This window comes from Vigna angularis, chromosome 8, assembly GCF_016808095.1.
Source record: "Vigna angularis cultivar LongXiaoDou No.4 chromosome 8, ASM1680809v1, whole genome shotgun sequence".
In the NCBI taxonomy this organism is placed as follows: Eukaryota; Viridiplantae; Streptophyta; class Magnoliopsida; order Fabales; family Fabaceae; genus Vigna; species Vigna angularis.
Genome location: NC_068977.1, coordinates 20,181,737 through 20,253,825, shown reverse-complemented (window position 1 = coordinate 20,253,825; position 72,089 = coordinate 20,181,737). Strand labels below are relative to the sequence as shown.

The window sequence follows — 72,089 nt, the reverse complement described above, 5'->3', positions numbered from 1 at the left end:
ATTGATTGCAAAACCAAGTGATTCTAATTCTAATTAATGGATAATTATGTACATTAAGACTACTACTAATATATTTCAATAATTATGGACGTGTGATCTTAATACTATTTACTAAGACTGATAAATAATAATAATAATAATATATTAAATATTCAAGTGACTCAACTTAAAATTACTTATTTTTCATTCAATTGAACATAAAGAATATATCGTTTTGACTAATGTCTTATAATTTAGCATATTATTTTTTATATTCTCATCATTCATGTCTTTCATAAATTTAGAAAAATCATAAAATGTGCACTTAAACAAGTAAAATAATTTATTTACATCCTCTACAAAATTAGAAATTCTTAACAAAAAGAAATTGTCTTTATACTGCATGACAGACGACCACATTACTATAATTGGACGAGATGATCAATTGAGAAGGAGCAACCAATTACATATGTATGAGTTTGCGAATTTAGGAAGCAGAAGATAAGGGCTGCTTGGCTGATCAGGGGTAAAGGCCGAACGAACAATCTCAGCAGTCAAACATCTCTCATGAGCTACTGTAAACTAAGGTTAAGAGTAAGTGTTAATTTATAATGGACCAAGATTAGACTGTAATTAGAGTTTTGATAATCATAGACTCATCTAAAAAACTATAAATAGAGGTCAAAGGTAAGAGATATATGATCGCATTTATTGTGAATTTCAAACTTTGCTCTAACCACCGTCTGGACTAATTACTAACTTGAGCATCAGAGTGTTTTTGGCAGTACACCCGAATGGTTAGGAGCATTGATAAAAGAGGACTTGGACTAAAAGTGAACAGAGTTACCTGAGTTGCTAAGGAGTAAAGTGTGAAGGTGTGTTATGTGGAGTTACTCGACTCTACACCCGAAACATGTTGGTGTCCACCGTGGGACCGAGTGATTCAGAATACCAAATGGTGACCACAAGGAACATGAGTTTAGAGGATTCGACAAAGATCATTAGAGTACTTCAACAACAAATGATGGAAATGCAGCAGCGTTATGAAGGGGAGTTGGCCACCCTAAGAGCCAAGAATTCGACGAGCGTCGCCAAAGAAAAGGTCATCGAAGAAGGTGACAAGACCGTTCACGTGGAATATACAAGGTAGACCTTTGAGTTGGGCAACACCCATCAGGCCACCGACACGAAGGTTAGGGAAAGTGGGATGAAGACTGTGCTAGAAGAAAGCACTACTATTAGTTGGGAGCATCACATGGTGAAGACGGAGCACACGACTAGAATGTTGTCATTCGTCCCAACCATCATGGAGGTCTAAATATCATAGTAGTTCGGTCCTCCCAACTTTAAGATGTATGATGGTTCGATAGATCCGGAGGACTATTTGAAGATGTTTATTAACCAAATGGCGTTCCACATTGCTAACAACGCCATCTAGTGTCGCTTTTGAGTGTTTCAATTCTTTGCCGCCCAATTCAATTGAGAACTTCTTGTTAATCTCTTTGGCAAGTGCACCAAATCGTTCAAGTAATAAACTGTGGTAAGACCAGGTATCGTTTTCCCAAGAGACTCGTAATACTAAAAAATTGTGCGATTAACAACTCATATACACTCAAGGACAACTCATCATTTAAGAATATGTGCCAAAAGATAAATTCACAAGTAATTACAAGGTTGGACTTTGGTATTGAAGGCACTTGGAAATGGAAAAGACTAGAAATGGTATGAAATGACATTGTTAAGGTTAGTTTTCACCAATGCACTCTTGTGTATAACCAATTTCATCTCCTCTCTATCAATTTACTAAAGTCAATCCACTAAAACACTCTAGCCCTAATCCCTTAGGTGAAAGAGCCTAGGTTTTCCTTATCAAACTCCAATCCCTTGGACAATCTAACAAGCAAACCCGCATTAAGAACTAGGATCTAAGACAACATGTGAATCATATCCCATCCCTGGCTCAATGACCCACAAGGACTCTTGTTTCAGTTCAAGATTTCATATCCCATCCCTGGCTCAATGAAACCCTAAAATCAAGTCATGAACGTTCCCATTACACGCAAGCTTTAAGATCGGAAACAAGAATACTAGTAATAGATAGAAAAGGCATTTATAAATACGAAACAATCATTCATTACACAAGAGTTCATAGGCTACATCTAACCCTAACAAGATGAATCTGGTTCTCCATTTCCATGGAGAACCCTAAAGCTTACAAACATGGAAGATGGAAGAAGAAGGAGACCCAAAGGAAGAGGAGGAGATGTTCCCACAAGCTCCTCACGCCCTCCATGAGCTCCAAACGTGAAATCGCGCCTCCAAAGAACCAAAGACCATTTTTCTTTCTGCCTCGTGAGTATATATACTACCCGAATTCTCGCTTAAGCTAAATTATTCTCGCTTAAGCGAGAATTCTTCTTGGAGAAGATAGTCATTCTCGCTTAAGCTAAATTATTCTCGCTTAAGCAAAAATGACTGTTAAATCAATGACTTCCTGGATCATCGAGGCTCTTCAATGTAATGGAGGATCTTCCTAACATCAAAATAGATCAAAGAAAACAAGGGATTAGAGTATTATTTACGTAATGTAGCCCAAAATATAGATAAATACTAAAACTAAATAAAAGAGAGGATTTAAGCAAGTAATAAGCTAAAGAAGAGTTGACTTTGCTACTAAAATGATGCTTAGATAATGGTAAGAATTAGCATTATCACTTCTCTAGCATCAAGTGCATGTTCGACCACTAATTTGCTGGGAATCGGGCATATGATCTGACTATCCTCTCCCTTATGAGTCTTAAGCAAGAGAAGGAGGAGTCACTAAAGGCCTTCACGGATCGATACCAGAAGAACCATACGACGAGTAAAAGGCCTTAACCTTGAGTTCGCCCTTTAACATGTGGTGACTGCACTCAAACTAGGACAATTCATTGATAGCCTCTATCAGCGACCCTCGAAAACGATGTAGGAGCTTAAGGAGCGAGTGATAGAGGATATTAGGCTGGAAGAAATGAGAAAGTATGACAAGAAATAGATTCAATAGGTTGCGGGTGAAAAGAAAGAAGGGAAGAAGCTAGGAGCTCAAGGAGAGAAGTCGGGCAGTTCTAGACCAAGGGATCCCTCCTAAGGGCCGCATTTTCAACAATATACGTCTTTGAACGCCTCCTAGGCAAAGAACTTATGCAGTGCCCAAGAGACGTCCGACTTCTCTAGGAGCCGATGCCAACAAACATTGCCTCTACCTAAAAAATATGGACTACAACATAGAGGAATGTGTGACTCTTTGAGATAAGAGAGAAGAGTTGATCTGGGCGGGACACCTAAAAAAGTATGTTAAATAAGAGAACAGGGAGAGGAGCCCAAGGTGGAGGAGCCAAGGAAGGAGGAGTCCGGACAAGAGAACATACCGAGAAAGGCAACATGGAGGGACCGACAGGCCACAACAGAAAAAGAGGCAGAGTCGAAGCAGAAGTAGAAGTTGTGACCGCCCGTTGCATAGTCACATCAACACCATTTTGGGCGAGTTCGCTGGAGGAGGGCCGACTTTCTCTGCAAGGAAGCGCCATGTCCGAGCTCTCTGGTCGGTCAACTTGGTTGATAAGCCAAGAAGGACAATCTCTCCCATCACTTTCACAGATGAAGACTTTCAAGCACTAGAATCGGACCAGGAAGACCCGATGGTGGTGACTACTGAGATAACTTGATATGGGATAAGTAAGGTCTTGGTTGACCAAGGTAGATCAACCAACATCTTATATTGGAAGACATTCTAGAAGATGGACTTGTAGGATGACATAATCGTGCCTTATAATGAGCAAAATTTGGGGTTCGTTGGCAAATAGGTAGACACGCGGGGCTACATGGAGTTGTGGATGAAGATAGGGGTCGAACGGGACTGAGTAGAAAGGAGGGTAAGGTACCTCCTGGTCGAGGACTTGAAGCGACAGGCTTAAAGTCGCCATGATAGACTTCGACTCCCAAATTTACCTTAGTTCTCGTCAACTATCGGCTGGATTCTCTTCGTCTTGTCCAAGATTGGAGTTGGTGATCGTCTTCCGCTTCGTCTCGCAACAAGGAAATGAAATCCCCAATTCCAATTTCAAATCTCTAATTCTGATATCCTTAAACTGAATAAAGGGTACTAAATAATGTCACATCAGCACTATTTATTTAATCAAAACACTCCACGTAAGTCATCAACACACATCACCACATTCTCTATGCACCACGTGGTCTTAATTTAACTTCGTCTCACACCACTTAACGGTTAGGGTACAATGTGTTCATTTTTACAAAAATTATGACCCAATTCAAACAGTTGAAAACATGAGGACCGAACTGAAATTTTCATACAAAATTGAGGACCAAGGGAGGGTTTAAACCAAATAAAAATTATTCAAAAAAACCACAAACATAACACCTCTTTAATGGTGTTAGTATAAAATTAATGATAAAAACCTAATTATTTCAATTTTTAAAAAATAAAAATCTGATAAAAAAATGATAAACTTATTTAAAAAGAAGTCATCGAAGATAAGGATTAAACCTTAATTTAACCAAGAATCGTGCAAGGCACATTTCAAAAGCAGAGGGAACATATTTTCTTCTCCTCCTCGAAGGGGAAAAGTCTGATTTATAAAATGGAGTATCTTAACTTCCAAGAGAAGATTCCATGGTCAAATTTACTAAACTAGATGGATTAAAAATAAAAATAAAAATTCTTATCCCTCTAATCTATGCTAGATGACGTAAAAAGACAAATATCTCTTTTCTATTTTATTTACTTAATAATTAAGTCATAGTCAAAAGTCAAGTAATTTATTATAACTTTGAAGATGTTAAAAACACAGGCTTTAATTATGGACCTAAACCATAGGTTTAAATGCACTTAACTTTCTAATTACACCCATAATCAAGCTTAAAGCAATTAATTTCTTATTAATTATTTAGTTTAACATTTTATTTTTATTCTAACGTTTATTTATGTAGTTCATATTAATAACTAAATTAAATATTTAAATTCCTATTTAAAGCTTATCATAACAAAATTTAAGGAAGAAATAACTAGTTGTCCACTTAAAAAGAAAATTACTAAAGTTTTAAAATTAATTACGTATAGTTAATTTTATTAGCATAACAGCTCTTATTTCTACATTAACAAATATTTTTTTTTATGTAAATGTATTTCACATAAAAAAAAAGTAGGCTGGGTATGGAGATAATGCTAAGAAAAGACTAACTTTAAACATTAAAATTAATTTTAGAACGATAATATAAATTATTGAAAAATATTGTCACCAAGTAAATGAACTAATTTTCTTAAAGAAAATGAATTAGTTAAAAGAGTAATAAATAAGTAAAATGTGAAACTTTAATCTTTTAGAATATTTAAATTGAGAAATTAGTTGTTTTTAATTTTCAATAAAAATATTAATTATATTTCTCATAATTGGTCCCCCAATAACCTATATCAATCGCTTTATTAAGACAAAGCTTTCAAGATAGGGAAAAAAAGTTTCCTCCATAAGTTAAAATCAACTATCTACAAATTTAATTTATTTATTAACTAATTCGAACTTATAAATAAACTTATTTATTTATTTCTTTTAGAATTTTTTTGGGAAAAATTGCATAGAAAGACTCAATATTTCTTTTATAACAATAAAACTAATGTAATGTATTAATGGATACAATGAAGTTAAATTGAATAAAGTTATTTCAATAAACTTCACATTCATTTTTCCTTAAAAGGAAAAAAGTAAGAACCTCAAAAACAAAGTGGATGGCTTTTTTAATGGACATCATCATCAAGTCAAGCATGGACATGAGAAAAATATAGAGTTCTAACTTTATAATTAGAAATCATTGATGGAGTTGGAATAATGATTCTGATTTGAGTGGCCCCAATTACGCCACCAAAAACCCTAATAATTATTACAGGTGTACGGTTTCTAGTGCAAGACAATGCAATCCATGTTAAAAATATTTAATATTTTATTCTCTAGTGAAATCATGTGTGCTATTTTGTGTCAAATCATTAGGTCAAATGTTATATTCTCTTTTCCCTTTCAAGGTTCGTTTTACTAGAAAATCATTGAATTTTCTATGAGAGTTTATTTTCTTCAATTTTCTTTTGTTGCTCTCCTCAATAATGGTCAAACTTTTAGGGTGGATAGAAATTAATAGAATCATTTCTTTATGTTTCTAGAAATTTCTTATGGTGCTGTTGCTTTCGCATATATTCTCACTAGATTTGGGTTCGTAATTCACTCGCATGTTCTAATTTGACAAGAGATTTTAGTATCAGGGTTTGAAATAGACTTCAAAGTTAGTGGTGTGCTGGGTTTAATTTAATAAAAGTGAAAAAAATAGAAATATGAAAACAATATGAATTAAAAATATCAATTTCATAAAAAAAAATTAACATAAAATATATGATTTATCATACATGTATATTGAATGCGTGCATGATATATGATTTATCAACATAAAATATAAATTTATTAACATTAGATATATTGTAAATGATTTATTTAGATAATTTTCCTATTATTCTTAAATGTTGGAGAATTATTGAAAAGAGAGGCAAAAGGTTTTTAACCTTCCAAATTGGTTGGACCACTAAAAAGACTCTGAGAAAAAAGTGGTATAAAATGCTTATAGCTAAGAGATGTAGTAGAGTGTGAGAACTTTTCTCAATTGTAAGGATGATTTTCTTCATTTGATAAGCATATATTTTGGTAATAGATTGAGGAGAAAGAAAAATGTTGTCTCCAAAATTAATGAAATTTAAAAATCCTTTAACAAGCAAGAAATTGGAAGTCTTGTTGTCAAGCTTCAATAACAGGTAAATAAGGAATATAATGACGTAATATTTTAGAAAGAATTTTCTAGTTTAAAAATCCAAAGAAAGTGGGTACACACTTTGGGAAAAAAATGTAAAAAGGAGACTTTTTTTTTTTATCGATCACTTTTTATTTTGTATAGGACTTGTATCTTTAATCAAATTTTCTCCTAAAAATATCGATATCCTATCAAATAATATTTGAGACTTTATCATATGAATTACATTGGTGAATATTTAAGCCACAAATCGTTAATTAGAATAATTATCAAAACATATGCCAAGTGATGAGTCTCACAAATTAGAAGGACAAACTTTTAAATAAGGAAAATTTTCTGTCATACAATTTTTTTCCCTTCACATAAGCATTTTTAGCTTTCAAACAATGTTTGACAATGTATAAATAAATATTGTTGATTTATGTTGTAGTATATGGATATGACTAAAAGAAACTAGAATTTGATAAGTTGAGAAGTAATATCACCTAAACATGTCAGGGTTAAGTATTCAAGATGCCTAAACAACAAATATATCTTTCAAACTAATGTGGTATCATTTCAATCTACCTAATATGAGATTTCTTTCAATCTACCTAAAATTCATGAGTTGAAAGTGCATAATTATAATTATATATGGGTGAAGAATTATTATTGTTATTTATAGAGAAAAAAATTCAAAGGTCATAGACCAATTCAAAGACCAAGACTAAGTAAACAAATCCAATTTTTTGTTACATAAATTGTCTACATACAAGTGAATTTTGCTATGAGGTTTTATATGTGCATATTACACACTCTCAGGTAAGTACACAATATATATGGAATAAAAAAATTGGAACCTTTGTAACTATATATGCAACTATACTAACATAATATCCATCAAAATATAATTTGGAAGGAAATTTCAAGGTATTTATACATAACAACTTCATCTTACAAATGAATTTATAATCATACTTTTGACATGAATCTTATTTGGAAAAATGTATGGAAGGTCCTAGGAAAAATTTAATAATTAATATGACAAACCATCCGCTCAATATTACACATTAACAATAATAGGTTTTCCTATCATCTCACACCTCAAACCTATATTTTGATTAAATGATGTTAAACAAGAAAGTATAAAACATGGTCATACTTTATTTGTAAGATGCAAGGATTTTTTTTAACAAAAAATCATGTTAAATGTGTTATGTTTATCCGATGATATAACACTTTGTACATCATTTCAATATGATAAACAATGTTTTTGCTCATAAAATAAACATATATACTAAAGATAATGTTTTACTTCATGAAACACTTCTTTATGTTTATTCAATGTTGTAAGAAATTTGCTTCCTTTATTTTCAAAGATGATTTGTGAAAAGAACTTTAACTAAGGTGTATAAGTACTATTGGGATGTTGTTTCAAGATAAAAAGAACATTTAATGCGTGAAGTACTCAAGTTTTAGTTAAGATGACTAAGCATTCAATACTTGAGTTTTAGTCATGGGTGATTGTGTTCTAAAGAATACTAGACGATTGAGTGACTACATTCTAAGATAATACTTAGCGTGTAACTTGCAATAATAATTTACATAGTTAAACTTAATTAGTTGATTAAGAATTATACATAGTTATACTGTCATACGAATTATATAAATGTTAAAAAGTAGACTTTAAACCTAATTTGACCTCACAAAACGATTTTGTACGGTGAGACTTGCACCCACTTATATATTATATATTGATTGTAAGTTGGCATCATCTTTGGTTTGTATTCACTTATATATTGTAAATAAGTTTTGTTTCTAGTCAATGTTGGACTCTAAGCCTAGCACAACCTTACAAATTAGCTCTTAAGGTGAGATTTTCACCCACTTATATATTGTAAATTTGTCTTATCTCTAGTCGATATGAGACTTCTAATAATAACAATCAGACAGTAAATTTGTCTTTCCCTTGTTAAGATTGCTTATTATTAACTTTGTATTCACATAAGAAGGTAATTTTTCAAACTAAAATTTTGAAGACCTTTGACTAATCATTTATAAAGTTAAAAGTTATAGCCAAAAAATGCATCATCACATAATATCTGTAAAAGTTTGCAAAAAGTTTTGATACCCAATTTAACGTTGTCTTTTTGTGTATTTGACCAGTTTTCACAAAGATCATATATTTTAGATTTTGAGAGATTGTCATCATTCAAAATAATTGTGGATTCATAAAAGATCCTAACGAGTTATTTGTCAATATGAATATCTAATTTAGGTTAACTATCATTTTGTTTGATAGAAACTAATTTTGAATGTTGAACCTTTTGGTGGGCTATAAATGATGAAATAACATTATCTACTCATAAGATAATTATATTATATCATATGCGTGAAATTTTATTCAACAACCCATCTCAAAGTTCAACTTTTTGTTACATGAACATATGATCACGAAACAATTTTTGGACCCCTACCACATTTTCTTATGTCAAATTGGATATTGATATCTCAACTTAAGAAGTATGGACATGGTCCAAATTATGCCTTGAAACTTTGTGAAGTACAAATTAGAGAAGACTTGTCTTTTGAAGTTAAACCAATAAGGGTTGAAGATCATGATATAAAATAATTGAATGGGAAGGAAATTAACATGATTAGAGTGTTATAATTTGAAATATGGTGACTTAATAATTGGAAGAAAAGATGATAGAAGCTTATCCATGCCTTTTTTTGGTAATTAGATTTTCATAGACTAATTTTTTTTTATTTGTGTGATTATATTATATATTTTTTAAGTGAAAGAAAAATGAAAAGGTATATAAATGGTTTCTAAAATAATTCATTCTTCATTTAATATAGGTTCCATCTCTTTAGAAATATAGATTCTTTACATTCTCTTTAGAATTCTTGATTAACTAGTCCTATGTTTTATAAACATATTACACTACTAAGGAGGTAATACTGGATATATCAAGATAGGTTGATTAAAATCTTGATCTAGACAAGTTTACATTTCACTATATTATTGATTCAATGGTTTTTATCCTTTTTTTTGGATTGAGAAGTAGAATGTGATGGTAACTTGACCAAGGAGAGGAATTTGTTGTATATGTTGAAGTCTTAAAAGTTTAGTCAACCTATTATAAGGCTTTTAAACTTTGTGAATATCTTTTCTTGCATTACTAGTTACCTCTAACTAAAATATTGATTCAAGTAAATATGTCCATTTGAATTTTGAATTAAAATAAGTTGGATTGTTGTGTTGGTTTAAATTGATGTTGAATTTTTTCATTTTTAGAATTTGAATTGAATAAGCATATGGTTTGAATGATGTATAATATTTTTAAAGTGAGTTGAAGATTTGGTCTGGTTACTTTATTTTGGATTCGGTCATATACAAGTTAAAATGAAAATTAGGTTATTTTGGGTGTTTCAATCATGTGAGTCAGTATGAAATTTGTAAATATAGTTAGATATTATAACTATTGAATTTTTATTTTACAATTTTTTTTTTTGCAAAATTGTTCCTTACCCAAGTGATAATTGTGACTTGAGTGAGGGAGGGAGGATAAATCAATTCTTTCTTATTTGAATCTTTTGTCACTCATGTTTTATTCTTATTAAGTGAGAAAGTCTTCCTCTAGTTAGAGAAGACATGCTTCTCAAGCAAGAATGTATTGCTTAAATAATGTACATATAAAAGTATGAAATAATATATTGGTGATGTAGAATTTGTTATATGTTGACATTGTATATTTTATGTTTATGTTGAAGTGTGTGAACATATATTTTAATGAGATTACAACGTGCATGATATTTTGTATTGTATGGATATAAAAATGGTATCATGGCTTATTGTAATCATGTGTGTACCTAAGAATGATATAATGGTATGTTTTGATCGTGTGTAACCTAGGATGATATTGTAGCCTATTGTATTCATAACATCAAGTATAATAACTTATTAAGAAAATTATAACTTCACTCATCATCTAAAAGATATCATGCGATAAGTCTGATCTTGCTCTCTAATATGATGTACTTACAAGTCTTTATGGTTGTAGCATCAAGTATAATAACTCATTAAGAAAATGAATTATTATAACTTCACTAGTAATATAAATCACATAGAAAACATAAGACCCTCAAATAGAGTATTAGATGTACTAGAGTGTTTTAGATAATTGAAATGTGGTGATTCATGCTCAATTAGAGAGTGATGATTCATGTGGTAAGAATAGCAGGAGGTCTTTGTCTAGGAGCCTTGTTTTGGTCAAAGACAATTGAAATGGACTAACCTTGTATGGTAGCTTGGATCGAGCCAATAGTATTACCACTACAAGTGCAGGAACCACTATAACTTGACATTCATACTATATTTGGATGAGTCAAGCCTATACGTATTATATGTTTCTAGAATGTTTGTGTACTTGATTTGGTTTGATGATTTATGTAAAAATATTAGTCATTATATGATATTTTTTGTTTACACTAGCTTACCCTTTTGTTTGTGTTTGGTTGTATGTTCTTGTGCTTTGTGATCTTGGCTATGATCATCTGGTGGGTGTGAGTAGAGAGGGATGAGGTATCTGTGGAGCAGACGTTGGATGACGGGACGTTAGATGTTTAGTCTTCTATAGACTAGTTCTATGTTTAGAGCTTTGTTCTAAGTTGGTCTATGTGCGAAGTTAAATTATAGTTAGGATTTGTATAACTATGATGAAACTTTTATTCCTCATTTTATCGACTATTCTATTTTATTAATTATGTGATAACTCTCATATAGTTTAATACTATATTTTGGGATGTTACAAAAAAACATACCAAATGATGATTTAAGTGTTGATCTCTAGTGTGACACATTAATGAGCCTTTCAAAAGTCATCAAAGTGTGACAAATTATTCTAGTGTCATTGAAGATTCAGTTGAAGATTATTGTTGTCTTGGATATTGAATTGAGCATAACTTGTTATTGTAGTTCTTTGAATTGAGAACATGTGATAATGTGAATGAAATATGAATTCGTAAAAATATATATCATTGTGGTATGATTATTGCAATTAGCTTACCTTTGTATTACATGTTATAGAACTATTATTATCATATTTTGTACAATTGAAAATTATTTTATAGTAAAAGACATAAATATTATATAGAGCTAAGAGTAATGATTTTTACTTTATAGTTTTTTTTTATGTTTATGTATTTTGAAAACTTACTCTTTATGAATAATATTCATGGTTGGTAGCTTTTTATATAATTATATAAACCCACAGGAAAATAAATAAATAAATATATATATATATATATATATATATATATATAGTTAAGCTAAAATATAATGAATATGTAGTATTATTAGAAATAGTCAATGTATTAAATCTTTGATTTTGTTTATATGATGGACTTTGGGGTGTATTACTTACAAAGTCAAAAGCCATAAAAACATGTTTTGGCCATGATTAATGTTTAAGATGTCATTAGATCCATTATAAGATAAATTAAATAAGCTTTTAGTCTTTAAACTTTGATATAAAAGATCATTTTCCAAACTTTAATACAATTTAATCTTAAAACTTAAAAAATGAATAGATATAATCTTTCTTGAGTTAAATTTTGTTACATGTTAAATAACGTTTTAGATTGATGTTTGAATTGTTTACACCATTTGATACATTTTAGTTAAATATAAACCCAAATCATCATTTAACACAAAAATAATTTAATATTATTGAATTAAAATAACTGTATCCATTATTTTTTTTAATTTGGATACAATACCAAAATATTTCAAATTTGAGAAAAATATAAATACATTTTTTTTATCTCCTAGTATTAAGAATATTATCATTATTGACTTTATCAAACATAATTTTATATTTTATATTTATTTATTTTATTAAAAATTATAATATTTTTGAAAAGTTATTTATTATTTAACATTATTTTCAAAATTTTCTTTCTTCAATTTACTCTTAAAAAAATCTTAAAATAAATGTTCAAAGCTATCATGTTATTATATGCCACTATCTAAATTTAAATTTAATATTTTAAAACAATTACCAACAGCTAAAATTAACATTTATATGTCAGCAAAATAATTTTTTATAGAAAATTTTAATTATAATATAACATAGTTATTAAATATATCTTCATGTTAAAACTTTTACAATTTATAAGCCAATTAGTTTTTAATATTCTTAATAAAAATAAAAGGAAAATAAATAAATTTTCTAATTATTGATACTTTTTTTGTATGATAAGAAAAATAAACAAAAATACCTCCTTGGAGCATGAGTATGTTGCATGGTCATGAAAAAGGAACCCATCATGATATGAGAAAATGGAATAGCCGAAAGATATAACATAATATCTTATGCTGGCAAGTGATTCGGCCACGTGGAATCAGACACAGTGAACTCCATTCGAATGCAAGAAAAATATCTTTGGAAGTGCGAGCCTCAACCACTAGATATTTTCTCGGTGTCCCAACAAATTAAAATGCCCACGTGTCGATATATGATTGGCTTCCCACCATCTCTAAACAGAATCGTTTGATTCCACGTTTATTCTGACTTCTGTAATAGCTGGAGAAAGACTTATAATTTTAACAGAGGTTAATTATGCTATTTGTTTTCTAATTTTATATTCGCTTCAAGTGATTAAATAAAGATTCTAATGTTTTCTCATCGTTATTTTTTTCTTTGTTAATATTTTTAGGTTTTTATGTTAAATAAAAATATTAATTAATGATTCGATAGCTTCAAGTGTATGCATGAAGCCTAAAAACATGCTTATGGGTAATTAGTTTATATTATATTGCAATAGGAATCAAAACTTTTATTGACAGAAATTGATGCATCGATAAAGTAGGTTGACAACGTGAAAATGATGATGAAGTTCGGCTTTACCTAATATACTTTCACGGTTCAAGATATTGTTTAGATTTAAAAAGAATATTTATCTAATTTTAATTTCCTTTGTTTAAAATATATATTATTTCTCGTTTTTGTAAGATCTATTTAAATCTATTTATCACAATTTATACTTATTTTTTAACTAATTAAAGAATCAAAAGTTATGTATTTAATATTAATGGATTAAAAACAGACAGTTTTTTTAAGAAATAAAATTGAATTTCGAAGAATATTAGAAGTGTAAAGAAAGCATTTCATCCTAATTTGTTTATGGGTTTAATTTCCATTTATGTTTTGCTTATTGATCTATTTAAAAACAATTATATAATTACGCATGGTGAATGCGAATATTTAAAGAAAAATGGAAAAAGCCTTTGTAATATTTATTTTATGATTTATTGGCAAAACAAGTTTTATTTCTAATTTAAAACTATGAAAGTTAAAATAATAAAAAAATTACTTGCAGAAGCTACTTCTAAACGAAAATTTCTTACAGGAAAGACATCACTGAATCGTGCTCGAAAGACTGTTAACGCAATCATGATGATCACATACATACATGAATGTACATGTATGAGAATACATACTACGACATGACGTGGCAAACACTGTGCTAAGAAGCGTGAGGAAAATATCTTGCCACGCACACAACTTCTCTGAACTCTACAAAAGATCTTCTCTTAGCTTCGTTTCGCTTCCTCTCTCCCTGTCTCTCACCATAACCAACCACCACACACTTATAAACCCTTCTTTCATCGTTTTGTTATCATAATTTTCACAAATCAACGCCTAAAGTTCGTTCTCCTTGCTGCATCCTTTCTCTTCTGAATCAGAAACTGTTTTTGCATCAGTTGATTCAGTCCGTATATATCTCGTCAGGTAAGCACAGCGTTTTGTTTTCATTTTTATGCGATTTTCTGCTGCATTTTTTCTGATTACATCGTGTTTTCGAGTTTTGTTGTGGTGTTTGTGTACATGTTTTGATTATTGAACTGGATTTGATTGTTTCATTTTTTTCTTGAATTTGTTAATCCATGGTGAATCTGTGTTGTTATTCGACTTTTTACTGCTAGTTTTCATTTTTGATATTATATATAATATATATAGATATGTGTATGTGTGCAAATATCTATGTATATTCATGCTGGGAATTGGTTTGTGAAGATTAGATTAACTGTTCGACCATGAAGAGAATTGAATGATTCTACCAGAAATTCTCAATTGCATTTACTTCTTTTTTTCTTTCTTGCTCTGTTTGATATAACTCCTTTTGGGCTTTATGTATGCTACATTTTTTTTTCTAATGCATCTTTTTTTTCGAGTTTTGTTGTTGGTGTTTCTGTATGATGAACATTGAGGTAGATTTGATTTTTTTTTTTAAATGTGGTTCGATGAATGAGAGATGTTATTAGATATTTTGGTGCTAGTTTTCATTTTAATATTTTTTTTTTCTCCACTGAAAACCGATATATTATTAGCTGTTCTTCGAAATCGAAATTATAAACGATAAATTGAAATGATGAGAATTCCATATTTCTAAGAGAAAATTTCAATATCATTGACTTTTTTTCCCTGTTTGATAGAAAACTCTTTGGTGTTTATATCAGCTACATCTTTATTTCTTTTTTATATTATTAAATTTGTGCCCAATCTATGTTGTTATTAGATATTTTGCTGCTAGCTTCAATTTTATAATATACATATATATATATATATATATATATATAATTTATCAACTAAATTAAGTGAAAATGAGGGATTTAGAGAAAAACATAACTCTCTTAAAATTATTTTGAAAATAATTTGATACTCCCTCTCCTTTAAAAAGAATTTGTTGACAAATCATTTATTATTTTCTTAAAAAATATGTTATCAAATTACAATTCCAAAATATAGTACGATTAAACTTTCTAATGAACTTCTACAAGAATGAGTGAACATCACAAATGTTAATAAGATTTGTTTACCATTTATTCTTTATAGGAATTATGCTTAATTCGAAATTTAGTTTCTACATTTGAGGCTCCCATATAATGGTTTCCCTCTGTTTTTTTACTTAATTGAATTTATATTTTTTTCTAATGGCTTCTTTATATTTATCTTTTACTTAATTGATGTTTGCAAAGTGCCATGTGTTAAATCTGAATTATTTTTTACCCCTGGATCTCTTGGTGTTTGCTATTTTCTTTTTTTTTTCCTCCCTCCACCTCTCACCATCTTGGACCACCCTTTTCCCCCTTTCTCCCTTTCTTCTCCACCATCCACCTTCCATCACCTTTTTTTCTTTCTTACTCTCTTCTTCACCACATTAACCCATCCTTTTCACCTTTTTTCCTTTCTTCCTCTGTTAGGGGTTTTATAATTCATGGTTTGTTGTTCAAACTTTGGTTAGAGATGAATATTTTTGTTGTTAATGCGTTGATTGCTATCTACATGAAATTTGAGTTCGTGAGAGATGCGCATGAGATGTTTAAGGAGGTTTTTGGGGCATTTAAGAGGATGGAGAGTTATGGGGTGACTCCTTTAGACGGTGGAAGAAGGTGATGGGAGGTGGTGGAAGGTGGAGGGAGGTGGTGGGAGGTGGAGGAAGATGGAGGGATAAAGAAAACAGAACAAATGAAAGGGTTCTATATGTAGAAGATAAGCCAAATTTGACACTTAACTTTTTTTAAAGGATGTTAAAGGCCTAGTTCAAAAATGCATAATTGGAGCACATTTTCCAGTTCTTGTTTAATTCTTTAACCATAACCACGTTTTCAAGCCACATGGTGTATGTAATCTATCTTATGAAGTCACATTTCAGGAATTGGTTGACTTCATGATCAATAACCAAGTGTCTCTCTTCTCCGAACTTCTTTTGCTCTAAGCCTCAAGCTTAGTTAAGGAAGGATTGCCAGCTTATGATGCTAAGTCTAGGTAAACTCTTGGCATATCCACAAGCCTCCAGGGGATGAGATCAACATTTTGTACCAGACTCTACTTGTTTCTTGAGCAAGTGACTCTCTACGGTCCACTTGGGTGCACTGAGTTGTTTGACAACTCTTCTCAAACTCGGCTTGTGGGTCAATGCCAATTGCTTCTTCGAATGAGATTGACTAAGGTTCAAGTTCAACGTTATGACATTGTTGTTGAACGGTGTGCTCCACATCTGAAGTACTATCTAAAAGTGTCACGGCTTCCATATGATTGAACTAAGGGCACCTTTAAAGAATAGGGAGTGACCTTTAAGATCTGAGGGTAGGGTATCATTTCCATGCTGTCTTCGGATCGGCTTTAATGGTAATGGTAGTCTCATTCATGTTAGGGGAACCTTCGTTCCCTTAGTCTTTGATTGAGGCTTGTTCAAATATACACGATACACCCACATTGCTTAGAAGTTGAGGTCAAGAATAAGTTTTATATAACTTTATCCATTAACCCTATGAGATGTCTTTTAAGAACAAAATTATATGGAATGTCAAGCACCAAAGCAAATAATATCTCAAATGTAGTAATCGATCTTATCAATGCTATGTCAACAACTTGTGGTCAGAATTGTTTGGGTAAATGAAAAAGTGGTTCTTTCTAAGATGAATTCTCGTTCCATAATTTTAGATTAGGATAAAATTTTCTGTAAATGGTGTATTTGTGTATGACACTTGCAATAAATCTAATAGTAGATTTTGAGAAAATATGAAACAGTTAAAAATTCTTAGAATAGTATAATAGTTGGTAAAAATTATATATATATATATATATATATATATATATATATATATATATATATATATATATGTATATATATATAATCAGTTTTTGAAGATTTTCTTAAAAGTTTGGTCATGAAGAAAACTGAACGTTTCTACGAGAAAATATCAACCTCATTGTTGCCTTTTGTTTTTCAAAACTATTCTTGTTATGTTTGATAGTGGTTTTATGAGGTTTATATCCGCTCCGTTTTTATTTACATAAGCATTCAATTTGAAATTTTCCCCTTCCGGTTCTGTAATGGAGAGAAACTAGAAAATCACCTTCAGTTCAACGTTTTCAACTGTAAGGAGTTAAGCATCGTAGGGGAATCTACAGTAGCGAATAATTAGAATTTTCTGATACATGCATTGATTTGTCATTTCACTGGACATGTTTTTAGTGTTTATTATTATTCGTATTTGTTGAAATTTGAATTTTGGTATACCAATCCTTATTTGGGTACTAAGACAAAAATATGTGTGCATGCTAAACAGGAAATGTTGAATTACGATATTCTAATTCTTGATTGGTAGCCAGTTTTGGCTGGATTTGGGTTGTTGGTTTTGATATCAGAAGCAGAAAGAAATAAGAGTCGAAAGTGAAGGCAAATTTCTGTTTCAATGGCTGCTTCCAGTGAAAGATGGATTGACCGTCTTCAGTTCTCCTCCTTGTTCTGGCCTCCTCCACTAGAAGATCAACAGAGAAAGGTAACTTATAATGTTTAATGTTTATGATAATATTTTAATTTAAGTGATCTATGATACAAATCCACTCAGTTCTATGTTAGTTTCCCTCCGTTTCAAATTTTAATAATAATAACAACAAATAATACTTTATTACAGCTATAATTACTGTTTATAATATTCCACTGCTTCACATCAAGCTTATAGAACTTGAGCAGTTAATGTAAAAGAAGGAGGGAATCTTTCAGCCATTTTGGTTGCAAGGAAAATAAATCAATCTCTAAGGAAAGTAGCAAATATCATATTTTGAAGGTGAATAGGCGTTAAGTTTGACTCAATCAAAGCTTATTCTTCAAGAAATGATCTAGTTTAGATATATTGCTCCTTCCATTTTAATTTAGGTTAATCTTTTTCATAATTTTTCAAATTGATTGTAATTTATTTCTTTCTATTCAATAATTACAATTTTGTTCCAATATTATTCTAAATAAATATTCATATTAGTACAAATTCTTTCATTAGTCATAGGTGGCAGCACTAGTGCACAAAAGACTTTTAATGTCTGTTATTTAGGGTTTTTAACATCTGATCTTGCACCAACGTCTTATTGGGAGACATCAATGTAGACGTCGGATAGTAAAAGTCAGACGTCTATTTAGACGTCGGATAGTACAGGTCAGACGTCTATATAGACATCTGACTGTGGGAATAGGCGTTAAGTTTGACTCAATCAAAGCTTATTCTTCAAGAAATGATCTAGTTTAGATATATTGCTCCTTCCATTTTAATTTAGGTTAATCTTTTTCATAATTTTTCAAATTGATTGTAATTTATTTCTTTCTATTCAATAATTACAATTTTGTTCCAATATTATTCTAAATAAATATTCATATTAGTACAAATTCTTTCATTAGTCATAGGTGGCAGCACTAGTGCACAAAAGACTTTTAATGTCTGTTATTTAGGGTTTTTAACATCTGATCTTACACCAACGTCTTATTGGGAGACATCAATGTAGACGTCAGATAGTAAAAGTCAGACGTCTATTTAGACGTCGGATAGTACAGGTCAGACGTCTATATAGACATCTGACTGTGGGAGGCCAACGTTTAATGTCCTGGATGAATCTTGGCTCTGTAATCCATTAAACGTTTGCATGTGCACCGTTCGAAAACACAGTGGAGGGAAATGAAGGAGTGCACTGTTCAAAAACCGCAAGAATCGCCGGCCAAAAACGCTCAAAATCGCCGGTCAAGGACACGCGCAAAACTACACCAAAACGCAGTGAAAACGCATTATAATCGGTTCAAATGGAAGATAATTCATCAAAGAGTAATGTAATTGGAGTAAAACTAATTTTAAATGGTACAAAAGAGAGAAAACGAACCTCAAAAGCTTTGGCCGTGGAGAGAAAACGTGAGGAAGATGATGAACACTAAGTGTGCATAACTGTTGCCTTGCGTTCGTGGTTTTGGTAATAGCAGACGTTTAAAAGTTGGGCCCTTCCTAGCCGACATCTAAATGACTTTAGAAGTCGGGGCCCTCCTAGCCGATGTCTAAAAGGGTTTAAAATATAATTTTAGTGGACACATTTAGCGTCCGGGTTAGGAGGGGCCGATGTCTAAATGGTAACTTTTGGAATTATGACTACGTCATTGGCGTCCAATGGTAGGCCTCGACGTTTAAATAGGTTTTAGACATCGGACACCCTGAACCCAAACCTCTAAAACCGATTAAAATATTAATATTTTGTATTCATTTGTCTACTTTTGGCGTCCAATTGCAAGGACCCACCTGTATTATTTTTTAGATGTCGGAACCCAATTGACGTCTAAATAGTGATTTTAATTACAACAATATCACTAATCATTTTTTAAGTTGGATATTCGATGGTCAGACGTTAAAGGGTGAGATTAAAAGTCTTTTCTATACTATTGTAGAGACCATTGTTCAAAAAAGTGTTGGAGTACAAATTACAAAACCAACTAAGTGGAACTTAATATTTTAATTATTTATAGAAAAAAGTTTAAAGGAAGTTTAGTAAATTTTTCCCATTCACTAACTTATTTATTTTTTTCTTAATGTGTGAGAAACCCTAAAAGAAAGAAAATGAAGGAAACTGGAAGGAGTATCTATTTTTTAATTATATTATCTTCGTTATATTCTTTATATATATATATATATATATATATATATATATATATATATATATATATAATTACTAGTTAAATTGATTTTTTAACATTATTTAAATATCTTGAATTAAAATTACGTTTATTCTGAATATTTTTTTTAACTTCATATTTTAATGAGTCATATTTTATTTTAAATTATAGTAATTATTATTATTTGATTTAAATGAAATTGTATTCATTATTTTTATAAGTATATTATTTATCTTCAAAGTAAAATTAAATTCTATGTTAGTTTAACTTTTAAGAAATTTTAATTTTATTAAAATAGTATAGTTGTAGTTCTAAAAAATATTAATGTTATAATTATTCTATTAGGTTCAAATTTAAATGCAATATTATTTTTATTCTAAGTTTATTCATTCAAAGAATATAGTAAAATAAATGCGTATAAAACTTATTTAACCGGGATATTTTTTGTGGTTAAACTGTTAGTATTTCCTATTTTATTTAATTAACTCTTTTCTTCAAACATTGTGGAATTTGATTACCAATGCTTTAACTTAATTTATTCTTTGTATTAGACGTGACAGCCTTCAAGTAAAGAAAACAAAATAATTAAAGAACAAACTTTTCTTTTGGAGTATGTGATAGAGGAAAGCACTGTTATATATCTATATATATATATATATATATATATATATATATATATATATATATATATATATATATATATATATATTAAAATTAAAAATTAAAATATATCAAAATTTCATATATTTCGTATTAAAATTTAGAAACTAAAACTATATTTAATTCTTTTTTATATTATTTTCTTAATAAACATGTAAAAACAGCACGTTAACGCTTACACTAACTTTTTTATATTAAACAGAGAAGCTAAATTACTCAAGTGAATTATTAGGATTAGGAAAAAAAGTTTTTTCGAAAACCACAGTTTGTGTTCAAATTTTACCGGAACAGGTGCAGAATTTTGATCCGCACAGAAACCCCCAAAACTGAAAAAGTATTACTAGCTTTAATATCTTATTTATCGTTGATCAATCACGAATTTACTTTCTCTAGGATAAATTATTAACTAGGTCTTAAACTATTTTCTTTTAACTGGGCTTTTCACCTTGCAATTTTTTTAATTGAATCCCTAAGTTTTTTAAAACTATATTAAATTGTTTGTAAAATACTTGTCTTAAATTGTCATTTTCGTCGTTACCTTTTAGAAACTATCTCAAAGGCATATTTTTTTATGGATTTACTTAAAAAATGTGTTTAGAAACTGATTTAAAAGTTTTCATTTAGTACAGGGACTTATTTGGTAATTAAAAATGTGCTTCCAACTTTACTTTTTAAAATATTTTACAAAATCTGTCTATTTATTACGTGATAAGACACCAAACAAATTACTTTGTTGGTTCCGGGACTATTTATCAATTTTTAATTAGGTCTTTGAATTATACTTTTTTTTTTTTAATTGAGAAAGGAAAAAGTATAGTTAAGAACCTGGTTGAAAATGCTACGCCGAAATTCAACCCCTAAGTAGTTCCGATGTTGTATATGCGTAATGCAGTACTGTACAAAAGGACGTTTTTATTTGTGCTCTGTTATTTTATCAATGCACAGGACAAATGTAAAAAATGTGGAAAGTACTATTATATCTTCTTTTTTAATTTACTAGAAAAAAAAAACATGGTAAGAGTTCAAATTCACACATTGGCTCAGTGAAATGCTTGTCCTCCTAACTTAAACCCTTTAAGGACTCTTGTCAATAATATTAGTGTACACCATAAGTTAAAAGAGGTTCAAACATAGGAACGTGATTGCATTTACATGGTGGAAATACGTATACTTTGAGTAAATGACTATTCCTCCAACATGTACAATATGATAGAAGTGTCTCACAATAACGATAATTTAAAGTATACATTGAAGTGTAAATTTCACTTTACAAATCGATTTTGTAAAATCGAATTAGATTTAAAAGTCACCTCTTAATATAATATTAGAGTTTATCTTAGCGAGATTTATATCAGTGGACATATCATTTCACGGATCACCCATTTATGTGTTGCCGGTTTTGAGAGGTTTAGTTTAGATAATGTTTGTGTGTGGTGTATGGGGTCTTGAAGGATGAAATGTAAAGGAGCAGCAGTAGGCTGGAGCTATTATGTTCTGTAATATGTTTGACATTTCAAATAATTAACAATTGGAATAAAAGTTCTACCGAGAAAATATAAGATACAAAAGCTAATTTCAGTTTTGTTTAGTCCTATTCTCCATATTTTGTGCTTTAAAATTTAGTGAATCAAATGGAGCCTAAGATAATGACAATGTATATGTGCCAGTTTTTTCCATTTCAGTCTATATGTCATACTACTAGTCAGAAAGCAGCAGCATTTCAGTCATTTGTAACTGAAAATATGTGTTTCCAAAATCTACGTATAAGCTCTTAGTGTTAAACATGATTGTTTTATAGTGTACTTCCTTCTGATATATATTTCTATTTTTTGTTAGGATCAAATTGCTGCGTACGTTGAATACATTGGTCAATTTACATCAGAACAATTTCCTGATGATATTGCTGAGGTATGGTAAATAAATACAACTGTATTTACATATAAACTGGAAAAGTGGGTTTGGTAATACATATTTTCTTTTAGATTCAATAATATTGTGCTTTTACTTATGGAATCCAGGAGTTTGTATCAAACATACTTACTGGTTTGTGTTGCTTTGACAGTTGATCCGCAATCGATATCCATCGAAAGAAATGCTCCTCTTTGATGATGTTTTGGGTATATATTCTTTAATATTAGTTTCAATTTTTATTTACTCAACAATAATTTATGACTATTGCTTGCCCACATAACTTATTTGTTCATTCACATGTACATCCAGCGGTACTTGTCCTTCACCATCCTGAGCATGGGCACGCAGTTATGCTTCCAATCATTTCATGTATTATTGATGGTACGCTGGTCTATGACAAGACTAGTCCTCCATTTGCTTCTTTCATTTCTTTAGTCTGCCCAAAAAAGGAGGTATAATCCATTTACTTGTATTTTGATTTAGTTTGTACGGAATTTAATGAAAAAGTAAGTTTCTAGTTTGTGAAATGCAAACACATGCTACTTAATTGAAACCAGTATGATTTTTAATTCTGATTGATTTAAGTATATAACTTATTCAGCTTCAGCATCTGCAAAGATGTTCCCTGCCAACCTTTTGATTTATTCTGTGTAACTTTACAGAATGAATATTCAGAACAATGGGCTCTGGCATGCGGAGAAATTTTGCGTATCTTAACTCTTTACAATCGCCCCATATACAAAACGGAAAGACAAGGCTGTGAAGCTGAAGGAAGCAGTGGCGGAAGCCATGCAATGGCTAATGATTCCGTATATGAGGAATCGGGCCGAAATTCTATGATGCAGCAGGAGAAGAAGCCTATAAGACCCTTATCCCCTTGGATTACTGATATATTATTGGCTGCACCTTTAGGCATTAGAAGTGACTATTTTCGGTGGTGAGTATTTTTCGTTACGAATTACAAATCACATATGGCTTACTTCTTTCAATTCAGAAAGATATTTGCTGACTCTCTTTAGACAAGTTTCTTCATAAATGCTTCCAAGAAAGAAAAACAAGAAAAAAATTAAATGAGTTTTTTCATCAACTAAAATTAGTTCATACACTAGTTAAAAATACAAATTTAGAGAAACTGAGACAACTTACAAATTAGTTTATGTAAAAGCTAATTATATGTTATGGAGAAACTAATTTCATCATTTATTCTTATTCTCTCCTAAAGTGCTTATGAAAAAATTTGTTCAAACATGCCTTTTGTTATGTATTTTTTAGCTTTGAACGCAAGTCCCAGGGCATTTTATGGTCTTGGATGTTTCTGTTCAAGGTTCACCCTCAAAAACAAACCCAAATGTATCTATTGACTCGTAAGCTTTGGAAACAAAAGTAAACAGTCAGTCACATTTTTGTTCAATTTTGACCATGGTGTGTCTAAGTAATGGATTATAGCATAATAAAGTTCAGGGGTAAGCAATATGTTTTTTTTTTTTTTTAATTTTGTCAATAGCATTTACTGAGAAACTTTCGTACTGTGGTTTAGTCTCTGATTCTATTGGTTTGATTCTCTTGCAATTGTATCATAGTCTATAAAATGTTTGGTTATATTAATATGGTTCAATCAAATGGTTTAGTTATCTTGTTTACTCTTTGGCTCCAAGTAAACTTATGCATAAGTTGATCCAAATTATCATGCATTAACAGGTGCAGTGGTGTTATGGGTAAATATGCCGCAGGAGAACTCCAGCCACCCACGATTGGTACGTTATGCATTAGATAATCAAACTCAACTTCTTTTGTATAATCGATCCATGAAACTTCAAATAAAATTTGACTTTTCCCTACCTTTTTTTAATTCTTACATAAGTCCTCCGATCTTATTCAAGTGAAAACTTTGTTTGGACACAATTAGTACAGGTTGGAGATCTACATGAACTAATGATATAGTCATAATAATGTTAATGTGTTGTTACAAAGATTAGTGGAGATTGAATGCAAAGTCTATTAAGAGTATTTAGTGATATTCGTGTGACTCTATAATTGTAATGGTTAGAGCACCCTTATAGAATTCTAACGTGACTATATTTGTTACGGTTGAGCACCCTTATAGAATTCTAAGAGTTATTTTGAGTCTATAAGAGAGGTTGAATATACTACGGAATGTATCCCAAGCCAAAAGGAAAGAAAGGAAAATAGTATAAAGAGAGAGAACAGTTCAGTCCCCAAATTATCTTCCTCTTTCTCTAGATTTTATACTACAAAAAATTGCACCTTTGGAAACCACAACGAATGTATATAATTGGACGCGCAACCCTCATTCCATAAAAATGTTACCAACCATATTTGAAGGGGATTTGTTATGATCCCACACCAAGTACAAAATGGGCGATGTTCTCCAAATAAGGCTTGGTCAGTTCTCACCTTAAAATCCTTGTAAGCCTAAATTCACAGTGAACGCATGTTTGATTCCTTCATTTCCAATTTTTAATTGAATGGAAGTATAAAAAGCATTGATGATGATTTTTGTTTCTGTTAAAACAAATTTATAATAAAGAGAAGGATCTTTTCTTAATTGAGTTTATTTTTCCTTAGTTTCTGCACGTGGTTCTGGGAAGCATCCTCAACTCATGCCGCCAACTCCAAGATGGGCAGTTGCTAATGGTGCTGGTGTTATATTAAGTGTTTGTGACGATGAAGTTGCTCGATATGAGACTGCCACTTTAACAGCAGCTGCTGTCCCTGCCCTGCTACTTCCTCCTCCAACAACAGCTTTAGATGAGCATCTTGTTGCTGGATTACCAGCTCTAGAACCATATGCACGTTTATTTCACAGGTTATTCTTAACTCAATACCTCGATAGTTATTTTGTTGTTCCTGGAAGGCACTAGCCTGAGAAAATTTAAATACCAAAATTGTCTAGATATTATGCTATTGCGACTCCCAGTGCAACTCAAAGGCTTCTTCTTGGACTGCTAGAAGCACCCCCATCATGGGCTCCTGATGCACTTGATGCTGCTGTGCAGCTTGTAGAACTTCTTCGAGCTGCTGAAGAATATGCTTGTGGAATAAGGGTAAACTTTATAATCTTTAAGCAAATTCTAAAGAAGACATGCTTAATAATGTTGAATAAACTTAAATGGGGTAGTTGATGATTAACAGATTTTTTTCTTTATTCGGTTAAGAGAGAAAAGGTCAGGAATTAGTGGTTATTTTTTTTGTCTTAATTGTAATAATTGGCAGAGCTTAAGGCTTGGAATTGGGAAGCCAAATTCCAGTCCGTAAGTTCAGGTTGTATTGTTTAATTCAATATGAATAAGAAGTGAATCAGAATATTGAAAGCTAAATATTAAATACACAAATTAAATACTAGCTTTGTTTTACGTGATTAGATGCATTTAATACGGTGAATTAAATTCTCCTTAACTAGTTCTTAGGGCACTTGTTATCAGGGTTCTGATCTCTGCACATTAGACAATATTTTGAGATAAAAGCATTGATAAGTTCAATATTTCGTCATTAAAGATTTTCTCGAGCACTAAGTTAGTATTGCAATAAAAATAAGCTGAAACTGGGTTCAGAGAGAACAACAATACAAAAGCCTTTTCTGACAAGATTGGGTTCACTACATGAATGAAAGGATACCGTTGTGTTCTGTTCATTTATTGTTCCATTGTAAGAAAAATGAGGAAAATTTGATGGTGTACAGTCTGAGTGGTATGTAACATTAGAGCTAATATCTAAATTTGCGGCTGTGTGACATGTAACCTTATGGTTGGTGCAAGTCACATGGATTGTGCATGTAGATTGTTGCAATGTGGGCAAGCAAAAAAAGCAGATGAAGTACACAAATTTGCTTTTATTTTTTATTCTTCTTTTGTAAACTCTGAAAAAGTGCAGTATATAATAAAGAGATATGCAGTGGTGATGGCATAGTAATGTGCATTTTGATGTTTTCGTCTGCAGTAACCTTCTGAAAGTGAAAGCTTCAATCGAATTGACTGATTTACTTTTTCTTGTTCCCTTCTCTGTAATTGTTAATACAGCTCCCTAGAAATTGGATGCATTTTCATTTCTTGCGAGCCATAGGGACTGCAATGTCCATGAGATCTGGTGTAGCTGCAGACGCTGCAGCTGCATTGCTTTTCAGAGTACTTTCTCAGCCTGCTTTACTTTTCCCTCCATTGAGGCAAGTTGATGGTGTCGAAGTTCAACATCAACCTTTGGGTGGCTATATTTCTTCCGACAGAAAGCAGGTTATAACAGTCTTTGCAAGTTGCCTCATTTTCTTTTTCTCATTTTTGTGATGCAGACATAATATTTATTTCTTGATCAGATTGAAGCTGGTGCTGCTGAAGCCACTATTGAAGCTACAGCCCAGGGCATTGCCTCAATGCTGTGTGCTCATGGTTCAGAGGTTGAGTGGAGAATTTGTACCATATGGGAGGCTGCTTATGGCTTGATTCCATTAAATTCTTCAGCTGTTGATCTTCCAGAAATTGTGGTCGCAACACCACTTCAACCTCCCATACTCTCATGGAATTTGTACATACCCCTACTAAAGGTTCTGGAATATCTTCCTCGTGGAAGTCCATCTGAAGCATGCCTCATGAAAATATTTGTTGCTACAGTGGAAGCTATTCTTCAGAGGACATTTCCAGCTGAGTCTATTAGTGATCAAAAAAGAAAAACAAGATACTATTTTGTGGGCTCCGCCTCTAAAAGCCTTGCCGTGGCAGAACTTCGTACAATGGTGCATTCACTTTTCTTGGAATCATGTGCATCTGTTGAGCTTGCTTCACGCCTACTATTTGTTGTCTTAACTGTTTGTGTTAGTCACGAGGTCCAATTCAATGGAAGCAAGAAGCCAAGAGGTGAAGATAATTATTTGGAGGAAGTGATTGAGGATTTACTTGCAGTATCTGAAAGCCAGAAAGAAACAAAAAAACGGAAAATGAAGAAGCAAGGTCCTGTAGCAGCATTTGATTCTTATGTTCTGGCTGCTGTTTGTGCCCTTGCCTGTGAGCTTCAGTTGTTCCCTATGATTTCGCGAGGAGACAATCGCTCAGTCCCCAACAAAGTAGAAAAGATAGCCATGCCTGTCAAAATAGATGGATCTTCCCATGCATTGCAGAAATGCATAGATTCAGCAATACGTCATACCCACAGAATTTTAGCAATTTTAGAGGCGCTATTTTCTTTGAAGCCGTCTTCTGTTGGTACCTCATGGAGTTACAGCTCAAATGAAATAGTTGCAGCAGCTATGGTTGCTGCACATATTTCTGAACTATTTAGACGGTCAAAAGCTTGCATGCGTGCTCTGTCTGTTTTGATGCGTTGCAAATGGGATGATGAAATCCACTCTAGGGCATCGTCATTGTACAATCTCATAGATATTCACAGCAAAACTGTTGCATCCATAGTTAACAAGGCAGAACCATTGGAGCAACCTTAATTCATTCCCCTTTTTGGAAAGATCCCTGTGGTAGTAGTAAAAGACAAATTCAGTTTGAAAATAATAGCCACCTTGACCCTGGGCAGACATCTACTTCATCCTCTATAGATTCATCCCCCTCAGAACTCGGTAAAAGATGTGACAGAACTTCATATTCAAATGAAGCATCGGGATTTGATGCTTCTGATCTAGCCAACTTCCTAACTATGGACAGGCATATAGGATTCAATTGCAGTGCCCAAATTTTTCTTAGATCCAGGCTCGCAGAGAAGCAAGAGTTATGTTTTTCTGTTGTATCACTACTATGGCAGAAGTTGATTGCATCTCCTGATACTCAACCTTGTGCAGAAAGCACTTCTGCTCAACAGGGGTGGAGACAGGTACTATTACATTGTTATACTTTTACCACTACTATCCTCTTTGCTTTTCTTAATTGTGAACGTTTGTTAATTTATAACACTAATTTGTTATACTCTATTCTTCTCGTGCCAGAACTATGCATGTTTTTAATTTATAACAAGTTCTTTTTATTATGTTTTTGGAGTTACTAGTGAAAAGAAAAGACTACTGATGATTGGAATTCATAATAGTAATGCACTGACTCCAGAAGAGTGTATCTTTATTCCACAGGCCATACATGAAAGCATCACCAAATAGCTTACACAGCAACACAAAAAAAATCTGAGTTGAAGATGTTAAAAGATTCATGTTGGAAAAAAAAATTAAAAAAGGGGAATAATCTGAATATATTGATATCTATCAATTGTTTTCAGCTTTTCACGTGACCTGTCATAGACTTGTAAAGCTTCAACACTGATATCAAAGTCATAATTCAAAGAAAATAGAGCCTTATTTTTATATTTTTGAGCGGGAGAGGAAATGAAACGAAGAGTATCCGATGAATGAGATATTTGAAAATGAAAAGCTAATTCTAGTAATTGTCAGATATAGTGCATGCGTAAATTCGTAGCTGAGAGCTGCAAAAGTCAGCTATTAATAAACTCCATGATTGATTGTCATGGTTATATACTGTATATAAGACAGCTATTTAGCACAAAACTAACAATCTCACATGTTTGTGTGGATTAAATGCTCCTATTATATTCTTATTTTCCACAGGAAAAAGGTCCATTATTAATCATTCGGTGATTTAATGTGATGTAGGTTGTTGATGCATTATGCAAGGTTGTATCTGCATCACCTATGAAGGCAGCTACGGCAGTTGTTCTTCAGGTCTATTTGTGTTTTTATAAAATGGTTACATAAATAATGACTCTGGATATGGACTTTTAGCCTGGATTGTTAGTACTGTTAATTTCTTAATGTACAGAAAGTTTAAATATCTGTTGCAGAACCAGTGTTCTAAATCAGCTTCCCTTTCCGAAATTTTTTTGTTAAAATTACATAGTGGACTTGTTGCTTGTCAGGCCGACAAGGAGTTGCAGCCATGGATTGCGAAAGACGACAATATTGGTCAGAAGATGTGGAGAATCAATCAGCGGATTGTCAAATTGATTATTGAACTAATGAGGAATCATGATAGTTTAGAATCATTAGTAGTCGTGGCAAGTGCATCAGATTTACTACTACGAGCCACAGACGGAATTCTAGTGGATGGAGAAGCTTGCACTTTACCACAGCTTAAGGTACCGTGTTCATACATTAGCTTATCCATGTAGTTTCAGAGTTTCAATGTCTTTCAACCAGAAACCTGTCTTCATTTCATGGTACTATGGCAGTAAAAGTTCTTTCAAAATTAAAGACGGGAATGTTTCTTCTAAAATTTTCTTTCTTCATGTTATTTAATATTTAATTCCATTTTTTATATTTAATTCGTTTTGATAAATATATAGGCATATAAAATTATTTTTTGTAGATAAATATTTATCAGTATTTTATGGTACATACATACATAACACACCTCCTACTGACTTATTCATCAATTCATTGCTCCTTCTTCATGTCTTAAAATTAGAAATTGTAGATTTTTGAGAAGGTACTATTTATATATCTCTTTCCCTGGAGGTAAAATAGCAATGTTATATGGAAGACTTTGTATTAAAAGTAATTATATGTGAATGTAAATTTATGTAACATAGTGTGGAGTTGTGCTCAAGTAAAACCACAACTACTTCCTTTTGTACCTTTTTAATTCAAAACTTTCATATAGAAACCTAAAAAAATTGCCCGCCATAAATCAAGTCAGTTATAAAAAATTGAGCAATGTTATCTGGATTATCTTTAAGCTTTTCTGATATTCATGCTTCAAATTTTGGTAAAAATGGCCAGCTATTGGAAGCAACAGCTAAAGCGATTCAGCCTGTGATTGAGTTGGGAGAATCTGGGTTCGCAGTGGCAGATGGCCTTTCAAACCTGTTGAAGGTAAACCAAACTTACCTCATTTGAACTGAGCCTATACTGAATGAAAGTTGTTAGTTTAACCTCAAATCTGGTTCTAATTTACAACTGCATATAAACACAATATATGTTATCAGAATCAAGCAAAAATCAAGATATAACAGAAAGGATCACAAAAGCCTTGCTGAAATTATTCTGTTGTTATCCTGAATTTTTAGCTGTTTGTGTCTGTAAGCGAAGAAACACAAACACTTTTAAATGGTAGTATACTAGCATATTGTATTGTAATTTATTGTGTTTATAATTAGGGGAAAATGTGTTTTACATATACCGTTGATCAAACTTGATTTTGGTCTCTATCTTTGAAAATGATGAATTAATCATCAAATTGAAAAACTATGTGAATGTAGTCCTTCCTTTAACTTTGTGACAGTAAAAAAATCCCCATTAAATACACATAATTTATAAGTGCGGAGACTAAAACCAAATTTGACAAAAAAAAAATATAGGGACTCACATTTTTTCCTTATAATTGATTATGCTCACTTTTAAAACATCGATTATCTTTTGTGATTTAAAATTTTTATTTCATGTTAATTTGAAATTACTTTTATTCAGTATGGTATGGTTCTGTCATGTCCTAAAGTTCTCTAAATTTCTATATCCACAACTGTGCATGTTGTGTACATAAAATAGAATGGTTTACCAACCTCCTTGCGCACGTTCACATGCAGTGTCGCCTACCAGCTACAATCAGATGCCTTTCTCATCCTAGTGCACACGTGCGGGCTCTCAGTACTTCTGTTCTTCGTGACATTTTGCATACATGTTCGATTAGATACAGTCCTAAGAGACCGCAAAAGAATGACATTCGTAATCAATACTTCAATTTGGATGTCATTGACTGGCGAGCTGACATAGAAAAATGCTTCACATGGGAAGCTCACAACCAGCTTTCAAATGGAATGTCCACTGAATATCTTAGCACAGCTGCCAGGGATTTAGGCTTTTCAATTTCTATCTGAAATGAAGCCATTTGTAACCATTTAGTCTATGCACTCTACCTTTAAGTAGAATTGCAAAAGCCGCACTTTCTCACACTCTTTTATTGGTTAAAATTTATTGAAGAACACAACTGTAAGTTTCAGGTCTTATTTAATGAATCTCTCTTCTAATGTTGTAACTTTTAACAAATTCTGACGAGTAAGAAAGTGTCTTTGAAAAGGTGTCTTAGATAATGTTGCTACCACTATTCTTATCTCACGATTTGTAGAAAACCCAATGTTATTTATGTGTAAGAACTTAATGGTTTGGAAATAAGTAAACCTTCTTGTTATGTTAACTTTTTTTATAAAACGAGTAGGACATATAAAAAAAATATTTATATTAAAAGAATTATATTTATTTACTTTTAAAGTTAAATTAAAATTCATTAAAAATAAACGAATTTTATTTTTTTATCAAAATTCAAAAACTAATATTACATTTTATCTTTTAGATTATGTTATGCATTTGAAATAATATTTTATTTGAACTTTACTAATATTTTAATTATCAAATTTAAAATATTATATAAACACAAAAAGTTTTGACATGTTATATTTAAGAAGATCTTCATACCCAGCAAGGTAAAATAACTTTTTTTTATTTATGTTAATTGTAACATTTTGTGAGATGTTATTAGTTATTAAAAATCAGTAAAATTTAAAATTTTTTATAGTGCAAAAACGTATTTAAAAAACACTTTATTAAATTATATTATTTCAAGTAATAAAATAATGAAAGCAATACTTCAACTATATTGTCTTCCGTAACATTATCTGCTCATGTATAACACATTACACGATCATCACTGATAATTTCATTCACAAATACACATATGTATGGGGTAAGCAACTGATAAAACAGTCATAACAACAAGATACATACATACTGATTATATCAACTATAATCAAACACAAACCAAGATATGTATCTTCTTATATACCAATCATAATCAAACACACAACAAGATATATACCTTCTGATTATATCAACCATAATTAAGCACCTTATACATAGCAGTAATAACAATATGACTCCTAATTCTCTAACATAAATAATTCAATCATACTTAATTACTCGATCCTCGATCCTTGAACTTTGATCATCGATCCTTGATCTCTAACTTTTGATGTCATCACTAACATCTCACACATAGACCCTTGATTTATCCACTCATTAGCAATCATGCTAAGTACTTACTATAATCATTATAGTAACACCACTATCAACATAATAAAACCTAGAGCATCTCAAGTACCATGATCATCATCATAGATACATCACCATCATGACTATCACAGTCATGAGCAACACCATGAGCATCACCGTACCATAATACCATAGTGGAAAAAGTCCATCTCATTCTTGTACCCTACCTAACCAACTGTAGTCGCTCTTACAGCCCACCTGTAGCCTCTCCTACAGGACATTTGTAGCCTCCCCTACAGATTATCTCCTTCCAATGCACACAAGACAAAAGGAAACACCTATCTATGGATAGAACCAGGATTTACGAGCTATAACAAGTAGACTTATCCTCTACTCTCATGTTCATCAATCACATACTCAGGTACATCCCAATACTCACTCTTGCTCCACTCTTAACCATAAGTCAAACTAACCCTAAACATAACCACTAACATCAATATTTGATTATCATCATGTTCCATAGCTCCTCAGGCTTGGTTCACGTCCATTTTTCATCAAAATGCATTGTGATAATCGATTATCACTTAAGATAATTGATTATCTCAGTGAAATTTATCCAGAAACATCACGTACGAAGGGATAATCGATTATCATTCTAGATAATCAATTATTCCCAAAACCACACTCAAAACCAATGTGTAGATAATTGATTATAACTAATGATAATCGATTATTACCAAATTGAAACACATCTTGGACATGATTCAAGCATTCAGCCATAGATACATCAATCCTAGATCAAGTCAAAACATAGTTAACACATCATACATGCATTCAAGCATCACATACCCATGTAAACATACTCAAACACATATAATACATCACTTGAATCATCCAGATTCAATCATTGATATGTCATACCCCAATAATAGGGTGCAAAAGAGTCTCCGATAAAAACACTAAATAGGATTTTCAATCAGGCAAACTAAGTAAGCATAATGCTTACAAATGAGAACCAAGAAGATGAAAATTCACCAAAATAGAGTTATTGATACGAGTCTGTTTACTCCCAAAGTACACCTCTGATTAAAGATCCGAACGGTCAGAATGACGAACCATACATGTGAAACTCACTATCCAAAAATCAATGTGATCCAACAGTGAACGACTTCACAACGATGAAAACACCAGTGTAGATTTTATGAAATTCTCCATAACAGAATTGCTAATGTGAGGGTGTTTTCTCACAAACTAGACTTTCGATTGATGATCCAAACTATCAGAATGAAGAACCATACGTCTAGAACCCATTTTCTAAAAATAAGCCCGATCCAACGGTTAACGACACAAGACAACGAAAATACCAATACAGGTTTTATGTTATGCGAAAATGACTTCTTCTCTTCCTTTGTCTCTTACTTGGTTTTTTCCTCTCTTCAAATGACTTTAATGTGCCCTACTAATTGACCCATCTCCACTAAAACAAAGTGAGACATAATGGTCCACATTATTTGGCCTATTCTACATAATGAACGTTTGGCAAGTGTACCAATCGTTATTGTAGTAATAAAATATCGTCCTCTAGGATTGAATGAGTTTAGTACTAAATTACTAATTCACGTAATTTTGAGCAACAAAAATATCAAGTTAAATGATGAACATAAATAAGTGATTGGAATTCAAATAGCATAAACAATGTTAAAGAATTGATTTCATATGTTCTCATACAACTTCCTCCCCTTTTCAAATTGATGTGTGAATTGTAATTATCCACTTGAGTTTATTAAGAGCTTGTTTACCCCTAATTCCTTATATAGATAAACTTATCTATTGAATTCGAACCCCTAATCTCTTAGGTCAGTTACAAAATTCACTAAAATCATGAAGAACAATTATTATCTCAATTGCAAACTAATTAGTTGTGCCCAATTTCCCAATTGTAACAACATATAATTTGTTCTATTTATAATCGCAAACAATCCCCAATTTCCTAATTGTGAAAATGTTCATAGAATAGACATTAGAACATAAACAGAACACTAAGAAAATTAAAATTAACAAAACATCAATTGAAAAGGTTAAGAAATTAGAATTAAAAGTACTACATCAATCCTCTAACAAAAGGAAATTTAGTTCTACACAATGTAAAAATTCAAAATGCAAACCAAAAGAAGAAGAAGAAGTGTTGAAGCCATGGATGAACGTTGATGTCCTCCTGATATATTCCCTCTTTTCCTTCATGTTTTCAATCTAATATATATATATATATATATATATATATATATATATATATATATATATATATATATATATATATATCTTCCCTTTTAATCCCCCTTATTCCTCTTTTTAAGAGAGTGTTTACTCTTTCTAAGTAACTGTCCTTAATTTCTATTTAATTTAAATCTCTTTAAATCTATGTCATAAAAGAGGTTAGTAACTGCTCTGAAAAATTCTACAGATCATGGAAAAATCCACAATCTGCTTGTGCTTTTCTCTGGATTCAATTTTGTACTTCCTAAAGCAAAATCCAGAGGTTGTGGAACTGTCCACAGCCAGGTTGTGGAACTCTCTGTTTTGCATCTGCATTTTGTACCTCAATTCATTCCAAATTGTGATTTTGACACTTAGAATCACCAATCTACAAGAAAAACACAAAATCCCCATGTATGATCTGAAATCAGGATAATGTTTGATGAAATCATTCAATTAATGCAATTATGTATGCAAATGGCCTAAACTAAGATATGAATGCAATTACATTTTATTCACACATCACTACATATAGGAAGGGAGCCCAATAACCCAACACTTACAACATATATTTGCATGGAAATCTCCAAGCATGATAACTTTGTTCTCCCTTAGCATCAAACCCTTTGTTAAGATAACCCAACAAAACATACATAATACATTCATAGGGAAAAATCATCACAAATATTACATAAACCCTATGCTCATTCATACACAAACTCATACCCAACAATAACCACAGATAATCATAATCATATACACATGTATCTAAACAAGGATTACCAATCAAGATAATCAAGAACACATATAACGTACAACCATAAACCAACAAAGGTAAGCTTTCCCATATCTTGGTAATCATAAGGCTTTATTTACAACCCTAAAACACCACCAATCTTCCTTTACACTAAAAGTTTCTTATCCCCCTCTCTCTCTTCTTCTCTCAATGACAATCTCCTCTCTTCCTTTGTTTTCTATCTTTGATTTAGAGTTTCTAGGATTTTTAAACACCAAACAACCTCTTAATTAATTTTTACACCAACTAAATAAAGATAAAATACCCTTTTACCCCTAGGCAAAAACATAAAAATTAAGAAATAACATAACAATTGTGTTATAACAAAAACACTAATTTTCAAACAAAAACCTAAAGTCTCAAAACTACTTTATTTTTAAAACTCTTATTTTTCCACCTCTTACATTAATAACTTTTCTTTCTTTAAATAAAATATTTGAAAAACATATGTATAATTATACTAGTTTTTCATATGGTCATCTAACAAACAAAACATCATAATGTCAACAAATGAGAGAAATCAAAATAAAAATATTTTTTAGGCACTAAAATGATTTTCTTTAATTGAGGATTGAAAAGCAAAATATGAAATTTTATCATGATCAAGAGTGTGTTTTTTTAAGATGGATTTGAGAGAGACTCAATGGATAAATTTGAGTGAAAATAAAATAAATGGATTTAGAAGTGAAAATGAATGGATTTAGAATGAAATTTCTAAGAGTTTTATGATTAATATAAAAGATTTAATAGATTAAAATATAAAATTATCTTTGTATCATTTATAGATATTATTATTATTATTAATAATATTGTTATTACTATTATTTAATAATATTATTATCTATATATATATATATATATTTTATATGTGTGTGTGATGAAACAACCAATTTCAAAAGTTTGAAAAGGACTGGAATGGTTCCATGTACACTTTTGAAAAGAGATTCCCTCCTTCATGAAATCGGTTCCAACAAAAACAACTAATTCTCTTGTTGAAGTCCTTAAATACAAAATCTATGGTGGGTTGGATCTATATGAATCTTATAATATCTTAAACTATTCCAACCAAAAACAATTATGTTGCACATGATATTTTTAGTAAAGTTATTTTTGTAAAATCATACATTTCACTCACAAATCTCTTTACATAAAGCAGGATGAAACGAGAGATTGATCTTGCTATTCCACATTCACACTTGTCTGCAAATCATTCCAGATGAACAAAAAAGACTATAACTAATCGACGTCTCCTATTTCATCGAAATAATGAATCCATGAAAAAGAACCGTCTAATTTATTAAATATGAATAAATGGTTGAGTCCATTACAAAATTAAAAATTTAATCAAGAACATGGCAAAATAAGATTGAGGACCATAAATAAAATTTACAAATATTTGAGAAAAAAATATATTATATATATATATATTCTTCAATAAATAATGTTTTAAATTATGAACAATTACATTTTTAATATTTTATACATATTATTTTATTATGTTCACAACCTTCTAATTGCCTATACTTCTAAAAGAGGGAATTGTGATTATAAAATTTCAATTTGGGTTAATATATTTATCTTATAAAACAAAACAAAAAATGAGAAGGGGAATGTAAATTGGTGTTGCAACTAATGTAATATTTGCTCCAACTTCAAATGAGTGCTTTGGTGAGATGAAACAAATTGATAGAGAATCAAGTTAGAGAGCAAAACGTGTAGAAGTTTTTTTACCCACAAAACACCTTCTATAACTTCTAAACATTCAATTTGATGGGTTAAAACACGTTTTCAATCCAGTAAACAAATATTTTTTCTAAATTAAAAAAAAAGATAAAAAACGATATTAATCTTAAATTGTAAAGGCTAAATCCTTGATTAAGTTTATTTTTATTTTTAATTTACTTAGTAATTTAGTTTTAACATTTGAATTTTTTATTTTTAAATTTATTTTTCACTTACCTTTTAAAAAACAAGTTAACGTGATTTTTTTCATTACATTACATTAACATAAATTACATTGACATTAAAGTTACATGTGAAAAATTTAAGTATGTTGTTACATATTAAAATTTAAATAACTATTTATTTTAAAATTGCTTTAATTTTAACACTTAAACATTTTTTAAATAAAATATAGTTCAGATTTTGATACCAATAAAATAAAATTTTAACATATAATATTTTCAACTCAATTAATTCCTTTTGAGATATAGAACCAAAATATTAATTAAAAAAAAATAGCGTTTCATGAGCAAAATGCTCATTGCACCTTTTCTCTCTATGCTCTGCATGAAAACCCTAGTGAATAAAATTGAGTGATGAGAGCAACAATAACAGGGAGAGCACGGAACGGAAACCTTATATACAAATCCCCTTCACCGAAGAAAATGGTACCGTTCCCATCTTTTTGCAATTTCAAAACATGGGTTTTTCTCTTTTTGCAATTTCAAAAATGTTTTCTTTGGCTGTTTTTGGAGAATTGAGTTTTGATATGGTCTTGATTGCAGTCTCTGGTGGCAAACGAGGATTTCCAGCACATTCTGCGTGTGCTGAACACGAACGTAGATGGTAAGCAGAACATAATGTTCGCTCTTACCTCTATCAAAGGTATTGGCAGACGATTCGCTAACATTGTCTGCAAAAAAGCCGATGTCGACATGAACAAGAGGTTCGGTTTCATGAAGCCATTTTCTTTTTATACTTTATATATTCGTAAAATCTTATTGAATAACTTTCACGCATAGGGATCAGATTCAACATGTGTTGCATGTATACAGACCAAGATTTCATTTTAATATTTTTCTAAGAATTTTTTCGGGAGGAAGATTTAAGATAAGAAAAATAATTTTTTATTTCTATGACTTAAACCTTGGAATTAAATTTTATGTTATGTTAGTATGATTCATAGAGAGGTGCATTTGTATAACACCCAATTCTTAAGTTATGATCCTGCAATTTGGCTGTTTTACATGTAAGGGGTCAATTTGAGAATTTGCTGCATATGATATGCAGAAAGTAGATTTCATGTTTAGCCTTTCATTTGGGTTGGATCCTGAAAAGGGTTTGTCAGTTATATTATTCTCGTTCGAGCAGGGTCAAGGTCAACTGTCTATGTGTCATCCAAAGTCAAAGTATTGTTCGATGAGGGGTCTCCCGTGCGCCATGCGTGTCCAAACCGCTCCGGATGTCAAAATAGATCAAATTAGACCGATAACAATGAATGCTGTAATTAATGTGTAATCTATTTTCTTACCTCAAACTTTTATAGATTTATTGATGGACTCTTGATCAAGGTTGGCTTAACTATAGCCCACATGTAGATAATTCAGACTGGTCGATCTGATGAACTGCCACTTGATTTGTCAGATAACCACCCGGTTATCTTGTCGTCCTGCATTAGGTCTGATGAGCTACTATCGAGTCTGTTAGGTAATCTTCCAGGCTTAGTGACTTGAAATCGGGACGTTTGGTTGATCATCCAGGCTCGCGATTTGTCACCAGCTTGGTGATTTCCGGTTGTGGTTGACCGGACAGTTATACCATTAGTTACAAAAGTTAGATGCCAGTCTTTAATTGCTTTTGGTGTTGTTCTTTTATGATAATTAGAACGAGAACCTATGATGGTTACAAAGCTTTGTTATGATTTTCTTTATTGACATAATTTTTGTTTCTTCTTTAATTTGATGATGTTTTTATTGGGATGTGCTCTGTTAATTTCACTTTTTAGTTGGATTTTGATTTTAATGAATTTTGGTTGTTTGTTTTAAGGGCTGGTGAATTGAGTGCTGCCGAGTTAGATAACCTTATGACTGTGGTTGCCAACCCAAGGCAATTCAAGGTCCCGGATTGGTTTTTGAATAGAAAGAAGGACTACAAGGATGGGAAGTATTCTCAGGTGGTTTCAAATGCACTGGATATGAAGTTGAGGGATGATTTGGAGCGGTTGAAGAAAATCAGGTGAATTTTTGAACCTTGGTTGAGGAAGTCTTTCTATTAAAAGGGGTGATTTCTTGTTCTATTAGGTTGGGATTGATGGTTTTCAGTATAGTTCTAGCCATTTGATATCGATGAAGGTTACCGTTGTACTCATTAGTGTGGAGTGATGCTCATTCTGTTCAAAACAAGCCTGTGTAGACAAAGCCTTGTTGACGATTACAGATCTATCCCTAAAGTGTATAAGTTGAACATGAAGATAAGCTCAAGAGGCTAAAAAATCATCTGCTTGATGATGTCTGATGAATGAATCATTTTCTAATTATTATGTGATGAAGCATTCTGATGGATTTCTATTTGTCCCATTTTAATTTGGATTTATGCTGTTGATCGTCTTCTTCTTTTCTTGATTGTTTAACTGTTTGCCTACCTTTTTGACAGTGAAGAATGATTCTTATAGTCTAGGACTGGATATATACTGTAAAGAAAGTATTTAAAAAGTAGTTTTCTGATTGTTACTAGCTATCACTAATAACTCCTGTACTGTCTAATTGATAATTTTTTGTGGCTGTTGTAAGATAACCTATTAAACTTGGACAATATTCTGGTGTTATTGTTCTTCTACACAAATAGTTTTACCATGACATGAGATATTCTTACTATTATGCAGAAATCACCGTGGTTTGAGGCACTACTGGGGTCTTCGTGTTCGAGGTCAGCATACCAAGACAACTGGTCGCAGGGGTAAAACTGTTGGTGTCTCTAAGAAGCGTTAAGCAGTTACATTTTTGCTATGAGGATTGATATTCGTTATCGAAGCAAATTGAGTTTTCTACTGGTTGTTTAGTGCAGTGGTTTCAATATTTTTTTCTGCTTTATCTGTTTCATGGTGTTGAGATTGATTTTATTGAACTTGAATTGTGCCAACGAAGTGCATAAACAGGAAAGATATAGCTAAAAGTGAACTTAAAACAAATAAGAGTAGAAAGTGAATTTATTATGAAGTTATTTTGTGGAATGACAGTTAAATGAAATAAACGTAAATAAATAAGTAAATTTTAATTTTTTTAACTTATATTACAAGCACTATTTTTTCTCTTCCTCCAATTTGGAAAGCATGTTATTTACTTAATTGACCATTCCGTTACTTTTATGTTGTTTAAATTAGAGGGAGAAATGGAAAAGAATGAAGTTGTTTATGTAAAAATATTTATTTTTTATTAATATTTTATTTTTATTTATTATTTCACAACTTAGTTTATCATAGTAAAAGTTATAAATATCCAAAAATAATTAGCAATATAATTAATTATATTAAATATAAAATTGATTATGGGTAATTATTAACAAAATATTTATAATATAATCTACGAAATTCTACGGTCTTGATATGGTTTATATGCTACATGAAAAAAGTTCTTAAAATTAATATAAAGATTTAAGTACATGAAAAAACTCCTTTATAATAACACAGATATCACAATAAAAAATATATCGTTTAACAAAACTAATATTTATTGATAAAAAAAAAGAACGTTAAAAGTATTTTGATTTTTGAGTAATGATAAGACGAAGTATATTTACATTCAAGTTTTTTCACTTTTATATGTTTTTTCACGTCCAATAGTTGGTGCAAATTTTTGTTTAGGATAAAGAAGTAAAACAAAATGAAATCAATGCTTATGTTTCCCAAATTGAGGAGGTGAAACAAAGGTCAATTGTACAAAAATGAAAGAATAGCTTCATGTGACATAAAATGTGTTATGTACGAGTAGTTGAAGAAGATAGTTGCACTAGGGGCATAATCTCGTGGATATGGTGACATAATAGAAGAATGATTCAAAAGCAACAAAGGAAGACCAAAAGAAGGGTAGTCATGGATTATATTTTTTAAAATTTAATCTAAATTCAATCGAAATAGATTAGATTTATAATTTAGATATATTTTAACTAAATCAATAAAATTTAAAATTTTCTAATACAAACTAAATTAGATAAAATTTATATTCAATATAGATTGAATTCACTTGGTTAATTAATCAAATCCAATAAAATCAATCTCATTATCTTATTATTAGATTCATTCGACATAAATTAAGCTGACTTGAGCCAACTACTCGACTCAACATAGGTCTTGATTTAGTTCACTTAACTTGACTTGTGTTTGGGTTGTCTCACCTCAACATTGTCCAGGTCTAACTAGACTTAACCTTAGCAGATTCGGCTTGATCTACTACTTGAGTTGACATGGCTCAACCTTCAGTATCGACCAACTTGGACCTACCTTTAGTCTTTGATCGACTCGACTTAACCTTTGGCCCATATTAATTTTGCTCAGCCTCTAATCCATACTGATTCTACTTGACCTTTGGCCTGAACTAATTCGACTAGACTTTTGGCCTCGGTTAACTCGACTTGACCTCGGCCTTGATTGACTTGACTCGATTCTTCAGTCCGAGCCAACTCAGCTTGACCTACTACCCAAGAAAACTTGACTTAACCTTCAACATAAGTCGACTTAGCTAAACTTTTAGCTCGACTCGACTCTGGTAGACCTTGAATCTAAACCAATGTAGTTTGACATGGCCCTCACCTTGACTTAACTTAGATGCGCTTTCATTTTTTATTTTCAAATCTAGAGAATGTTCAATATAAATTGAAATCAAATACAATTAAGTAGATTGGATTTAAAATCTAAAAATATGAATTTAGATTTGATATAAATCCATATAAATAAACTTAAAGATATGAAATTGTATTATTATGGATTACATTTTACAATTTCTTTTTTTTTTTCTCACCCTCACCAACAATAAGAAGAGATAAAGGGTCGAAATCCATGATAATAAATCACTCGTTAAACTACACATTCCTCTAAATCGCAAAATACATAATAGGAGGATGTTGTTATAGCAAAATTCTTCGGAATTGGCAATTATAAAAAAATCATTATATTTGAAATTTCCATAAAAAAGTAAGAGAATCCACTACATACAAAAAACATTTCTCCCATCTTCATATGTTGTCAGAATTCAACATTATGACACCACTTTTATCTCATCAATTGTGTCCTAAACAATTAATGACCATAAAGTTAAAATCTAGTCTTAATGTGTAACACTCCATACATAAACTTGTTCAATGGAACGTTCATTGCCCAACTTTTGTTGTTGCCTTGAGACTCTAATAGTCCTTGCTGGTGTATGCGATGATGAAAATTTTGGTGACATTCTTTATCCTTCTGTAACGTATCTCTCATTTGAATAACATTTTTCATAAAATATCTATTATAATACCCTTCTACAAATTTTCCAGGTTTCTCACCTTCATAACAGACAATTGTTATTGCATGTTTATAAGAAATACCTACAATATCCCAAAAAATACAACAATATATAATATGCACACACATCAAGCTTCCATCTAAATTATTCTTAAGTCCCTATCCCTTCTGTTTAAGCAGCCAAACATTTTTCAATATCATTTTCAAATGTCATTTCTAAATAGTAATAGTGACTAAAATCCAATTAAAAATATTATCAATGACCAAAATAATCAAGATTTCTTTTTTAGGGACTAAAACCAAAAGGGGTGTATATTATGATGGTGATTAAGTTAATTAAGCTTTAAATGTTTAAATAAATATAGCAAAATAGAACAATCTCCTCTTGGTAGTATAGATAAGGAAAATCTTATGACTACATTGGATTTGGTAAATCCACCAAAACGAAACGAGATATTTAAGCAGGCAAATACTCTTATTTAAGGATTAAAGACATCTCTACCAAACATCAAAGATGTGAGAAGAATACTAAAAGCTTGTATGCCTTAATGTGTTTCACACATGAATGACTGAATCAATTTCAACGGCACACTGTTAAAGTACAGTACAAGTTTCGAAAAAGGAGTCAACAAAGAATATAATATATTCATCTATTTTTCCAAAGATGAATTTTTTTGCTGGGAAGCTAGATCTATAAGGAAATATCAAATGGCCCTAAGAATACAAAGAGATAAAATTTTATGAATTACAAAATGTGGTTGAAAATAATTAGGAACCAATGAGGTTTAATTTAAAATAATTATAACACTTTCCTAGAATCAGCTATCTTCGTATGCTCAACTTTGGCAAATAATGCACCCCACTTGAAAACAACAAAAATTAGTGAATGTTGTTTAAACTATCATGTTTCTGTTTTGTTGGTAGGAAGAGAATGGCCCCGGCGCTCCTTTCCACCAGGTTTGGATGAGGCATTGCCATACCAAATCATTCCAACTATAGCTATAAACATTCCAAAAACCACTTGGAGATTGAGATTCTCTTTACCAAAGAAAAAGAACCCCATGATTAAAACAAGTATTGTCTTCATATGTCCCAGTACTTGAAAGGAAACAGCAGTGAATCTGCCGATGCAGATAAATTGGCTTAGGTTGGTACCAACTGCAATGGTGCATGACAGAAATATGAATATCTGCCAAAACCAAGACAAAGATGATTCAGCAATTCGGTAAAAGTGTTAGTGTATCAAACAACAAAAGTAAAAAATGTCATGCATGAGCTCTTATTGTTTATCATGTTCATCTACATTTCAATTAAATAAAGTAAATACTAGTGAGTCAACACCTAAATTAGGTTCTTCAATTTGGACCCTATACAAATTTGTTCCACAAAAATTTGTTTCACTCTTGCACTAGTGTATCAAATTTTGTTGATTTTCCCCTCAAAAGTTGTAAGCTACTGATGAAATGTGATTGATCTGTTTATGAAAGTCATATCATATATGCTAAATGCTAAACATATTAACTTCTAGAGGCCAAAGGTGCAAAAGCAGAAATATGGAAGAGATAAGAATGTAGCTACGTAGGAGTGGTCACAGAAAAAAAAAACTTGAGATAAAAAATTAATATTAGAGATAAAGTAGGAGTGACAACTATTGACAGAAGGATGGAAGAATAATGCCTAAGATGACTTAGACATGTGAGATGAAGATAGTGGAGGACCCTGTTATAAGAGTGATCAGATGGATGATAGCCCAATAATTAGAGTTACAAAACCACCATGTAAAACCCAAAGTGAAACCAACAAAATGGATTTAGATCTAAATGATCTCTTTGAAAAATAGGATTTTTATAGACATGATGGATTAATTTGATCCACATAGCCAACCAACGTTAACAGAGAAAGAGCTTCTCTGTTGTTGTAATTCTATGTATAAGAAGTCTTTCAGAAGCCTAGCATAAGCCCAAATTTAACAACATGAACATTTTTCCATCATCCACAACTTACCGACGAGGCAGTCTTATAGTCATATTTGTCAACTCTTGCGTTTGTCAACCAAAAATCTAGAAAAGGTCCTAATAACAGTAGTGATGCGGCCTGTGCAGGTGCTGTATGTGCCAATAGGTTGAAAGAACTTAGAGAATACTTCCTTTGAAGATAATGAACATACTGCATATAAAAAGTTTAAGAATTCATCAGTACCAGGTACAAATTAAAAAGATACAATTCAAATTAAGGTATAGTGAGTTACACAGAAGAATAAACATTAGTCTGAAATAAGTTGTGCATGCATCTTAGAGAAATAGCATATATTTGTGAGATTACAGTGCTACTTAAATTTGGAAGCAAATAAAATGGCACATAGAGAAATGTCATACGTACATATTGTTGCATAGAAGTGCTCCACACTGCAATGAAGGCAGCAATGAATCCTCTAGCGTTAACACTCACATCAGTAACAGTGCAAACACCAACACCCAAAAGAACAACACCTATGCTCAGTTTCGTGTCTCTTGAATACCGAATCTTGTCGAGAACAACTTCCAACAGGCATGATACAGGGATCATACTTAACTTTGCAATCTGCCAATGGTTAAAAAGTGGATATAACTTCTGAACGCATTAATGAACAAACCAATAGTTAAAGCTAAGCCCAACTCACTTGATAAAATCCAACTGAGTTCCACATTAAACTAATATTCATTCCAACAATAGAGAAGTTGGCAAAGACAACAAATTTTAAGAGTTCTGGCAAGGGTAAATGAGAAGGCTGGACAAATCCCAGCATCTTTAGTATGATTGTCATTAAAGTTGTGGTAGCGAAGTGCATGCCTGTTAATGTTGTAGCTGCAAATGGTGATAGACAAAATGCATTAAAATATAAGAAATTAACATTATAAAATGGTCATAACCTGGGAAACGGAATAGTAGACTAATAACAGAGATGTCATTAAGAAATTGAAAAGGGAACTTATTTACCAAAACTGAAGCCATGAGTGGCCATCAAAGCTTTGTTTACAATGATAATTCCAACAGATGTAACAACATTGAACATCCATGCAGCTGCATCCACCGCCGCCTTATCCTCAGCCTTGCGAGCTGGAGCCATGTTCTTTCTGCTTCTCAAACTTTACCACTGGTGTTTCCTACCTATACTCCATAGCACTCTATCCACAATAAAATGACATGCCAGTCAATTCATCTAGCAAAAAAAGAAGCCTGGAAAAGTTGAAGGAGAAAAATAAATTTTCAGATCTAGATTAAATTATTGAAAATCAATCATTCCACATAACAAGCAACTGTAATCTAAATCATCTTATGACATTCAAAAGGATCAGAAACTACAAAGTGAAACAAAGGCTATCCATCTCGTAATTTTTAACTTCCTGGTAATTTATTCATGAAACTACCAATGATTAATGTGTAAACTCTAGAACCTACCCCTTTGTTCTGTCTTATGTGTGAGAAAAGGTCTATTTTGGTAGAAATTTGACACCAACACAATAAGGGAATTGTTACAGACTAGATATCAGCATTACTCATAACGTTTATAACAAAAATTACGTACTCATAAGATACAGCCAAGATTCATAATACTTCGGACCTGATTGGGTACAAGTTAGAAGTGTTTTCAAGAACTTCTCTACTAGAAATATAGAGCTTTGCCAGTATAGAAGCTCTCCAAAACTCTTCTAGCCTATCACTATTTCAAGGTTTAAATATTAAAACTAAATAATCCACATCATATCCGTTGATGATATTCACGTAACATCACATCTTCATTTTCTCAACCATACTCAGCAAATTGCATTCTTCTTCTGGTCAAGGGATAATTCACAAAAACACAAATATGATTTGCAACCTCGAAACAACTATGGCAAATATAGGCCAACTTACAGACTAAAATCTTAAAAGAATAACACGAAGAATAAATTCCATTGACAAAATCACATTACATCTTCAAAATATTGTGGCTTTCAAGTTCACATGATCCTGACAGTTTTAAAATGCAGAAGTTCATCATAAGAAAACTATGCTGTTCAGATTAGCACCAGATCTGCGAGAAAATAGATTTAACACACCAAATTTTGAACAAAGTACAACCCCTTTGAATAAAAAATGTCAATTCAAATTCTGATTTTCATTTACCAAGTGATAGATGTCTAACAACAAAATTCATCGATCACGGCTGGCAGCAGTTACATCAGATATCGAAAATTATCATTCACCCATACCAAGATTTCACAATGCAACGTAACTTTCACCTCTAATCACAAAATAGAGACATCACATTCTATTTATGACATCCACCACAGCTAGATCCACAGAGGGGTCTCAGATCCAGAATGGTAGCATTCAAAAATTAGTTGAGAGATGGATGAGATCAGGGAAGGGACAACCTCGTATTCATAAAATTCTATTTTTCCACGGGTTCAGCGTCAGATTGCAAACTTTTAAGATTCAGTTCAAGAATGGGGTAGGGAAAAATCACAAATAAGAGGGTGATAAAGAGAGAAGGAGAAGCTTACCGTTCATTGACGTGTCACTGTTGATGCTGATAGCGTGAGAAAATGGAAGAGAAATGAAACTTTTGATTGTGTTGAGATTTGAGGTTCGAGTTTCTCACTTTTTTTTTTTTCTGTGGGAATGGTACGAAACCAAAACATTCCTTTTGGTTTCTATTTTATTTCAAGTTAAATTCTCAATTTTTTTTATTTAGTATTAGGTTTCTTTATTCATAAAAAAATATTAATTTGGTCATTTAGTTTTCATAATGTTAAGTTGTCTCTTTGTATAACTGATTATAACTGCATTAGTGAAATGAAAGATGTGATTTATTTTTCTTAAACATTATTAGGACAATTAAATATAGGATTAAATATGTTTGTAAGTTTCTATTTTTGTTAATTTTGTGTAATATATGAGATTTTTTTTAATCTGTGAGGTGATTTCAAAATTCGTAATATATATTTAATTTTGTTATTTTTCATAACTTTGTTTAAAGTATTAATAGTTGTTAGTGTTTGAATGAGGTGTTTGCTTTTTTTATAAATGGTCTATTCAATAAATGTGCAAAAAATTTATTTAGTTGTATATTGGAACAAAAGCTGACCATTCAAAGGGTTTTTGTACTTCTGTTTATGAAATGCGTGTGGATTTTTTTTTTGCGTGGTTTCATGGGATTTTCATTGAATTTTCAAATTCCTTCTCTGCGTCTTCTTCGTGAGATAGAAATTATGTTTGTTGCTCATTGAAGCATGTATGATTTTCAATCTTTTTTGTCTTGTTGCAACAATTGGGGGCTTCAAATTTGTCATTCCTCACATGATGGTAGTTGAAGGGGAATTGAGATAATTCCCATTACCAATTATGCTCACATGGTAGTGGTAAGAATGGTAAAATCTTCAAAGAATTCTAGGAGACACTTTAGGAGTTGTCTTAACTACAAGGTTATATTAATAATAACATTTAATTATTTTTAATGGATATATTTGTTGGTAAGTAACATTGTCCTTGTTAATTTTTGTGTTGAATAACAGAGTGGTTCCTCTAATGTCACGTGTTATAACTATTTCAAGTGGTGCTCTAAAGAAAATATTGATGAAAAGGATGCTATCATTGCTAGGCAAAGGAGGAACATAATTATGGTGTGCTTGTGTTTAGGTTGATGTCTTTAGGTTGTCACCTTGTGCTTTGGTTTACTGTGTTAGGACACTGAATTTGAGTGAGGTGTAAGTTATGTAATGTTAAGGTTCAATCATGGTGTTTTGTAATGTGTAGAAATGAAAGAAGGAATGAAATTGTGATTTGTTTTTAGTTCAAATAAGTCCCAATTTTATTAATTTTTTTCAATGTAATCCCTATTCTATTTGTCAATTGATACATAATAATGACACCAATGATAATAACACCATAATATTACATACAACTCCTTTCCAAAATAAATTATTTTTCATAATAACATAATAACACCACAATAATGGAATAACGTAATGTATTTAATCACAAAGCAATGAATTCCAAAATACAAATGTTTCACCTAAAGGTGCGCCAAAGTACATTACAAAAGTTTAACAAATGTGCTTAAAACGAAATTCAAAATACTATGAAGCACTTGTTCTCCTAATATGTCCTTTCTAATTGGTTGATTCGATTATTGTGGGGATTGTGGAGTTAGTTGTGGTGGTGCCTTGGATGGTTGTGAGGATTGCGGAGTTGGTTGTGGTGGTGCTTGTGATAGTTATGATACTTTTGTTGGTTGTTGAGGACGTAATGGATAATTATTTTTGTTATGACCAACTATACGATATATGCTACATTTTTTTCGATGCCCACCTTCGGTCATTTGGGTGTTATCCTTCCTTAACTCTCATTGCTCCAACCTTCTTTTTTTCTTTGGTCTCCTAGGCAACTTTTTCTTAAATGGTGGCAAGACATAAGGAAATGATGTTCTTTCCATAGAAGGTGGGTCATTTACTGGATAGATGATGGATGCATATGTTTCTTCATATGTGGAGCGTTTGAATCAATTAGTTATGTAGTCTTCGGGATTTAAATTTAAGAACTTCATTACTGCAATTGCATGACATCAATGAAGGCCATTAATGAGCCACTTCCTGTAGCTACATTCTTCACTGTCCTGGTTAACTACAAACGTGTTCCTAACCATTAAGATGTGCCTAACTTTAAACATTTTTTGTGCTGACCAAATTTTTCAAAAAGTCTAAAAATAAGTTGAAAATGAACAAAGTGAAAGCAACATTTCTTAAAAATTAGTACAAAATTATATATATGCTTAGCTCAAGATCATAAAATTTGTTAAATTTGATTCTCTTTCAAGTCTTATTAATTTTTGGGGCTGATGGAATGTTGTAAAGTTGAAACCTTCATTTTTTTGGTTGCCCACCTTTTCATAAGATAAAGTCTAATCTCTTCCAGCATAGTTATAATGGGTTTACCTCTAGCATCAACAATGACACTATTAAAAGCTTCATTCATGTTGTTGTCAAGTGTGTCACACATTGCTTGACCCACACACATTATGTGTCCCAAGGTTGTCAATCAATAAATCCAAAAACCATGTCCATGTTTCTTTGTTCTCGACTTCTACAATAACATAGGCCATCAAAACTGATAATGGGAAATACAAGACACAAAACTATCCTTACAAGCTTTCAAACAAACGTAAATTCTCTTGAATATTGTATCATCGTTGTCGTTGTCCATTTTCACTTTTACCATTGATCTAGGATTACATCTCAACAATTCATATGCATAGTCATAAATTCTTCAAAACTGGTATTTAAATGAACTTTTCACTTGGCTTGATGCCATTAACCTTACTCTACGAGCTTTATAAATTAAAACATTCTTATTTCATTTCCTGAGAACTTTAATATGTATATCATTTAGCTTCAAATTTGGATTTTCTTGTGGGGACTTATTTAAGGTCTCACTCAATCACTTAGCATTAATCATATCAATGTTGAATTCTGCTGCAATTGTGCTTATCCACACTTTTCTTCAATTGCCAAGTTTTACATAAAGGGAAATATGCACAATAATGTCTAAAATGGATGGTGCCTATTGTAAAAATTGTTCAAGGAGGCATATTTGTAAAAATTGTTCCCACTTCCTATTTAAACCCGACCATAGGAATATTGACTGCCCCCACACATCAACACGAGGCTTTCCAATGTGCTTTGTCCTCACTCGAACACTTTCTGGGAAAACTTCCTAGAAGGTCACCCATCCCTAAATTACTCCAGGCTAAGCACGCTTAACCATGGAGTTCTTATGGGTTAGGCTACCAAAAAGCAAATGCATTTTGGTGATATAAGTAGTCAAATCAATCCCTTTAAGCTATCCTTAAACTGTATAGTCCCATACCTATACAGTCTCTAGATCCCTCTCATTCCTGTGTATGTTCGATTCATCCATGTGTCCCTTCCACTGGAAGCCTGCCAGGAGCCGCTCTTTGTTTGTGCCCCTTGCACTTTGTGCCTCTTGCACCGGCGATCACTCCCCGCCCTCGTCAGTGCCCGAGTGTCACATGCCCACTAACTTCCGCTTGGTTCGTCCTCAAACCACACCGTACTGGGAGAGACTGGGCTCTGATACCACTTGTAACGCCCAGGCAACTTATAGGGAATATTGACTGTCCCTACTCATCACCACGAGGCTTTCCAATGTGCTTTGTCCTCACTCGCACACTTTCCGGGAAAACTTCCCAGAAGGTCACCCATCCCTAAATTACTCCAGGCTAAGCATGCTTAACCATGGAGTTCTTATGGGTTAGGCTACCGAAAAGCAAATGCATTCCTCCATTTTTATGTTTCTCGGCTTTAATCGATTTGGATATGGAGGAGGTGGAGAATAAGATGAAGAAGAAGTTTTTGAAGAAGAGTTAAAGGATACTAACTTGGATTTATCAGTGGTAGTCTTAGGTGATGGTTCACTTGGTCCTCAATTGTCGTCAATTTGGGTGTCTTCTTTCTCCATCTTCATCTTCTTGGGCTCCCTCAGAGCCTTGGTTCCCTGTTCTTAAAGTAATGGTATTTACATTTTGCGGGTTGATAACTGTTTTTGCAGATGTTAAGATGTCGGCAAATGTACCGAATCATATCAAGTAATAATAATTGGTAAGTCCAAGTATCGTTTCCCAAGAGACTCACGACACTAAACACTCATGTAAATACTTAACTAATTAAGACTTTGAAGAACAATTTTAGGGTTTTGAATGCAAAACAAGAAAGTAAATATGAATGCAAATTTGATCAATTGAAGAAAACACAAAGAAGAATGGATGATATTGAAAATATGAGATGAATATGTTGTTGGGGTTTAGACTTTACCTAGTTTACTCTCATGAATATAAGAATTCATCTTCTTCATTCAATTGTTAACATTACTTTCTAAATTACTTAAAACTCGATCCCTCGGCAAAGAAAGCCTATCCTTAATTACTAGGCCACAATCCCTTGCATCCCTAATAATTAATTCTGCATTACGATTAGAAGCTTAAGATGACCAAAACTCATTCCCCATCCCTGAGCAGTACTGCTTTTGGGAGAAATTCTCCAGATCGTGGTTTCTAGGTATTTCCCAATATCAAAGAAGACCATAAAATCATGCCATGAACGATCAAAATATAACAAGCATAGAGCAAAAGAGAAAATCCCTAACAATTGATGAAAGAAACATAAATAAATTGGAATAAATTCAAATACATGAGAGTTCATAAGGTTACATCATCCCCCAACAACAAATTGAATTTAGTTCCCCCTTGTCATGGAGAAACTAGATGAACAATGGAATGAGAATGAAAGATAAACCCTAAAAACTTCTGCATCCACTTCTGCCTCTAAAGAGTTGGAAAAATCTAAATTTGTGTCAATTTTGTCAAAAGATACTCCCTCTAGGATGTCTAAGTCCTTATATATAGCTGAATTGGATCATGGGCCAACGTTGACACCGCTCAGCGTCCCAACTTAGGGCGCCCATGCGAGCTTGCGAAAGGAGTGGCGCTCAACGCCCTAGGAAGGGCGCCCAAGCGTGAAATGTTACTTGAAGACTGGCGCTCAGAGTCCTTAAAAGGGTGCTCAGGCGTGAATGCAAGACTTCTGCGATGAGGGCCCAAGAGGAGGGCGCTCAAGCGTCCTGCGACCTTTAGCAGCCTTCTCTTCTAGTGTTTTTTCTGTCCTTTCTGAGTTCCAACTTCATAACATTTAATTCCTCTTTTAATTCATCCTAGTTTCCTACAAAATCAAGGGAATTTAGTGATAAAATCTTCATGTATAACCTCAACTCTCTTATTCACCAAAATAAGCTAAAAATAAGAGAACAAGCAAACTTCTAAGTCAAAAAGGGTTCATTTATTATCTAAATTTAATCCCAAATAACGGTGAAATCAACCGTTACCAGTAGGTAGTTTACTTGACTCGTTAGTGATAACAGTTGAAAAACTGTTATTTTTATACCTAAAATTGACTTCAATTACAACCTTTATGCCTTAGAAATTAGCTTGAACTCATGATTTTGTTGAATTCTTGGAAATAATAGAGTTGGACAGGTTTTATGCTTGATTCTCTTGTTTTTGCAGGTTTTTAGATGAAATTGATGAAAGAAGTGAAAAGGGAAAGAGAAGGAATCAGAAAAGGGCACAAGCAGTGCATAAAAGGAGAAGCCGCAAGTACCGCTCAAGGGCATTTTCCCCCTCAACGCCAATTACCAAATCACGTTAGAACCGCTGTGCACTAGTACCGCTGAGGGGCGTTTTCCCCCTGAGCGGTATTATTTTGGGCTTGAGCTTCATTCTTTGTATTTTTTAGAATAGTATATAAACTCCAGGACGTTTTAGGGTTTGTATCTTTGGCTAGGACGAAGCTTAATCACTCTCTTTTCACCCCTTGGAGGAGGATTTTGGATGCTTAGGCTCCTTTCTCAGCTTTCTCGGGTTTTATCTTTCATTCTTCCATTATATTTCATCTAGTTTCACCATGAATATGGTGAACTAAGCTTTTATAGTTGTTGGGGAATCAATGTAAATCTTTAGAAACTCTCTTGTATGGAACTTGTTCTTCAAGATCATATATATGATACATGCTTTCTTTCATTAATAGTTAGGGTTTTTCCTCTTTACTCATAGCATGCATAGTTTAACTCATTCGATGTCATGATTATTGATTTTGTCGATACGGAGACGTATGGAGAAGTCTAGATCTGGAGAATCTCTCCCAAAAGTATATTACCAACCTAGAGATAGGAGTATGATAGTTGGTTGCCTTTAAGCTTCTGTTCACTATAATGCATGATTAATTGCTAGGGAGACAAGAGATTGTAAACTAGTGATTATGATTAGGCTTTCTTCGCCGAGAGATCGGGTTTAAAGTAATTTAGAAAGTGACATTAACATTAATGAAAATATTGATGAATTCCTAATTACAAGAGAGTGGAAAAGATTTACTTGATAAACCCCAACAACATATTCATCCATACAATTCAATTCACACTTTTGTTTCTCTTTGCCATTGATCATCATATGCATTCATATTTATTTTTCAGTATTTTGCATTCTAAACCTATAATACTTTGTTATCAAGTCTTAATTAATTAATTAATCACATAAGTGTCTAGGCCTTGAGTCTCTTGGGAAACGATACTTGGTCTTACCAAGATTATTACTTGCTATGATTTGGTCACACTTGCCGAGGGTAAAACAAGTTTGTGACTCCGTTTTTCGGTGTTCATAAATTTGTCAACAGTTAGCCTCTACCTTATCCACCCTCTAAGTCAATTCTCCAATTGATTTCTTAATTTCTAAATTTTTCTCAACTATTGTCTTCATGAAATCTTGCAGTTACATTTCAGGTTGGAATTGTTGTCTTTGTTGAGGTGGAACATAAGGTTGTTTGTGTTACTGATATGGTTTATTGCCTCCAAACATATTTGCAACAAAAGCTTGAGATGGTTCCTCCATACTAGTTTATGTTATACTAAGACATTCCTCAGTATAATGTCTTGTTGAAGAGCAAATTCCACACACCTTAAAAACTTGCGGATTTGAAGTTTTAATCAAGCTCACAATTTCGTCGAGCTTTTTCTCTAGTCCGTCTATTCTTTCATTTATCATCTTTACTGAACTAGTTTCCATATCATGAACTCCTTTAACAGGGTCACTGAATGTGCACTTGTTTCAAACTGTTGGCTATCTGTTTCCTTTCACTCTATTAGATCTATAGCGTCTTCCGGTGATCTGTCTAAGAAGGATCTTTCGCTTGCAGCATCTGCCCATGACCTATCGATTGGACTTAAGCGTTCATAAAAGCTTAAAATGAAATCTTCTATTTGAAATTGAGGGTAGGAAGCACAAAGTTTGTTGAATTCTCCCTATATTCGCTAAGTGTTTCTCTATGTCTTTGCCTTATATCTTGTATCTATCTACAAATGGCAGATACTCGAGATGCTGGGAAATATTATTCAAGAAAAAGTCTTTCTATGGTTTCCCAATTAGTAATCCTGATAACTTTTTGGCAAGTATACCAAATCGTTACAAGTAATATAGTGATAAGTAAAGTATCGTTCTCCTCAGGGAATTTGTGTTACGTTATTCAATTAAAATTTATTTATCAAAATCAATTGAACAGCAAATTATAAGTGAATTAATAGTCTCAAAGTAGATGACAATTTAAAATTGAAATTAAAATTTAAAGAAAGCTTCATTGGAATTGACTTCATGACCACATTACAGTAACGATTCTGAGCAATATAACTTGCGTTCAAACATCAACATCACAGTATCTTGGTTTAATTCCTTAAAACAAGTTCTAAAGAATTATGTTCAATTATTAATTCCTTAAGTAATTAAACATAAACTTTGCATTAAGAACGATGTTATTGATGACCAGGAGAATTGAAACTATCCCTAGCATCTTTCCTTCTGGTTGCTTTTCTTGCGTTAATACTCAAATTTACTTCCCAGTATAATTTAAATATAAAAACAAGTTTATTTTACTTCCGTAAAATAAAGTAAAAAGTAAACAGGAAAAGCATATGAACACAATTTAAATTGAACAGGAAAGATTACATCAAATGTCAGCCATTACAGTCAATTCCAACGAATAAAAGTTTAGCCTATCCTAGACATCACAAACATACTCATTTCTGCAATTCCTTGCATGATGTGCAGTCTTGATGTCTTCAGACTTCTGATGGTCTCTTTCTCCAGAGCAGTTCTCCAAAAAATATTCTTCTTGCCCCTTTCTGTCTCCCCCCATCTATCCTCCAAAGCACGTCTTTTAAGAGACAGTTTATTTCTCATAAAACTGCTCCATTCGCTCAGCGCACAGAAGCAGATTCGCTGTGCGAATTAAAATTAATTCAGCAATCAACTGCACCAACTCGCTAAGCGCACAGCCTCTGGTGCGCTGTGCGAATTCAAGACTTGAAATCTCCAAACTGGTATGATTCGCTCAGCGAACCAATGGTGGTGCGCTGTGCGAATGTATTCTCCTGGCTCTGCGAATTTTGCTTCTGCTATGCGAGAATTGGCTGACAAATTCACTTTTGTACAACTTTTCCTGAACAATATTTTACAACACAATCTACCTCCTATTACGACTTTTCACTGAGTAATAACATGAATAATTACAAAATTGAGATCCTTTATAAGTGTCAAAACATCTGTTTTTCACACTTATCAACTCCCCCAAACTTGAACTATTTCATGCCCTCAGGAAATAACAGAAACATATGAACAACACATAACACACCTTTGACGTTTTGATAGAATGACTTTACACATCAGACAAATCACATGCATTCCTAAAGATTCAAACAGGTATGACATAGTACAATACTCAAAAATTCACCTGTGTATAGAATATGTACAACCAGATCAACATTTATCATTCTCACCACTCATAGTGTTTGTCCTCATAGCAGAATTGTCCTAGAACTTCATCAGCTTTTGCATTTCATTTGATTCACACACTTCACACACTATTGGTTAAGTCCAAAGGTCTTTTCAGGTTAAGGCTTGGCTTGGCTAGAAAAAGAATCATGGTTTTCTTGGATTCAAAGACACCTATTAAGAAGAGAACAACTTCAATTCCCAATCCAGTACTCAAATCCCAAATATATCATTCATCACATACCATTTTCTTTCACATCTCAACCTTTTCTTTCATTTTGAGCTTCTTCTTTTTTTTTTCTTTTATGATATTTTTTTATTGATCTTTTCTTTCCACAAACCTTAACATCTTTTAAAACATAATACATGTTCTCTTCTAAGGTGTAAGGTAGGATATCATCTAATAGGCTCAAGGTGGAAGGAAAATTTTTTTCAAGGCTCAAAAGGGTTCACAAATGTATCACAGTGTCTAAAGGTTGGCTATCTGGCCAAGTAGCTATATAGTCAATAATAAACAGGGCCTTTGTCATCCTTAACCAAAAAGTGTGTGTATGTACGTAGAATCAAAATCATGCAAAAGTCAATTCCATATCTAGAAAACTCAATATCTCTCAATCAATATATGCTCTCAACACTCACAGATCTGGTCATATTCATACACACAGTAAAAATTTTGAAGCACAGCCACCACAAACATACATGTCATCATCCTCAAGAATCACATAACTTAATCAGACAATGCCAAATCATTAAATCAAAACACAATTGTCTTTACAACCACAAACATAACTGAACTAAAATAAAAATGACAATCAACATAACAACAAGAGTCGCTCTACCACGACCCATCAGCTCCTGATCTCCACTGGCTCTCCTGTGAATGATAACTCTGCTGTGTCCATCTGGGATCTGGTTCCTCTTCTTCCTCATCACCATCGCCTGCCATCATGTCCTCCTACTCATCTAACTCGGGCTCTGGTGCTCCTGGATAGGCACTCCCCCACCTGGACTTAGGCCTGCCCTCAGGCCATAGAAGGAGTGCTGCAAACTCAAAAGCGAAATCATCTGCATAAGCATCGCTAAGCGCACCAGAGTTGTGCGCTAAGCGAATACAACAAATTTTTTTTTTTTATATTTTTTTGAACAAAATTCGCTTAGCGCACCACAGACTGTGCGCTATGCGAATTAGTACTTAATTTTTTATTTTTTAATTTTTTTTTTAATTTTTTTTAAACAAAATTCGCACAGCGCACCACATACTGTGCGCTATGCGAATTAGCACTTCAATTTTTTTTTTGTTTAAACTTTTTTTTTTTAACAAAAAATTCGCTCAGCGCACCGCATACTGTGCGCTATGCGAATAATTTTAATTTTAATGCACAAGACAATTCGCATAGCTCACTTCAGCTGTGCGCTGTGCGAATTAAAATAAACAAGCACTTTAGAATTAATTCGCTTTGCACAAAATTTCGCCTTGCGAATATTTTGACAGAGATCTCCCTCAAACTTTGAATAGCAGAGCGGAAACTTTGTGCTATGCGAATTAATTGCTCAATTTCTCCCAATTTACTCACGTGATTTTTATTCGCCTTGCTTATCCAATGCGCTATTCGAATTCTTTTAAAGAAAGAAAATTACTTTTTAAGTCGCAAAGCGCATGTGATGCGCTGTGCGAACCACAATCTCTGAACAATTTCTTTGTCTCTCCCGCCTAGCGCATGCAATTCGCTGTGCGAATAAATCACTGCTTCATAAAATCATCTAGTCGCATAGCGCACCTCAGCTGTGCGCTGTGCGACTAAAACGTCAGAAATCAATCCTCAAGCTTCATTAACACTTCCTCTCCACACTCAATCTCAACAATTACAGAAACACAATCAACAAACACATATATACAAACATGTGCTAGGATGCCTCCTAGCAAGCACTTCTTTAACGTCACTAGCTTGACCCAGACAATTCATGGTTAAGTTGGATTCTTGATGTTAGTGTTCTTTTTCCTTTCATGACACCAACATTTTCTGAGTAACTTTCCTGTCACCAACTTAATTCTTCTTGAATATGGAGCCTCAATTTCGAGTACTCCATTTGCCTTTATGTCCTTGATGACCCATAACCCGTTCTTAAGATTCACAGGTATTCCAGGTTTGAGTTCATCACTTTTCACTTCAATTTGTTGGTGAACTCTTTGCTTCTCCTTATCTTCATCTCTTTCCTTCACTTTTGGATTGAAACAATTAAGATTCTTTTTGGCCAACTTGGCAACTTGCCTTGGAAGACTAGTAATTGCTAAAACTTCATCTTTTACTTTGGAACTAGTCTTTTCCTCTTCATTTTGCTTCACATCTTCAAAAACATTAAATATCACCTCTTCATCTTGGTCTTTTAATTTTACAGTTCCATCATCAACATGAATGACAACCTTAGCTGTCTTCATGAAAGGTCTTCCAAGAATGAGAGGTATATCTACACCTTCCTCCATTTCCATTACTACAAAATCAACAGGGAATTTTAGTTTATCAACTGTAATCACCACATCTTCCACTACACCGTAAGGATGCTTAATGGACCTATCTGCCATTTGCAAGATCATTTTTGTTGACTTGACTTCAAGGTCACCAATCTTTTTGAGCATAGATAGGGGCATCAAATTAATGCTAGCACCTAAGTCAACAAGAGCCTTCCCTATATCATGATTTCCAATGGTGCAAGGAATCGTGAAACTCCCTGGATCTTTGACTTTTGGAGGTAGAGATTTCTGCATAATTGCACTGCAATTTCCTTGCACTTCAATTGTTTCCTCATCTAAATACTTCTTCTTTTTACTGAGGAATTGCTTCACATATTTTGCATAAGCAGGAATTTGTTGCAGTGCTTCAGTCAAGGGCAAAGTAATCTCAAGTTGATTAAATATCTTCTTGAATCGATCCATTTGTCTTTCCTTATCCTTCTGTGAAGTATTTTTAGGATAAGGAAGTTGCTTCACCAACACTTTCTCTTTTTGTCTTCCATCTTCCTTCCTGTTTCTACTTTCTTCTTCTTCAATCACCTTCTTTTGATCCTCCTCTTTGTGTACTTGAATCTCTTTATTTGTCGGCTTCTCCTTGGAATCAAACCCCACTTCTTTTCCACTTCTGGTTATTATGACATTACATTCCTCCCTGGAGTGAACTTCATTCTTAGCCACAAATTTCTTTTCAGATGTCTCATCCAGCTTCTTTGCAAGTTGACTCACTTGTGTCTCCAAGTTTCTAATAGAAGCTTCAGTACTCTTTTGATTGGAGATGGATACTTGCATGAATTGTTGTAGAGTTTCTTCAAGTTTAGATGTCCTATCAGAAAGAGTAGGTTGTTGTTGAAACTGTTGTTGTGGTGGTCTACTAGAACTAGCCTGACCCATGCTAGGATGAGGTCTCCATCCTTGATTATAATTTCCATAATTGCCTGGACGGCCTTGATTACCCATGTAATTTACCTCTTCCTTAGCATTAGACTGAATAGCACACTGTCCATTTTGGTGCTCTCCACCACACAGTTCACACCCTTGCACAGTATGTTGTGCCTGTGATACATTTTGGATTTGTAGTTGTGATACCTTTTTCATCAGAGACTCAAGCTGTTGAGTCATAATTTTATTTTGGGCTAATAAGGCATCTTGGGATTGCAACTCAAACATTCCCTTCTTTTGATTTTGTCCTCTCTCACTTTGAACATCATTGTCACTAGATGCCATATTTTCAATAATTTCATGAGCTTCATCAGGTGTCTTCCACCTAATGTTACCTCCTGCTGAGGCATCTAGCATCAATTTTGTGTGAGATTTTAAACCTCCTAAGAACAGGTTCAATTGAGTGGGGACATCAAATCCATGTATGGGAGTCTTTCTTAACAATCCCTTAAATCTATCCCATGTCTGACTCAAAGTCTCCTCAGGTTCCTGTTGGAAAGAGGATATCTCTTGCTTGCCTTTGTTTATTTTTGATTGAGGGAAATACTTCTGCAAAAACTTTGACACAACGTCATCCCAACCTGTCAGACTTCCCTCAGGAAAAGAATTTAACCATTTCTTGGCATTTCCTGCCAAGGAAAATGGAAAAAGACTAAGTCTGATTGCCTCCTCTGACACATTCAACATTTTAACAGTGTTGCAATATTCATTAAAAGTTGTCAGATGATCGTAGGGATTTTCGTGTGACAATCCTGAAAACTGATTACTCTGAACAAGGTGTATCAATGCTGGCTTCATTTCCATGTTAGCCGCAATTATCACAGGTTTGGCTATACTGTTGAAAGATATAGGTACAGTAACTGAAGCATAATCTTCCAACGTACGCCTTCTTTGTTCATTTTCCCCATTTTCCTCCATCTTTTTACCCTCTTGGTCAGATGAAAAACAAGCGTTTGAGGATAAGCTGGATTCTCTAGCTTCCTTTTTTCGATTTTCTCTTCTACGCCTACTATTATTTCTACGGGCTGTCCTTTCAATCTCAGAATCAAACAATAAATTCTCAGACTTTGTTCCGCGTGGCATACAGAACAAAAATCTCCAATGACCAACCCAAGAAATAACAACAGGAACAAAACACAATATATACAGATACACAGAAAACTAAAACAATGAATTTACCGAGATGGGAACAGAATTGAAATTGATAAACAACTAATTAAAATAACAAAACAATCAAATTCCCCGGCAACGGCGCCAAAAACTTGATAACTTTTTGGCAAGTATACCAAATCGTTCCAAGTAATATAGGGTAAGTTCAAAGTATCGTTCTCCCAAGGGACTTGTGCAACACATGACAATTCTTCCTTTTATAACTCAATTAGACATCAAAGTGTACAAAAAACACAAGAAACTCTTTTTGGTATTTTTATCAAACAGTTGGTGTGCAAGGAATTATATTTAAAAGAAACTTTGTTGGAATTGAGTTTCATGAATCATATAAAGATAAAACTATGTACAATATATCATTATTTCATTCAAACATTCACATCAAGGCATACTAGTCCTAATCCCTTAGCAACTAGTTCTAAATTAATATATCAAAATGCTAATTCCTTAGTCAATTTAACATACAATTTGCATTAAGTCCGATGTTAAGAATGACCAAGTTATTGAGTCTATCCCTAGATCCCAAATCACTTAGGTGCTCTATCTATGTCCATGTTCAAAGTTACTTTCCAGTAATCAGAAACATTCAAATAACATTATATTTCCATACAATGATAGTAAATTCAAGAAAGAGCATATGAACGAACAACGATATATTGAATAGGAAAAGTACATCACAGTGAGTTCATTACATCCAATTCCAACGAAAGAAAAACTACTCCTAGTCATCTAAACGTACACATTTGAAGCAATCCCTTGCAAAAATGGTGTCTTGATGCCTTGAAGTAGTCTCCGGAAGTTCCTGAGATGTTTTCGTTTCTTTCTTTTGTCCGGAGCTTCTGTTCGAAGAAGAAGTTTCTGTCGCTCTGTCACGTCTTTTAAAGCCACTTAAATTCATTAATTCGCTCAGCGCACATGTATTGGTGCGCTATGCGAATTTTCTTAACTGCTGCACTTTAACTGATGTTATTCGCTCAGCGCATAGGTACTGGTGCGCTATGCGAATTTTCTTCTTCTGGCAATGCGAATTTTGGCTTTCGCTTTGCGAAAATTGGTTGACAGAGTCTAAATAATACACCATTTCCTGTACAATATTTTACATAACAATCTACTACCTATTACAACTTTTCAATGAGGAACAACATGAATAATTACAAGATTGAGCTCATTTATAAGTATAAAAATAACTCTTTTTCACACTTATCAAATCCGTGTAGAGAGATAGTGCCACCAATCATGCGCTGCTCCTTGAAAACGAAAAGGAAAAGCTCTCATCTTCAGATTTTCTATTGTGATCTTGGAAGATCTAAAATTTTCATACAACATGTGGAACTGTCTAAGGTGTTTGTGTGGATTCTCCCTTGATAACCCACTAAATTTTGGTAGGGCATTTAATTAGTCAGTTCTCAACTCCATCTCCTCATTAAGATATTCAATGTTACTACGGATTATTGTATTGTGGGAGGTGGCTAGTTGTCTGATAGTTCTTTGTGCCATCTAGTTTGGGTTAGGATCAGGTAAAGTATTAGATTGTATATTTGTGACTGGAGATAATATAAATAGAATTTTCTAAAGCTCGGTTCATTATCTAAAACACCTATATCTCTCTAAAACGTAATTATCTTCCTTTTCTCTCATTTCTCTCTACTTTTCCTCACTCTCTATGTATCTATTCAACATCATAGAGTGTCTAGGTGATCCTAGCATCAAGAGCTTTCATTTCAACCGATCAATTTCGTGATTTGAGTAGGTAAAGTTCGTTCCCCTTTTGTTAGTAATTTCTTGACACTTGATCATGCAAGAAATTTTTGGCTGCATGTGTTAAGAAGTCATTTCCTTCAATTCTTGACTCCAATTATGTTCTAAGGTTTACTTTCAATTGCCAATTGGTGAGTTGTGAGAGTTTCTAGAGTTTCCTTGCGGTGCAAGTCACGATAGGGGTATTTGCTTGAGTGGTGGAAGTTTTGCTAGAGGTAAGGGAAGCTAGTTTTCTCTTTTATAATAGTAATATGCTGTACGAATTTGATAGTTAGTATGCTTAATTTGCTTAAATTGGAAAATTGTGATTTTTGTAAGTAGTAATTGCATGGAATGCATGCTTTGTATGGTGATGGATGTTGATCATGTGTGGAATTTGTTATGTATGTGTTCATGAGGTGGTATTGGATGTGCTTGAGCTGAGTTGTACAAAATTTGATTGTTCTAGTAGAAGAGAAATATTTGTTAGTGGTGGGTTAGTCTAAAATGGTGTGTTAAGGTAGTGGAATGAGAAAAATAGGTTGTTGAATGGAATTTGTGAAGTTGAGGCTGTTGTTGAACTGGTTTGAGTGTGTTTAAACATTTGGTAATGTTAGAGAATTGAATTAGGTGGGAGTGATGGTAATGATGTAGAGTTCTACTTGTGTTAGAACTCAAATTTTAGGAAGTGAGGTAGTGAAAACTTGAGTTTGATGTTTTGTGTTCATTTGGTCTGTTGGAGCAGTTTTGGTAAGTCAAATATGACTTGTTTGAACTCTTAAATTGGTCAAAAGTGTGTTAAAAGTGGTAAATTTGATTTTGGGTCTATAAGTTATGATTTTAGAAGTTTTGAAGTAGGAATTGGTTCATAAACTATTTAGAATGATGGAAGGAAGGGTTAGAAACATTTGGTCAAGTCCAATTAGGTATATAATAAAATTTGGGAGTGTTAGAAGTTGAGAAAAATAGTTAGAATTGATAAACTTGGGTTGAATTGCATAATTTTGCAGAATTCGTGCTGCAGAATTATGCAGACTCGCTGAGCGAATGGATTTGCACAGCGAGTGGTCATGGCGAGTATCTCTTTGTTTGAGAGATTAACACATCGAAATGGTGCGCTATGTGAATGCTTGTGAGGTTTGCTCTTTATCTGAGCAATTCGCATAGCGAGATGATACACTATGTGAATGGTTGTGGGGGTTTGCTCTCTCTCTGATGATTCACACAACGAATCTGTACGTGGAGCGACTGGTGAAGGTTTGGGATGACTGTCATTTTATTCGCATAGCGAATAAGTACGCTTTGCGAGTGTTTGGAGGGTCTGGACCACTGTCTGGGCTCTTTCACATAGCGATATGTTGTGCTCTGCGAGGGGTTGAGGTCTGGTACCACTGGAAGTTTTTTCGCACAACGAGCTGGGTCATAGTGCGAGAAACCTCTATGGTCGCACAACGAGTGTGTATGCTGAGCGATTGGTTCATATGCTAGTTTCCTCTTTATTTTCTTGTTCTAGTTTGAGTTAAATAAGATTGTTGAATTATGTTGAAGCATGTATGAATGTGTATTAAGGTGTATGATTTAGCAAGTTATGATTTATGTTCCAAAGTGAAAGTATGTGATTTCAAAGTATGGTTGATGGACATAGTTCCATGATCCTTAAGGAGAGGTTACATGGTGGTTCCCTATGTTGTGATCCAAAGTGAAGTCTCTTGTTGAGGTTCAAGTATGTTTAGAATGAATGCAGAAGCTCAATCTTGCGGGTTATCCTGAAAATCCAATGGTCTTTCATTCTCAAGTAGAGACGATTGATCCATGTCGTAAGGAGTAGCAGGAGGTCTTAGTCTTGGGGGCTTCCAGTATGCTCCAAGGCGTGGTACAGACTAGCCTCGTGAATGTGGTAGGGTGAAACCCATTGGTAATGGCTTTGCAAAGCAATAGAAGCCACCACGAGTGCATGACCCGCCATAGCTCGACAATCATTCTAAGTCCGAACGGTCAAAGTCAGTGTAGTGTCATGTGTAAAGAGTTGTTGTGATGTGAATCAATAGGTGTGATTGTATGAAACTTAGTTAATAGACATATAATTGCTCTCTGTTTAAACTAGCTTACCCTGTTGTGTTTGTGTTTTGTATGTGGGATGTTTTCCTTTGCAATGATCATCCTTTGGGTGTGAGCAGAGGGAGATGAGTTTTCCTTGGAGCAGGCTTTGGACGAAGGCGATGCTGCTGAGTAGTTAGTTTTAGTGTAACCTTGTAAATAGTTTTGTTTAGCCTATTGTATATATAAAGTTTTAAATTCTATGATTATTTTGGATAACTGTAAGATTATATTTTATATTATAGCTGGATAACTGTTTTATTTTATCATGTTTGTGATGATGAATCTTCAATATAGGTTATACTATATTTTTGGGATGTTACAATAAGAATAACTAAAGGCTACAAAATAACTCAAACTAAATTAAATGTATATGCGTTAAATAAAAAAAACAAATAAAGATAAAAAATAAAAATAAAAATAAGAATCAAAATATTAAAAATACTAACCGTATTCCTCGGCAACGACGCCAAATTTGATACGTTGTTGTTGAAACTATCAAATTAATACTACTTTTCAAAGCAACTTCAGTACTGCCAAGTCAGTAGTCAAGAAAGTAGATAGGGTTAAAGTAACCCTGAGTCGTCTCCAAACGAATAAAGAATTGTTTTTCAATATTTGAATCTTATGAATTCAATGCAATTCTCAAGAATAAAAGTGAGAAACTATGCTAATGGAATTAGTATTTAAAGAATGTTCGAGTTTAAGTAAAGAATAAGTAGAAAACTTAGAAACAAATATAATGAAATAGGCTAATTCCATTGTTTTTCCAAGATAGGTTCATCATCGGTTATCCACATATCATTGTTCAAGTTTCAAATTAATTAAAGTACATTCTTAATTAAATTGAGGGCGATCATGCAATTAATCAAAGTAGATTTTCAATCAAATGCAAGGACAAAAAATTAAATATGAATGCAGTTTGATCAATAGTAGAATAGCACAGTGCTGAACGGATGTTGTTTTCAGTATAAGATAAGTATGTTGTTGGGGTTAGATTTCACCAAGTTCACTCTCATGTATATAAGAATTCTTCTTCGTGCATTAATGTTAACGTCACTCACTAAATCACTTAAACCCGATCCCTCGGCGAAATAAGGTTGTCCTTAATTACCAGTTCATACAATTCCTAGCATTCCCAGTAATTAATTATGAAGATCAAGAGCTTAAGACGACCAAGACTCATACCCTCATCCCTGAGAAGTATTACTCTTGGGAGTAATTCAACAAGAACCTGAATTGTAAGGAACCTCCAGGCACTCATGCAATTCATACACCACGTTATGAATAAGTTAAACAAAGCATGCAATAATCACAAATGAATTACCCTAACAATTAATGAAAAAACATATATTATTAAGAATCAATTCAAATACATGAGAGTTCACAAGGTTGTTAGCAAAATGATGAAGATGAAGTTTTGATGATATCCAAATCAAGTCAAGAACAACCAAGACTCATGAAGAATGATCTTTTGAAAGACTTGTAATCTTTTGTAATAATTGTATGAACATAGGAAAATTAGTAGTTTTATGTATACATTCAAAAGTGATGTAAAAATAAGCCAAACAGCAAAAACTGTGCAGTGCTAATCGATTAACAGAGGGTGTTAATCGATTGTTCCAGTGCGCCATGAAGAAGCCCTGCATTGAGCTGTTAATCGATTAACAAGGGGTGTTAATCGATTAACGTTAATCGATTAACAAGGGCTGTTAATCGATTAACACAGGAGCCGTTTGAAAAACTAGCCGTTTTTAGAGCCGTTGGACTATCCGTTGGGGTGCTAATCGATTAACCACTGTAGCTAATCGATTAACACAGTGTGAAAGGCTGAAAACGAAAAATGGAAGAGCTTTTGGAGAAGTCTATAAGTAGACTCTCATTTCCTCTCAAGAAAAAAGATCCAACTAGAGAAACTCTTCCCTTGTGCTCAAATACTCTGAAACTCTTGAGAATTGTGTGCTCTTGCTCAGCTAAGGAAACTCTGTCTGTAGAGTTGGTGGAATACTTCTACGGTGATAGAGGAATAGCTGATTCATCCTTGGTGTGTCTAAGGAGGTGTTCGGAAGAGGAAGTTCATCCTTCGTGAAGCATTCGAAGGAGGTGGTCATCCTTTGTGAAGAATTCAAAGGAGGTGTAAGTTGGTTCATCCTTCGTGAAGCATTCGAAGGAGGTGGTCATCCTTTGTGAAGACTCAAAGGAGGTGGTTGTCTCATCTCTTGTGGCATCAAGAGAGGTGGTTTCTAAACTCTTACAAATTGTATCTTTGTGATTGTAGTTTGTAATTGTTTTGTGATTAGTGAAAGGTTTATCTTGTTTTGAGATAAGCGACTGGACGTAGGATTGGTAAGATCCGAACCAGGATAAAATCATCTGTGCAAATTTCTCTCTACCTTACTCTTGCATTATTTGTCTTTATTAATTGCTAAGTAAGTTTAATTGAGTAGAAATTAAAAGGCACACGTTAGTATTGAAAACCCTCTTGGTTTGTTATCCCACGCTAACCATTCCGCTGCAGCCGCCTCTGACAATTGGTATCAGAGCTTGCTTTGATAGTCATTCAAATGGCAGGATCACATCAAAATATTTAAAGCCTTAAACTTATTTCTAAGTTCACTAACAATTGTTTCTTCCTTAAGTTGTTTTTTTTAAATACAGATTATTACCAAAAGCTTTAAATCAAGAAGATTTTGATCATCATCAAAAAGGGGGAGATTGTTAGCAAAATGATGAAGATGAAGTTTTGATGATATCCAAATCAAGTCAAGAACAACCAAGACTCATGAAGAATGATCTTTTGAAAGACTTGTAATCTTTTGTAATAATTGTATGAACATAGGAAAATTAGTAGTTTTATGTATACATTCAAAAGTGATGTAAAAATAAGCCAAACAGCAAAAACTGTGCAGTGCTAATCGATTAACAGAGGGTGTTAATCGATTGTTCCAGTGCGCCATGAAGAAGCCCTGCATTGAGCTGTTAATCGATTAACAAGGGGTGTTAATCGATTAACGTTAATCGATTAACAAGGGCTGTTAATCGATTAACACAGGAGCCGTTTGAAAAACTAGCCGTTTTTAGAGCCGTTGGACTATCCGTTGGGGTGCTAATCGATTAACCACTGTAGCTAATCGATTAACACAGTGTGAAAGGCTGAAAACGAAAAATGGAAGAGCTTTTGGAGAAGTCTATAAGTAGACTCTCATTTCCTCTCAAGAAAAAAGATCCAACTAGAGAAACTCTTCCCTTGTGCTCAAATACTCTGAAACTCTTGAGAATTGTGTGCTCTTGCTCAGCTAAGGAAACTCTGTCTGTAGAGTTGGTGGAATACTTCTACGGTGATAGAGGAATAGCTGATTCATCCTTGGTGTGTCTAAGGAGGTGTTCGGAAGAGGAAGTTCATCCTTCGTGAAGCATTCGAAGGAGGTGGTCATCCTTTGTGAAGAATTCAAAGGAGGTGTAAGTTGGTTCATCCTTCGTGAAGCATTCGAAGGAGGTGGTCATCCTTTGTGAAGACTCAAAGGAGGTGGTTGTCTCATCTCTTGTGGCATCAAGAGAGGTGGTTTCTAAACTCTTACAAATTGTATCTTTGTGATTGTAGTTTGTAATTGTTTTGTGATTAGTGAAAGGTTTATCTTGTTTTGAGATAAGCGACTGGACGTAGGATTGGTAAGATCCGAACCAGGATAAAATCATCTGTGCAAATTTCTCTCTACCTTACTCTTGCATTATTTGTCTTTATTAATTGCTAAGTAAGTTTAATTGAGTAGAAATTAAAAGGCACACGTTAGTATTGAAAACCCTCTTGGTTTGTTATCCCACGCTAACCATTCCGCTGCAGCCGCCTCTGACAATTGGTATCAGAGCTTGCTTTGATAGTCATTCAAATGGCAGGATCACATCAAAATATTTAAAGCCTTAAACTTATTTCTAAGTTCACTAACAATTGTTTCTTCCTTAAGTTGTTTTTTTTAAATACAGATTATTACCAAAAGCTTTAAATCAAGAAGATTTTGATCATCATCAAAAAGGGGGAGATTGTTAGCAAAATGATGAAGATGAAGTTTTGATGATATCCAAATCAAGTCAAGAACAACCAAGACTCATGAAGAATGATCTTTTGAAAGACTTGTAATCTTTTGTAATAATTGTATGAACATAGGAAAATTAGTAGTTTTATGTATACATTCAAAAGTGATGTAAAAATAAGCCAAACAGCAAAAACTGTGCAGTGCTAATCGATTAACAGAGGGTGTTAATCGATTGTTCCAGTGCGCCATGAAGAAGCCCTGCATTGAGCTGTTAATCGATTAACAAGGGGTGTTAATCGATTAACGTTAATCGATTAACAAGGGCTGTTAATCGATTAACACAGGAGCCGTTTGAAAAACTAGCCGTTTTTAGAGCCGTTGGACTATCCGTTGGGGTGCTAATCGATTAACCACTGTAGCTAATCGATTAACACAGTGTGAAAGGCTGAAAACGAAAAATGGAAGAGCTTTTGGAGAAGTCTATAAGTAGACTCTCATTTCCTCTCAAGAAAAAAGATCCAACTAGAGAAACTCTTCCCTTGTGCTCAAATACTCTGAAACTCTTGAGAATTGTGTGCTCTTGCTCAGCTAAGGAAACTCTGTCTGTAGAGTTGGTGGAATACTTCTACGGTGATAGAGGAATAGCTGATTCATCCTTGGTGTGTCTAAGGAGGTGTTCGGAAGAGGAAGTTCATCCTTCGTGAAGCATTCGAAGGAGGTGGTCATCCTTTGTGAAGAATTCAAAGGAGGTGTAAGTTGGTTCATCCTTCGTGAAGCATTCGAAGGAGGTGGTCATCCTTTGTGAAGACTCAAAGGAGGTGGTTGTCTCATCTCTTGTGGCATCAAGAGAGGTGGTTTCTAAACTCTTACAAATTGTATCTTTGTGATTGTAGTTTGTAATTGTTTTGTGATTAGTGAAAGGTTTATCTTGTTTTGAGATAAGCGACTGGACGTAGGATTGGTAAGATCCGAACCAGGATAAAATCATCTGTGCAAATTTCTCTCTACCTTACTCTTGCATTATTTGTCTTTATTAATTGCTAAGTAAGTTTAATTGAGTAGAAATTAAAAGGCACACGTTAGTATTGAAAACCCTCTTGGTTTGTTATCCCACGCTAACCATTCCGCTGCAGCCGCCTCTGACAATTGGTATCAGAGCTTGCTTTGATAGTCATTCAAATGGCAGGATCACATCAAAATATTTAAAGCCTTAAACTTATTTCTAAGTTCACTAACAATTGTTTCTTCCTTAAGTTGTTTTTTTTAAATACAGATTATTACCAAAAGCTTTAAATCAAGAAGATTTTGATCATCATCAAAAAGGGGGAGATTGTTAGCAAAATGATGAAGATGAAGTTTTGATGATATCCAAATCAAGTCAAGAACAACCAAGACTCATGAAGAATGATCTTTTGAAAGACTTGTAATCTTTTGTAATAATTGTATGAACATAGGAAAATTAGTAGTTTTATGTATACATTCAAAAGTGATGTAAAAATAAGCCAAACAGCAAAAACTGTGCAGTGCTAATCGATTAACAGAGGGTGTTAATCGATTGTTCCAGTGCGCCATGAAGAAGCCCTACATTGAGCTGTTAATCGATTAACAAGGGGTGTTAATCGATTAACGTTAATCGATTAACAAGGGCTGTTAATCGATTAACACAGGAGCCGTTTGAAAAACTAGCCGTTTTTAGAGCCGTTGGACTATCCGTTGGGGTGCTAATCGATTAACCACTGTAGCTAATCGATTAACACAGTGTGAAAGGCTGAAAACGAAAAATGGAAGAGCTTTTGGAGAAGTCTATAAGTAGACTCTCATTTCCTCTCAAGAAAAAAGATCCAACTAGAGAAACTCTTCCCTTGTGCTCAAATACTCTGAAACTCTTGAGAATTGTGTGCTCTTGCTCAGCTAAGGAAACTCTGTCTGTAGAGTTGGTGGAATACTTCTACGGTGATAGAGGAATAGCTGATTCATCCTTGGTGTGTCTAAGGAGGTGTTCGGAAGAGGAAGTTCATCCTTCGTGAAGCATTCGAAGGAGGTGGTCATCCTTTGTGAAGAATTCAAAGGAGGTGTAAGTTGGTTCATCCTTCGTGAAGCATTCGAAGGAGGTGGTCATCCTTTGTGAAGACTCAAAGGAGGTGGTTGTCTCATCTCTTGTGGCATCAAGAGAGGTGGTTTCTAAACTCTTACAAATTGTATCTTTGTGATTGTAGTTTGTAATTGTTTTGTGATTAGTGAAAGGTTTATCTTGTTTTGAGATAAGCGACTGGACGTAGGATTGGTAAGATCCGAACCAGGATAAAATCATCTGTGCAAATTTCTCTCTACCTTACTCTTGCATTATTTGTCTTTATTAATTGCTAAGTAAGTTTAATTGAGTAGAAATTAAAAGGCACACGTTAGTATTGAAAACCCTCTTGGTTTGTTATCCCACGCTAACCATTCCGCTGCAGCCGCCTCTGACAATTGGTATCAGAGCTTGCTTTGATAGTCATTCAAATGGCAGGATCACATCAAAATATTTAAAGCCTTAAACTTATTTCTAAGTTCACTAACAATTGTTTCTTCCTTAAGTTGTTTTTTTTAAATACAGATTATTACCAAAAGCTTTAAATCAAGAAGATTTTGATCATCATCAAAAAGGGGGAGATTGTTAGCAAAATGATGAAGATGAAGTTTTGATGATATCCAAATCAAGTCAAGAACAACCAAGACTCATGAAGAATGATCTTTTGAAAGACTTGTAATCTTTTGTAATAATTGTATGAACATAGGAAAATTAGTAGTTTTATGTATACATTCAAAAGTGATGTAAAAATAAGCCAAACAGCAAAAACTGTGCAGTGCTAATCGATTAACAGAGGGTGTTAATCGATTGTTCCAGTGCGCCATGAAGAAGCCCTGCATTGAGCTGTTAATCGATTAACAAGGGGTGTTAATCGATTAACGTTAATCGATTAACAAGGGCTGTTAATCGATTAACACAGGAGCCGTTTGAAAAACTAGCCGTTTTTAGAGCCGTTGGACTATCCGTTGGGGTGCTAATCGATTAACCACTGTAGCTAAT

General features: G+C 33.0%; 3 protein-coding genes and 1 pseudogene across 7 annotated transcripts; 2 read left to right on the top strand and 2 right to left on the bottom strand.

The window, feature by feature from the left end:
- Nucleotides 1-14,378: 14,378 nt before the first annotated feature.
- On the top strand, nt 14,379-31,936 carry LOC108345910 (protein GIGANTEA-like; annotated as a pseudogene).
- Nucleotides 31,937-38,145: 6,209 nt separating this feature from the next.
- LOC108344740 (40S ribosomal protein S18) lies at nt 38,146-40,775 on the top strand. The gene is made up of 4 exons (XM_017583217.2): nt 38,146-38,305; nt 38,423-38,583; nt 39,684-39,872; nt 40,519-40,775. The coding sequence occupies exons 1-4, from the start codon at nt 38,234-38,236 to the stop codon at nt 40,622-40,624; spliced, it is 528 nt and encodes a 175-aa protein (XP_017438706.1). The 5' UTR covers nt 38,146-38,233; the 3' UTR covers nt 40,625-40,775.
- Nucleotides 40,776-43,648: 2,873 nt separating this feature from the next.
- On the bottom strand, nt 43,649-47,794 carry LOC108343794 (UDP-rhamnose/UDP-galactose transporter 6). Of its 5 annotated transcripts, none has more exons than XM_017582179.2 (6): nt 47,658-47,794; nt 46,108-46,347; nt 45,791-45,975; nt 45,511-45,711; nt 45,136-45,297; nt 43,649-44,320 (listed from the first exon to the last, which is right to left on the bottom strand). In XM_017582179.2, exons 2-6 carry the CDS (start codon nt 46,235-46,237, stop codon nt 44,033-44,035), a joined length of 966 nt encoding a protein of 321 aa, XP_017437668.1. In that variant the 5' UTR covers nt 46,238-46,347; nt 47,658-47,794; the 3' UTR covers nt 43,649-44,032. The 5 variants fall into 5 exon arrangements, with proteins under 5 accessions (XP_017437668.1, XP_017437669.1, XP_052723509.1 ...); XM_017582180.2 differs by having other exon boundaries at nt 46,108-46,295; XM_052867549.1 differs by lacking the exon at nt 47,658-47,794 and adding an exon at nt 47,529-47,602 and having other exon boundaries at nt 46,108-46,295.
- A 10,711-nt stretch (nt 47,795-58,505) lies between these two features.
- Nucleotides 58,506-61,070, bottom strand: LOC108322652 (uncharacterized). Its single transcript, XM_052867835.1, has 2 exons — nt 59,012-61,070; nt 58,506-58,885 (listed from the first exon to the last, which is right to left on the bottom strand). Exons 1-2 carry the CDS (start codon nt 61,068-61,070, stop codon nt 58,506-58,508), a joined length of 2,439 nt encoding a protein of 812 aa, XP_052723795.1.
- Nucleotides 61,071-72,089: the final 11,019 nt, after the last annotated feature.

Excerpts from the sequence above, each read along its gene's own strand:
- LOC108344740 (XM_017583217.2), top strand. The coding sequence starts at position 38,234 with ATGAGAGCAACAATAACAGGGAGAGCACGGAACGGAAACCTTATATAC. Across the intron at positions 38,306-38,422 it reads CCCCTTCACCGAAGAAAATG|TCTCTGGTGGCAAACGAGGA; the intron begins GTACCGTTCCCA and ends TCTTGATTGCAG. Across the intron at positions 38,584-39,683 it reads GATGTCGACATGAACAAGAG|GGCTGGTGAATTGAGTGCTG; the intron begins GTTCGGTTTCAT and ends GTTTGTTTTAAG.
- LOC108343794 (XM_017582179.2), bottom strand. The coding sequence starts at position 46,237 with ATGGCTCCAGCTCGCAAGGCTGAGGATAAGGCGGCGGTGGATGCAGCT. Across the intron at positions 45,298-45,510 it reads GCACTTCTATGCAACAATAT|TATGTTCATTATCTTCAAAG; the intron begins GTACGTATGACA and ends TTTTATATGCAG. Across the intron at positions 44,321-45,135 it reads ACTATAAGACTGCCTCGTCG|ATATTCATATTTCTGTCATG; the intron begins GTAAGTTGTGGA and ends TGGTTTTGGCAG.
- LOC108322652 (XM_052867835.1), bottom strand. The coding sequence starts at position 61,070 with ATGCCACGCGGAACAAAGTCTGAGAATTTATTGTTTGATTCTGAGATT. Across the intron at positions 58,886-59,011 it reads AGTAATGGAAATGGAGGAAG|ATGTGAAGCAAAATGAAGAG; the intron begins GTGTAGATATAC and ends ATGTTTTTGAAG.